The sequence below is a fragment of the Streptopelia decaocto genome, assembly GCF_964273445.1.
Source record: "Streptopelia decaocto genome assembly, chromosome: 4".
Lineage (NCBI taxonomy): Eukaryota > Metazoa > Chordata > Aves > Columbiformes > Columbidae > Streptopelia > Streptopelia decaocto.
The window spans coordinates 59,071,037-59,143,125 of NC_138658.1; the positions used below are offsets into that span (position 1 = coordinate 59,071,037).

The following is a 72,089-nucleotide window of genomic DNA, read 5'->3' on the forward strand; positions in this document are numbered from 1 at the left end:
TATCTGAATATTCCTGCAAAAAAATGCTGAATAAGTGTTTTGCTAAGAACAGCTAATATTATTCATGTAAATGTATCCAAATCAACCAGAATATCACTTTAATGTAGGATTAGTCACCTGGTATGGAAAAATGCTTATTAAAAAATGGCTTTTACAAGAAAATACACAATTATTTGGTCCTGATCCTCCAATCGTACATTCAAGTACTGAATTTTGTTCACTATGAGCAGTGTCAGGCTGTTATGTCATGGATTTTTACAGGCAATATGGCAGCTGACACAGTGTCCTGTCTCCGGTTGCTTGTCCATGTCTCCATGCTACTTGGTCTGTTGTCCTTGACAGGAAACCAAACAGGCTCAGAAACTGCTTTATGTTGTTGTTGCTAGGCTACTTTTTTAGCCGTATCAGTTTCACAGCCTGATGCAGTGCATGACTACCCAACCAACCATGCTATAGTGAGGGAGAGGTACTGCAGAAATGGGACTGACCAGGACTGGGAAGGTCAGGGACTGCTTAGGTAGTGCTGCAGCACAATCTTGAGAAACTTCATCTACTCCCATGGAACTATGTGCTGCATGTTAAATATAACATAAGACTGGACTGTGTGTTACGTATTTCATGTGTCACTGCGTAGACAGAAGGTACTTCAAAAAAAAGCTAAAACTGCGGAAGAAAGCACTTCTTTACCCGTGATAACCTTAACTCTGCCTCCCTTATTATTACAGTACTACTATGGTAATAGTACAATACCACTATAATAGCTGTATTACACATTCACATAGTACATGAAAATATTATACACAACGCTATACAGCACTATACACAATATAGTGGTATTACACATCCTTAGAAGACAAAAAGAAGTCTGAACCAGCACTGCTTTATTTGGTCCATGCAGGCTGCGTAACACCCAACAAGCATAGATGAGTCCCAGCCATTCTCTTTTCTGGAGGCGCCTCCCACAACAAGATGTTCATTGACATGATGCAAGATGGGGCCCAAGAGAATGAAACCTGAAAACAAGCTGCTGCCTTCAGAACAAGTTATCTGCTTTACAGTCCAGGTCCAAAGAGTCTGAGCAAGACTATGGCAATAGCATGCTCCTCGCCATCCTCTTTCCCAGCAGCATTTACACAATAAATCCAGCCTGCACATGTATAGCTCAACTGTCCTGTGTGCCCAGGGCAGGCGCACTTACAAGACAAGAATGAGGCCACGCACATGGCTCACCTTTGCAAAGGCAGAATTGTGTAGAAGACAAGGTCACCGCTACTCTAAATACAAAAATGAGTCTAAGGGCACATGAGACAGTTCTTTACATTAACCTAGATATGGCTATTATAATTTTTTAAAATGCTGTAACTGTAGTGTTCTCCTTTTTATCAGCTGAGAGACAAGTTGCTCTATCTCTGAAAGAAGGTCACTTACCAGCATATTGTATCAGTTCTTTTGTTTTTACAAGAAGGAGCAGCTCTAGCAGCACCCTCTCTTTTCCCTTTGGGAACAGTCTTGCTCGTTAGAGAGAAGGATATCGTTACAGGGTATGCAATGTAATACAATAGTGAATTAATCCCCACTAAAAAACCCCCAAAAAATCCTTTAGGAGTCTCATACTGTTTTTCAGATTGCATTAAGGTTGTTACTCCCAGCTGTGAGCTGGGAAGAGAAGGACACACACTAAAAAAAACCTCTCTTCTACAAGGCTGGTAAAAAGTTGTTAGGAGGCAGCTGCAGAAGTTTAAATCCACTTTCAGTGTTTTCATTGGCTGCTGAAGATTTTTCTGCAAGTGGTCTTTTAACACAGTTGGGAGAAAAAAGTTTTGATCATCTGGAGAAAGAATAATGAAGACCATTTGTCAAAAAATTGGGCCCAGATGGGCAGGGTACGAATGTTAATGTTTATGTTTTTTTACAAACTATTTCTACGATATGATGGATTTTTTGTCAGTATAATTTTCTACTGCTATTATTTTGTTAAGTAGTCTGGAACATATTATGAAGATAAGGATTAGTATTTGCCACTTTAGATGTTAGTAGCCCATGATGCAGAGATTTAGATCACCTATTCACTGCTTGCTAGTTTTTTTGTAATCTTAGCTTGTTGAAACTGTGCATGCTCTATATAGACAGCAGAAACTAAGCAAATAAATTTCCTAATACTTAAGCAGATACTCAGAGTAAAGATGTACCACTGGCAGATCCAGCACGCCTAATCTTAGGTATGAAGATGAATGGTTTACAGATTCTATTAAAGAGAGAACTAAAAAAAATCTTAAGGAGTTAATGCAATAGTGAATAAGAAGTGACTGTACTCAGTACAAAAAGAATGAAAAATATATATCAATGCAGTACATTTTTCCTCTTGCTTACGTGAAAAATTTGCAAAGAAAATGCAGGAAAGAATCAGACCTTTGCAAAAGAATCGCCAACTAAGAAACGTGTATTTCCTCCAATATTCTAGCACGAGATCAAACAATTAACTTGAAATTGTGTTTTTCTCTGACTTCAAACAGTTGCCCGTGAAATAGTTACTATTCCCTAAAACCACATTATATCTAGGGAGCTTCTCCCAAGATTTCAGACTTGGCCTAGAAAGCAGTCAGATTGGAAGGAGCTTAAAAGATAAACTGCCTTCACATACAACATGTTAGCTTGTAGTTTCAGACATTTCTGAACATGGAAGCTACTAAAACAATGTCACTTTAACCACAAAGATCTAGAAGTTACCAGAACAATGTGTAAATTCAGTGTATAATAACTGTAAACTAGATGTATAACCTAAATTACTCAGGGGTGACATTTTGTATTTACACTGCCTCTTCAACTTCTGTTCAAAGTACATAATGAATACTGGGTCTTGCAAGGTTTCTCAGAGTACTACAGGTGACCATAGGCCTCAGCAGGTGCCCAAGGGCCTTAGAACAGCAGCTGGGTGTCTACAACAATGTATTTCCTTCTGGACCTTGGAGTTTGGTTCAAAAAGTGATTTGTCACTCTGGTTAATGTTCTAGTAGATACAACTGCAATCACTCTCTTCTTCTCTTTCTTTCACTCTCTTTTTTTTTTTTTTCTTCTTTATGAAACTTTAGCAAGACTATTCAGATCTTTCTGACCGGCAGACTCAGTTCTGATGGTGCATTCTCTATGGGATAACATTTAGTAACCATTCACAAAATTCAGACAGTGCCTGTACAGCCGATCATGCTTGCTGTCCTGGCAAAAGCACTGTTGCCATGCTGGCTTCCTACAGTGTACTTCCCAGAGTAATTCTAAGCGTTGTCCTATATATATTTGAATTGTTGCAAAGTTTAGTGTCTGTAATTACAGAGAAGCTTCTTATTTTCTTCCCTGCAGAAACTGAGATCAGCTCATGTGTTCATCTTCATATCTTTAAATTTGAAAATGTAGAAGTCTGATATTTTTAAACACACTCTGATTGCGGGTTCTTGTCTCAAGTATTCTTTCCCTGATGATGTGACAGAACATGAGGATACGATCCACTTATTTATATGGACTTGGTGGGGGAGGACAGAGTGACAGCTTCTCTATGATGAGCATTTGTATTTAAGGCTCCTGCCTTCAATACACTTTGAAGGGTATTACCCATTGTGGCAGGAGCACCCACCCCAATAAAAACCAGGGCTTTCAACATGGCAGCCACTGGCTCTTTCGCGCCTTTCATCTTCTACCATGGCTATCATCACAGACACACATTGGGTGGGTGCTGACCATCATGTACCCACTGGGGTTCAGAGACTCCAGTCACACACACCCCTCAGATGGTGGTGCAGGAGAGGCGAGACCCTGGGGCAACAGACAGGGTCATCAGCCAACAGGGCACCTCAGCCCAGCCAACCATCCCCTTGGGGTGGAATGTTCCTAAGGGAACTTCCCAGGACTGAGAGCCCCACCTTCCCCTTGGTGAGTGACAGTTTCTCCTGGATACATCCCTGAGAGAGCCCTTGTACTGTGGGCGAGAGATCATGTCCTCTGGGTGCCCTGAAGAGCATTTTCCCCTTTTGTGTGTGTGCTTTGGATCATCATTCTGCTGTGTTAACGTGCAGTAATAATACACCAACTGGTACACTGAACCTGTAGTGTTAGGTGTTATTGAACTGCTGATTGTTTTGGATTACCCGTTTACTTATCGGTTTCTGTCACTTAGTTTTGGCTTCATCAGGAAATCAACTTTGTTTAAGCTTATCACTCATTTGGGTTAGTTTTGGTGCACCTCCATTGACACTCATTTATATATATTATTTTAAAACAGTGATTGCAATGATAATTATCAGAAATACTTCCAGTTTTGGTATTTTTTAAATTAGTTTGCACAAAAATGTTTAACATAATGTTTTGTAGATTTATAAAAAATAGGGACTGGACTTGTTTTTAAAAAGCAAACTGTTGAAAAGATATATCTTGGCAGCGTAAGTATGGCCATAGCCTTGGGAGCATATAGACTGTAGCTTCAGGTCTACTGCAAGCCAGCCAGCCATAAAAGAAATACATACTACAGAGGTTTTAGGGCTCTAACACACAAGCCTTTAGCAGATTTAACCTCGCCTACCTGTCTGTCTTACAGCTCTGCTCATTATTATGGCTTCCATTGCAGCAGTGGTTTGTGGTTGCACTTCACCATCCCCTGTTTTATCTTAAGCAGATGAAGGTGTGTTTCAACTAAGAAGTTAGACTGGATAGATCTCATTTTTCTGCCCTTTACAGACTGGGTAATCTCTAGCAAAAGGGTGAAGCAATTAGCTACAGGCAATAACATCCTAAACCGTGACACTAGACTTCTCTGTCAGAAACCTCACTTGAACAAGGGTAAGTCTTTGAATTATGGCTTGCCTCAGACCCATATTTATTCTTTTGGAGAGAAGGCCCTACACAATAAAAAAAAATTAAAAAATAATAAAAAAGGAGATGTTATTCCCCTAAGCCATTGTTTCAGTTCTAAAAGTTAATGCTCCTTTCAACCTGAATGGCACAGTATTATTCCCATACCAACAACAAAGAAATATTCACTGGAAATTGGCTAAGAGGACTTTGATACTAGTGACTATATTTTTTAAAATGAGGGTAAGAAATTGAGAGTAGAAGAGTAGATAGTCAAATGGAAACTCAGATAAGCGTCTCCTGTTTCAGTAATCTAGATTTTCAGTTTTATAGATGGATATAGAAGACTTGGGGGGCAGCATATAAAAATCTCTTATTTAAAAATGCCTTTTAAAAGGCAGAAAATATGCTTAAATATGCCCTATTTTACACTTTCCTTTCATCCTTTAGGCTTTTGACGCAATGCTTATCAGTTTGTCATTATGTCAATTTGTGCTTACCAATCTTTTTTTCTCTTGTCTCATGTTATATTTAGGCTGTGATCCTGTGAACACTTACCTAAATGCTTAGTTTTGCTACTCTTAGTAATCCCTTTGAAGTTAAAAGGATTATTTGCATTAGCAAAATAAGGCATGTGTATGCTTGCAGGATGAAGGCCTTACACTGTAAACTCCTTGGGATGGGACCAGATGGTTTATTATGCAGTTGTATGGTTCGAAGCATGGTGGGGTGGAGGATGAGTTCAGGAGTCTGCAAAGTGTTGTTACCAGAGTGAACTAGTATGTGGGACATCAGTCTGGCACACAGCACTCAAGTAGCTGCTCACCCCAATTGACACACAATCTTCTTCCCTTCTTTCTTGCATTTGCTGCAGAGGTATAGCCTAAGATTTCAGACATGCTGAGACACCTGCTGCTTTTTTCTTATTTCCTAAAGCAGAAACTTCCCTGGTGTTAGCCATGTGGTAACCTGGAGCAAATCCATAAATAGCTTTATGCTGTTGTGTGCAGGGAGAAGCAACCAAGATCTGTAATGTGTAGCTGCAGAGCTCTCCTGGCTCCCATTGTTGGACAGTTGCTGCCTTCTGAGAACTGCACAGCAGCAGTAATGCTTTTGTCTTCTTATTCTGTTTTCCCACTTTCCAGGGAGACCTGGCCACTATGATTTTTCCTCCCCTCTCTGAGAAGCTAAATGTGTGCTATTCAGTCTGTTTCAATGATCATTTACTTTTGTTTGATGGTCATAATTCATAATCCACTTGTGGAGATGTGTAGAAAGTCTTCCCTTAGCCATGTTCTGAGAAAGCAGCTCTGTGTACACTATCACAGCATCAGAAATAAATAAGCTTGGTATTTGAGAGAGAGAGACACCCTGTAACACTTACACTCTGGTAACATCTGACATAGACATTTGAGTGTTTTTTTGTAATATAACTTGAAAAATTACTTCCAGTTTCACATGGAAAGCTCAAAATCCAGTTTTCCAGAAATATTTATTTCAGTTGATAACTCTAAGCAGACAAATGTTATTTTCATTACACTAGTGTTTAGAACTCCACAGCAGAGCTATGGGTACCGTTTTGTTATCTAAAATTAGGGACAGGAATGCTCTTCTACTAAATAACATACTCTAAGGACTTGTCTATATTAAATATTTTAGTAGTTATACTGATGTAATCCCAGAAAATCTTTGAAACGTGAAGCTGTGGACAAACACCCACTTGCTGAGCTGGCTGTACTTGTGGAACAGGTCACTAGAGGATCTTTCCTGACCACTTTTGTGTTTGTTAGCTGAGCCATTTACGTGAATGTTCCCTTGCTCTCACAGTCAGATGGAGTTAACAGAAATGTATTATTTAGAACATCTGATCTAAACCAGTTCCTTTGACCAAAATGCTTAGGGAGTGAGTGCTCATGCAAGTAGCTGAGCAGGGTTGTGGTAATCTCGGGCAGAAGGGCTGTGAAGAGTGATGGGGAGCAAGCCTTGCAAACTCCATGTTTTGCAGCAAATGTACCTTGATGAAGAGAAATACTGATACGATGGTGGTTCTTTGAATTTCTGTCTTAAAACTACCTGTCTGTGGTATGAATTTAAACCACCACAGTGGTGCTGAATGAGCATGAAATAGACTGGGAACAGAGAAGGCAGGAATAGCAAACTGAGTCTCCAATGGTCGATGTTCTCCAAACAGCTGTCAGAAGTACCAAGAACAGTGTCTCTTGACTTTCCAGAAGCTTTTGGAGACCGGTTGTTATGAGCTGTGCTGAACCATCAAGTGACAGCGCTGGGAGGTGAGGCTGCTGCTGAGAGTTAGCGCTGGGAGGGAGCAGGAGAGGCTGAAGGAAGTTGTGTGAGAGCAGAGGCTGGTCACTCCAGCACTAATTGTATTTCTGACCTGAAGACATGGTCATTAGAGGCATCTCACTGCCCGACTTCATCTTCTCCTGCCCAGACTCATTGGTGTCTTCTATTAGAGGACACGTTCTGTTTGTGTTGATGGTTAGCCCAGTTCTTAAAAGCTGCTGGGGGAGGTAGGAGATGGGGAACACAGCTCAGGGACAAAAGAAACAGCTCCAAGGACCAACTCTTCTGGACCAGGCTCTAGCCTGCAGACTTCTGCTGCTAGTTTCGCTGGTTGGAAGTGCAGAAAGTAATCACAGCTGTGACTGTCCAAGCAAAACCCAACTGTAGTGAGGAAACAGGGCTTGACTGCATCTGGAATATTGTGTCCAGTTCTGGGCCCGTCAGTTCAAGAAAGACAGGGAACTGCTGGAGAGAGTCCAGCGCAGGGCAACAAAGATGATGGAGTGAAGCATTTCCCCTTATGATATGAGGAAAGGCTGAAGGAGCCGGGTGTAGAACTAAACTACTTCGAAGTAGTAGAACTAAACAGGTCTAGTGCAGTTTGTGTAACGAACAAGGGCTTCCTGTGAACTGGTGATTCTAGACTAGATGATCTTTTGAGGTCCCTTCCAATCCCTAACATTCTGTGATTCTGTAAGACAAACTACAAGTGGGAAAAACTGGTGTGTTTCTGGGTCTTCGAAAGACAGTTAAATTTTTTCTATGTGAAATATGCTGCCATGAACACTCACTGTTGACATCTGAGTAGTTAGAGTCTGTATGTGCTTTTACAGCGCACAGCTCGATGTCCCTGGTTTTCTAGTATTTCTGCTGCTACAGATGACCTGTGAGACTGCCCTTCCCTGCACGTAAGGCAAGCGTGCCCAAGCAGGTCTGTGCCGGCCCAAACCAGGGGTCTGCCAAGACAGTTATCCCGGTTCAAACTCCCCCGTGTAGCCTCCTGTTCCAGCGCACGCGTGCCCGGGGGAACAGGAAGGGCAGCAGGAAGGTGCTTTTGGTGTCGGGCACCACCGGTAGCGGCCAGGCCAGGCCAGAGCAGGTTCCAGCTCAGCTCAGCTCAGGTCTTAGCTCAGGTCTCAGCTCAGCTCGTCCCCGCCCCCACCATGGCGGGCGCCCCGCTGCCGTTGGAGCGCGCGGGGCTCTGCCGGCCGTTGGGCGCGCGCCGGCAGAGGCCTTTCCCAGGCGGGCTTGCCTGCGCGCGCGAGCGCGCTCCGCCCTCTTTCTGCCCTCTTTCTCCCCCCTCCCCGCAACCTCGCCGCGCGCGCGCCAGCGTCTCGCGCAGCCCCGGCGCTTCCTTCCGACCGCCATTTTAGTGTGTGTGCCTGGCCTCGCGGCGCCGCTGCCGCAGCTCGAGGAGCGCAGCGCGCGCCCCGCCGCACCCAGGCCCGGCCCGCAGACAGACAGACCGCCCGCCCGCCCGCATCGAGCGGCTGCTCGCCCCTCCGGCCGCCGCCATGTCCAAGCGCCACCGTCTAGATCTGGGGGATGATTACAGCTCCAGCAAGAAACGCAGCACCGACGGGTAAGGGGCGGCGCGGCCCGGCCCGGCCTGGCCCGGTCCAGCAGCGCTGCCTGCGGCGGGTGGGGGATCGCGGCGGCCCCCGCGCAATCCGCGCGCCATCCCGGCTCTGGCCGCTCCGCGAGGGCTGAGGCTCCGCGGGGCGGCCGCCGCGCGGGGGGAAGGAGAGGGTTGCAGCGGCGGGAGCCGCGCGGTGAAGCCCCAGCGGCGCCTCCGCGGCTGGGCAGGCCCGGCAGCCCCGCGCTCCTGCAGCGCTAGGCCTGGGCCTAGGACCGGCCCTGCGGGGGGGCCCGGGCCCGTCGGTGGGGACGAAGGCGGCGGATGGCGGGGAAAGCGGGAGGGGGGAGGGAGCCGCCGGCCTCGCCGCTTGGGCGGGCTGGGCTGGGCTGGGCTCCCGGCGCGGCGGAGCCGGGGGCGGCGCGCTGCTCGGCCCACTCCCCCCGCCTCGCTTTGTCTGCCATGCTTTTCGTTCTTTATCTCTCTCATTTTCTCCCTTCCCACCCCCCCCCCCGCCCTTTTTTTTTTTTCTTCTTTTTCTTCCCCTCTCTTGGCTTGAGAGGTCTGGCAATGTGATCCTAGAGGTCAGCATGGGGTTCGTTCCGCCTGTATAATTAGTGGCTAGCCTGATAGAAACGCTATTTCTCTGTTAATATCTTTCACTCGTTAGCTGGAAGCATATGCCTGACTTTAAGTAAGAATCGATGGTGGGGTGGGTTTTGGGGTAGGGGTCAGGGGAGGGATGGTATTTGTTCGTAGTGTTGCAAAGGTTAAAGTTTTAGGACTGTACTGCACAAGCTTTAGCAGATTGTTATCAAGGTTAATGAAATTGCAGGAGTATAGGCGATATAATGGTGCTGTCCTTTTATACACAGCTGTTTTGGAGCCTTCTCCACATAATCTTTTTACCTGCTAATTGGGGGGGGCCTTTTCCAAGGAAATTTCTGAAGTCTAAAGAGAACACAAATACCATGTTTATCTTAGTCTTTCCTTCTTGATGCAGCATGAAAGACTTCCGTGTATTAATCAATATTTAAAGTCCAACAGCATTGTTTTAGTCTAGAGTGTTTATCTAAGAAAAATGTTTAATCTTGGTCTGGAAGCTTGCAGTGACTGAGTTTGCTGTGGCAGTTGGTGTTCACTGATAAACAGTCTTTGCAAAACGTGTCTTTTTTTTTTTTTTTTTTAAAAGGTGGACTTATATAGTTCAGGTTTTAGCCCCTAGAGTTTGATGCATTTTTCTCTGCTAAAAACAAAAGTGAATTATTATTATTATTGAACATTTGTTTCCTGTATGTAGCATCACCATAATGCTATTTTTTTAAATCAATGTATTGAACTTTTTATCTCCTTTAACATGTTTTAGCATGGTTTGCTGGAAGTTAAAATAGCTCTTCTCTGTACACAGAAAAGTTGTACATATGCAGCTTTTTTGTATGTCGGTGTTTCTGTAAAGTTTTCAAATGGTTATGCCAAAACTGGGCATTATTTAAATGTGGTATAACCGTTATGGTTGGTTGCAAAGATAATCACAGGTCAGTATTTCCTTGTTTGTATGTTGGTGGGTTTTGTAGTTTTGGTATAATTTTATTATTTGGCATTGTTTTTACTGATAACCTACTGTCATCTTGAGCTCTTAACCTTACCACTTGGTATATACCGTTGTAAGTTCTCAGGTAGAACTTTTAACCAGAAGCCTTTGACCTTTATGGCACACAGGAACTATACAAGTGCTGGTCTTGTGCCCCTTTGTCTTGTCCTCTGCCAATAAAAACATTGAAAGGTATAGGCTGGAGAACAAGTCAATAGCACTCAATAATTATGCTTATAGTATTTCTACCATTACTTGAAATCTTAATTCATGTAGCACAAGCTGTGCTAATGTTATGTTGTCTTGATTTATTTTAGTTTGGTTTTACAGTTTATGGAAGGCTGTAAGGAAGATGCACAGAGAGATTCTTGTTAATCGCATGTATGTACATGTCTTTCCCTGTACCAAGAGTGGCTTTATGCAATTTAGTTGATTTGGGAGCTGGATTAAGCTGAATTAGCTCCATGAATGGTTGCTATTTCACATGCAGACTGGTAGTTTATCTTGCATTCAGATGGAACCACCTGATTAAGTATGGAAGTCTTATCAGGTTACCCTGTATTTTTTTTTTTAGTTCCTTTTGAATTGAGGCCTGTAATGGTTTGTGTTGCTCTACATGGCAATGATGCCAGGCCAACAGCCTTATAATTGTTGGTGTAACCTTAAGCATTGGCAAGGCATCTGTTTTCTTCCAGTCTTGAAGTATCATCTGTGAAGTAAAAAAACCTTTTTTTAAAAAAACGGGAGTTCTGTGGAAGGTTTTTGGTTGCAGTGTTTGTGTGAGTTGCATACACACTATTTAAATTTTTTTCCAAGCATACTTAAATTCCGTTGTTGCTGTATAACATCACAGTTAGTAGGATGTATCACTCAGACTAATTATGCTTTGGTTTTTTTTATGTATAGAACAGGAATACTCCGTTAGCTGCAATGGCTTTTTTGCATCAACTCTTGCCGTGTCTAGTAATAAGAGAAAACACTGATGTTCTGTTAGGTGTACTTAGACTTTCACTGCCATGGTCAGTGGTTTTACCTTGTGCCCTTTGTTTCTGTTTTCATTTCTATATGCTTTTCATCCTCTGATTTAATGACTGCTACAGCATTTCTTTTGTATCGATGTCTGTATGTGTTATGTATGTGTGGACATAAGGAAGTGAAGGCAGATAGCAGACCAGACTACTTCACTTGAAAAACAAAGCTAAAAAACCCAACCCCCTCTGATTATGGAGGCTGCTATGGAATTCAGATGTGATTAAATTAAAATTCTTTTATTGTTTATTTCTGGGTTTGAGATTGATCTCTGCAATAATGAAAAGTAACTTAAATGTGACAGTTCATAAATGAAGAACTGCCAAGTTGCATTTTTAGAAAGTTTAGTAAATTTATATGGCAGCATAATTGTTATTCCTCTTTTCTCTTGTTGACCAAAGGAGTCTGGATGTGTCTGCTAATGTTGAGTTATAATGGGAGAGTGGGAAACATTTTGGGGGGGAAGGTGCGTCTATAAAATGGTAAGTATTAAAGAGTGTGTTTGAGGGCATATGTTGGGTTTTTTTTGATGCTGAGAACTGGTTGCCCCACACTTCTTTCTGTTTTTAAAACAAGAGACATAACTGATTAACCTGTAAGTAGTTTTTTACTTCTGAAATGTAAATAGAGCTTGATAGGTTTGTTTTCTTATTTGTATGATTAAACAGCTGTAAGAGTTCAATGAAGAAACTGAGAAATGGGGGATTAACAAGACTTTCCATTCTGGATTGTATTTTTAGTCCATTTAATCCACTGTCTTGTTCTTGATGTGGTATTTTTATCTATGTTTTAAGCCCACACAAATTGCTACCAACATGGAAGAAGACAGTGCTGTCTTCTCCCTTGTGCTGCATTTGGCAGACTAGATGAGAGAACTGATCTGAGTTAGTTCTAACCTTCGTGAGGGGGTCTAGGGAGGGCTTGTGCCTCACGGGCTGTTGAAATGTTTATGCTAACACACAGGAAGGGTTGGCAGCAGTGTGATAGTGCTGGTTTGTGTGAGGCTGAAGCATGCCTAAAGATACCCTCCGTCTGCAATGTAGAACCTTAGAATCATAGAATGTCCTAAGTTGGAAGGGACCCACAAGGATCATCGAGTCCAAATCCTATCCCTGCATATGACAACCCCACAGTTCATACCATGTGTCTGAGGGTGTTGTCCAGTTGCTTCGTGAACACCGTCGGACTTGGGGCCATGACACCTCCCTGGGGAGCCTGTTCCAGTGCTCCACCACCCTCTGGGTGAAGAACCTTTTCCTAGTGTCCAAACTAAACCTCCACTGGCACATCTTCCTGCCATTCCCTTGGGTTCTGTCACTGGTCACTAAAGAGAAGTGTTTGGCGCCTGCCCCTCCTCCTTCCATTGTGAGGAAGCTGTAGACTGTGAAGAGGTCTCCTCTTAGTCTTCTCTTCTTCAGGCTGAACAAGCCAAGTGACTTTAGCTGGTCCTCCTACAGCTTCTTCTCCAAACCCTTCACCAACTTTGTGGCCCTCCTCTGGACACTCTCCAGTAGCTTTATATCCTTTTTATCCTGTGGCGCCCAGAACTGCACACAGTGCTCCAGGTGAGGCCACACCAGTGCAGAGCAGAGTGGGACAGTCGCCTCCCTCGCCCAGCTAGCAATGCTGTGCTTGATGCACCCAGGACACAGTTGGTCCTCTTGGCTGCCAGGACACACTGTTGGCTCATGTTCGACTTGCTGTCAACCAGAACCCTCAGATCCCTCTCTGCAGAGCTGTTTTCCAGCATCTCATCCCCCAGTCTGTATGTACAGCCAGGGTTGCTGCATCCCAGGTGCAAAATCTGGCATGTGCGGTTGGTGGTTGCTCAGTTCTCCAATTTGTCTAGATCCCTCTGCAGGGCCTCTTCTGACATAATACTGTTTAAGTAAATGGTTATGGAATAGTTTGCTTTATGGGTTTTTTTAATGCTTTGACTGGATACCAGTGAAGAATAAAAATCCTTCAGAAGCATGTGTACACAAAAAACCCCCCAAAACCAGACCAAAAAAACCTCATTAGTAGTGTGTCTTCACACTTCAGTTAAGTGTGTGCTGTTACCAGGTTGTTGCATTTTACCCTAGCTTTAACCATTCTTAAATTGTTTTTATACCTTTATTTCATTAACACTGTTACTGTCTGGCCATACATTTGTTTATACTCATACCTGCAGATACTTAATTTCATTGTGAATAGCACAATAAGTCCAAAGCTTCATTCCTGTCTGATACCTGCTATTAGACTCTTCCTCCATTAGGTGTTAGTTCCTTCAGTTTGTAACAGAGGTAATTTTTCCATAGCAGAGAATTTGAACGTATTGGGTTCCGCAATATTTTCTGCCATTTTACAGAAAGAAGAGACTGCTAGCTTGTACCGTATTTGACCATCTTAGAAGTAATGTTCAAGCTATGGTATCTCGGATTCAAACAAGTAATCTAAAATGGCCTTAATTTTTAAACAGTCCAAAGCTTTAGGAAAATCTACACAGAAGTGAGTTAGGTAGTGACAATAAACAGCATGCTTTGTAATCTTTATTTTCAGTGAATCTGTGTTAAAAGAAGTCTTACAGTATTGTGACAACCTCTGATGCCATGATATGTTGAAGTATTGAAGGGAAAAAAATACAGCCTGCATAGATTGCATTCATTTATACAAGAACAGGAGTGGTGGTTGTTTCTGATTTGCAGCACATTTTGAAGTAAAATTTGTAAAATCAGTACTAATGTGGTCTGGATTACTTCATCATCCCTGTAGGTAGGAATTTGTTTATTATTTCATCAGTTACATTTGAGTGCCAGTTTCATGTTTAAAAAAAAAAAAAAAAAGCTGTGTAGAAGAGTGTTGACCAACAGTTTTCTTTAGAAATGCTCTCTATTCTTCCTTTCAGGCATGTCTGAGTGCTGCAAGGGAAAAGGGGGAGGTTTTGTTTTTCATTAATGACTATTCCTAAATATTTTTATGTGTACACTTACTATAAAGCTGGTGTTAACTTAGCTTGTTTTGCCTTTTTTGATGGGATTCCACTTATAATGCACAAAAGAAACTGAAGCTGAGAATATCCTCAGTTCTGCAGTGTTTTGACTTACGCTAGTTTAAAATGTGATGGGGTATTTTTTGTAAAGCAAGGCTTATTTCAAAGTGCTGAATTAGGGTAAGTTTGGGATTTTTATTAAAAGCATGTAGCTGTAGTTCTTTGAGTCAAACTGAGGACTTTGCAAATGTTTGATTGATTGTAGGGAGAGTGAGATTATGTGCAAGAACAAGTAAATGGATTTTCAGAATAAAAAACTGATACTAAGATTGAGGCCAGAGACTGAAATTTGAGTGGATAACTGTGGTGACAATAATACTGTTTTTCTTTTGAAAGAGCAATTAACTTTTTTATTATTATTATTTAATATCTGGAACGAATGGGCATATGTGAATGCTGGCTGCTTTAAGTGTGTGGTAGGAGATGATACTGGAGAAGATGGTACAACTTGGTAGTGTTAAGTTAATGGTTGGACTTGATTATCTTAAGGGTATTTTCCAACCTAAATGATTCTATGGATTTACAAACTGTAGTGGCTAGTTTTAAGTCTAGGTTTCAGACTTAACCTGTATATCAAAGTTGATTAAGTCAGAATTGTATGGAAGACTTCGAACAAAAAAAGAAAAAGCCACAGAGTAATTGTGGATGTGAAAATCAAACTTTTCCAGGGCTCACTATCATCTTGAGTTAGCTTTTGTGGGTTACCATAATTCCCTTGCTAGATAGGCAAAAAAACTATTTAGTGTTATTTTTCTGCAGCAGCAGCAAGTAGAGATAGGAGGAATTGTGAGAGAAGTCTGGGATGTACTGTCAATTCTTGATTATAAAGTGAAGAAGGTTAAGACAATGGTCTCTTCATGTGATGGTTTTCTTCAGTCTTGTCTGTAGTGAGAGGAACTGTGGCAGTGCTTATGTATGAGTGTGACTATGTTATGTTTAATGTTCAGTATCAATCGTATACTGTTAATTTTTGCTTACCCTTCCAGGTAGCTGTTTGCAAGGCTTTTTAAAAGATTGGGTTCATAGCCACTTTGTACTAGATATCTTTAAGGTTGCTTTGTATTTAATTTCCTACTCTGCATTTAAGTATTCAAGTATCTAATTTTCTGCTGTCTCTTAACTCATTTTAGGAAAGATCGTGACCGGGACAGGGACCGTGATGACCGTTCTAAAGATCGCGACAGGGATCGTGACAGAGATAGAGATCGTGACAGAGAAAGGGACAAGGAAAAAGATATGCGATCTACATCTAACTCTACATATTATGCAGCTGCTGGGTTACCAACTATAAAACAAGCAATGATTCCACACAGTATTAACCCTTTCACAAATCTACCGCATACACCACGATATTATGACATCCTGAAAAAAAGGCTACAGCTTCCTGTCTGGGAATATAAAGAAAGATTTACAGATATTTTGATCAGGCATCAGTCATTTGTGCTGGTTGGAGAGACTGGGTCTGGTAAAACAACACAGGTGAGTTCTTACCTATATGATACTGTAGTTTTTTTGAAGGTTGAAAGTTTTGCTAGGTGTGTGTGGGGTTGAAACTTCCTTTGGTTTCTTGTAATTCATTGTGTAAGAACACCTCTCAAATTGTGATCAAAACTAATTTGGATGTTTTATTTGCTTAATGAATATGAAAGCTAGAAGAATCTTTCAGCATCTTTCACAATGCAGTCCTGTTCTCTGGCCCCTACTTCTGTTGTATTTTATGTCTGGTAGTTGTCCTTTTGGTAAAGGAATGTAAGGTATTTTAATGGTTAGACAGAAATGTACTGATATGCAAGCTGAGGAGATGGTTCTGAATTTATTACTGTAGTTTATTTAGCTGTTTCTCTAGGTAGCAGCTGGAGAGTAGGCAAAAATTACAGAAATAGGGACTTGTTAGTGTTCTATGAAACTTACTGCTAGAAATATGAATTTAAAGGGGATTGAAATGTCAGATACAATTCTGACTTTATGTGATTGGATTATGTATTTTGGTGATAGTCGAGAGAAGTGACCTGTGTTTCCTTGTGTTGTGGTTTAACCAGGCAGGCATCTAAGCACCACACACAGCCACTTGCTCACTCTGCTCCCACCCTGTGGGATGGGGGAGAGAATGAGAAATGTGAGAGCTCAAGGGTTGAGATAAAGGCAGTTTAAGTAAAGCAAAAGCTGCTCATAGAAGCAAAGCAAAGAATATATTCACTGTTTACTGTTGGCAGGCAGGTGTTCAGCCGTCTCCAGGAAAGGGCTCCATTGCGCGCAACAGTTAACTTGGGAAGACAAACACTGTCACTGTGAATGTCTTCCCCCTTCCTCCTTCTACAAACTTATTGCTGAGCAGGACATCATATGGTGTCAAACATGCCTGTGGGCTGCTGGGGTCAGCTGTCCCAGCTGTGTCCCTTCTGAACTCCTTGTGCACCCCCAGCCTACTTGCTGGTGGGGTGGTGTGAGAAGCGGAAAAGGCCTTAACTCTGTGTAAGCCCTGCTCAGCAATAACCAAAACATCCCTGTATTATCAACACTTTTCAGCACAAATCCAAAACATAGCCCCATACTGGCTACTGTGAAGAAAATTAACTCTATCTCAGCCAAAACGAGGACATGTTGGTACTGAAACTTCTCAGAGTTCATGTAGCTTTCCATGCTGCAGTTAGAATCACATTATTTTGTGGGTTCATGGCTTTAAAAATCTTCTTCAGAGGTAAAAATAGTGGTAACAGATCTGTAGAGGCTCTTTAACCCTTAAAAAGAATTTTGGGGACCAGTAAACAGGGAAGATCTAAGGAACACCACTGTGTATTTATAGCAGGACAGACTTGTTGAAAACTTGAACATATTCTTTGTTTTGCTCTTTAAAAATCTGTGCAGAAAAGTCATGTAAAAAAGTTCTTTGTTCTGTAACCTGATAAATTCCTTTTGTTGAGTCAGAAAATAAAAACTGAAGGATATTTTGTTCTTTATAAATGGGTTGTAGCTAACTTAGAGTAAGTCTTACAGAAATAATTTTTTGGCCATAAAATAAAATTTGGATGTTGATAAAATGTGAAGGACATAGTAGTACATTATATATTTTTTATAGCTGTACCTGAAATATTTGAAGTTATATGCCCTTGCTGCATGTTTTAGGATCCAGTGTCTTGTGTGGAAGCTACCTTGTTGCATTATTTATATTGATTTTTTTTACCATGTATGAGACCAGGATTTTATAGAATTCTTCAGAAAGTTTGATTATATAGTTACTTAGAAGATGCAGTATTCTGAACGTTCATGTAAAAAACATTTGGTACTTATTTATATGAAAACAAGATTTCTTGCTGCATGATCTGAGAATCTGAGGACCTAAAGGCTGTGTATTCTTAGTATCTGTGGCTTAAACTTCAAATACATCTTACTGTCATGTCATTCCCCAGGCATAAAGCTTTTCTTGCACTGTATTACTACTTTACTCCTTATTGGCTAGAAGGACTTAAGAAACCTAAGGCATCTTTCCTAAAAATGGGGTTTTAAGCTATCAAAAGCACATAAGCTGACTTGGAAGCTTCACTGCTTCCTCTGAATTCTCCTACTTTATGAGAGTGTAGGTATGTTTTGAAACAATTAAGAGTGTCTCTGTAGGAACATATCACTGAAAATGATCCTGCTGGCACTTAATGTAAACCTTGTTTTACATGCGCTAGTGTCACATCCTTTTTGTGATCAAATGCTGTCTTAGAATCAGCTGAGGAGTGGTTGTTTTTCTTCTCCTTACGTTCATTGATCAGAGCAACATAATTATTTATCTGTAGTTAATAAACCCTATAATGCTCAAACTGAAGATGTACATGAGTTATGTATTCTTGCTTTTATTGGTATAAAGTTGGCATTATTTGAAATCTATAATGAATTGTTCTTCTAAAATTTTTATCTTCCCTTTCTTGGCGATAGTAGAAAGATACATAGTAGTAAATCTTTTTGAGAGTGAGCTGCTGCCTCTCAAGTTCCTTCTCTACTTATTATGTGCATGTTTTCCCTTTAGTCTTGTAGAGCACCCAGGTTTGGGAATGCTTGGCTGTGATGATGGAAACAACAGGACATAAAACTTTTCTGAAAGTTGTGTTCCACATACACTTTTAAAAGACCCAGAGCACTGAAGAAGTATTGTTGGAAGCCAAGACAATACGTTTTCAAGTCTTCAGTATTTGCAATGGCTTGATTTGTAATTTAAACTTAACCTTCTAAGTTAACTGTTTTCTTTAAATGCTCTCAGAATGTGCTCAGTGCTGGAATGGATATACTGAATTTCTTTTAGAAAGAGGTTAAGTACTTGCTATAATTGCAACGTGTACTCCCTTTAAAATATGGTATCATATATTGTGCTAGTATGATGATTTAAATTTCTTCTGTAGATGGAATATTAGAGTAGCATCTGCATTTGCATGAGAGCCTTAACTATAAAGGGTTGGATGTTTGTTGACATAACATAAAGAATGGCACTTTGTCAGCAAGTTTTCTTGGCAGATGAAGTTAGAAGCAAGGTGATTCTGAGTATAGCTTGATCTCCTGCTGTCCTTGCAGTCCAGAAGAGAATTGATGTTGGTAAAAGTCTGACACCTTTTCAACTAATGAAAATTCTGAGAATTCTACTGTATAACTTTTAATGGAGAAAGTTTTCAATAAATTAAAGCAGGTCAGAGAAGCCAGGATAGCACTCTTCCATCTCATACTCTGCATCCCTTTAAAAATATGACTTTCCTTTGACTTTGAAATAGGTTTTAACAGCCCTTAGTGCATTTAAAGGCCACTCTGTGTGTAGTCCCTACCTCCTCCTGTTTATAGGGGTTATATTTGAAAGTCTCTCTTCATTGAGGAAGTACTTGTGGTTAAGGGGGTGCTAACTTAAGCTTTTTTTCATGCTTTGATATTGATAAAATGTCTTTTTTTTTTAAAGGAAACTCAAGGTTTTTTGTGATTTGTAGGTTTTGTGTGTCATTGGAGTTAACCTTGTTAGGTTATACACCAACCAAATAAGTTTTCAGTGTATTCCCAGTCATGACTGAAGTAGAAAATGTAGCATGGTGGAGTCCTTTTTCCTAGTGTGTTTGTATTTCTTTTAAAGCTCGGCATGAAAAGTATTCAGCTGGTCATTTAAATCAGCTTAATACATTGAAGTCTGTGTAGCCCTTTTCTTTCATTTGATGCCAATGCTGTTGGTTTTGCTATTTACTGGAAAACCACTTCTAAATTATTTTTACTTCATGCCGCTGTGGCCTAACAGACCTGTTGTTTTGAAGTTTATTTCAGGACTTCCTCTGTTTAAAGTCCAGAAGTTTTGCCTAGTATGCTTATAGGTTTTATTAGTGACCTGGGAAGCAAATTCCTCTTTACATTGCACTTTAGGGGAACGTGTATGTGCTACAGCCTAAGGTTTCAGGTTCAGGCTGTCATAGTTCAAGAACTATTGCCTTTAGTATTGCATAGGGTTTCCAGAAGTTTGAGTTCTGTTCTTCTCAGCAATCTTTTAGTCTCCTGTCATATTTTGAGTCTTTGCGCTTTTTTTTTCTTCTTAAATTTATAATGGAAGTATGTTCTCCATTAAAAAAAAAAAATAAAAATCATTACAGTCTACACTATTCTGTCTGTAGATGTGTTTTAGCGTGCAGTTGTGTCCATTTGTTTTCCCTCTGTTTTCCTTCTCACTCTGCAAACGTGATCTTTTAAGAATACTTTGAAAACCAATTACCAAGGAGGAGTGGATTTTATTTGATCTGCAGTCTTGGAGCTAGTTGTGTCTGGAAACGTCTTCTCATAAAATGTCACACTGAGAACGTGTTGAGAATATTCTATTTTCATCAGATTGTTAATGACCTTAGAAGTTCTTCTGAATAAAGCTGCTTATTTTGGGTGATTCTCACTGTTTCCAGATTCCAAACAGGAGCAGAAAACTGCTGACTGACAAAATAAGTGCTAACATAGGAAGGAAAACATAGGGGTTTCATGTCTTTTTGACATTTCAAAAGAGCAATAATCAACAAAATGAACATAGCCAATTATTCATTTTATTTGTTGTGATTCCTAGCCACGATTTTATTTTATCACTAAAATGCTTCTTTTTTGCTTAATGTATTAATAATATATTAACTAGTCTACAGTCATGCTTTGGATATTTTTGTGTATGCAGTTGGCATCTCAGTGGAATTATAACTAACTTTATTTTATACAATACAAAGGTTACAGGTTACATCTGGCCATTTGAAGTGTATTTAAAACTGAATTTTATTCTTGACAGATCCCTCAATGGTGTGTTGATTACATGCGCTCGTTACCTGGACCAAAGAGGGGAGTAGCATGTACCCAGCCTAGGAGAGTAGCTGCAATGAGTGTGGCACAGAGGGTTGCTGATGAGATGGATGTCATGCTGGGCCAGGAGGTTGGTTACTCTATTCGATTTGAAGACTGCAGTAGCGCAAAAACAATTTTGAAGTAAGTATGGTAATTGTCAGGTAAAGGTATAACAGCCTGCTTGGAGGTGGGAAGAATCACAGAGTAGTAAAGGCTATGAGCAAAGTTACAAAAGGAGTAGTATGGAAAGGAATGACTCTATGGATAGGCCCTTTCTGTGTCTGAGTGGAGAAGAGAGGTGGGAGCCATAGCACGAGCTGGGGTGTGGGGCTTGAGTAGAATTGAAAATGTCTCATTCCTCCTAAAGAAATCACTACGCAGTAAGGAAACTAATTTTAGGTGATCCATAAGAGGCTGATCTGAGGAAGTATTTTTATTAAGGTGCTATTAAGAATAAAGCCCTTCAGCATTCAGTTTTTCATGTTATGTGTTCAGCTGACCTTTGTGCTATCTTCTTACTCGTATTGAAGTCTGGTAGCTTACTTCAGTAAGGAGAACTAACACAAAGTTTTAAAACTGTCTTATACCTGACTCTGGGACACATAATCCATAGTGTTGTAGTTGTCAGCTCTTCTAGATTCCTGTGCTGCGACACTTGCAGATGACTTTCAGATTGCTCAGTTAAAAAGGATTCCACGTAGTGTGGTTCAAGGAATAGTGCTTTATGATGTCTTTGCTTGTGCTCATACAAGAAGACTGGGAATAAAGTTAATATGTAAAAATTAATTTAACTAAGATGGCAAAGCAAAAAGTGAACAGATGATCTGGAAGCAGAAAAGGGGAGAAACAACTGCAGAAATAAGATTTGTAGGATTTCAGAGGGGTTTTGTGTCTTTCTTCTTGTTTCCTTTTTTTTTTTTTAAGCTTCCTCCCCTACTCCCAGACTTCACTTATACTCTGCAGTAATTTCTATTTGAAAATACAAAATGAGCTTGTTACCTTGTTGGAAATAGTTTAGTGATGTTTCTAATAAAAAATGTTGATAAAAAGTTTCATTCAAGCAACCTAGTGAATGATACAGAAGAGGATTCTTTATCAGGCTTACTAAATAAAATTTGTGTTTAAATTGGTTTTGTTTGTATTCAGGTATATGACTGATGGTATGTTACTTCGTGAAGCAATGAATGATCCTTTGCTGGAGCGCTATGGTGTTATAATTCTTGATGAGGCCCATGAGAGAACACTGGCTACTGATATTTTGATGGGAGTTCTGAAGGAGGTTGTAAGACAAAGATCTGATTTGAAGGTCAGTAATGATGAAGCCCAACAGCATCTCCTTTCTAGTTGCAGGCATACCAAATAAGATATGTGTGCTTACCATTAGCTGATTTTTATAATAAACTAAAGCAGATCAACTGTTTTTAGATCTGATGATAATCTGCATTGGAAAGATAACCATAGTAAATTCTTAATGCAGTTTGTATTGAGGAAAATACTAGAAACAACATAATTGTAGCCTAACCTTTCTGTGTTTGACGAGGAGTATTTTTGGACCTTCATAACAAAGGTGCTGTATTGAGGTGGTAAAAGCTGCTTAAATCACAGTCAACTGTTGAGTTTACATATTGTGTGCATGTTATTTCACAAATTCTTGTTAACCTTAGGATTAACATCTTTTTTTGTGTCCTTCAAATCTACAGGTTATAGTAATGAGTGCTACTTTAGATGCTGGCAAGTTTCAGATCTATTTTGATAACTGTCCTCTTCTAACTATCCCGGGTCGCACCCATCCTGTGGAGATATTCTATACACCAGAACCAGAAAGGGACTACCTTGAGGCTGCCATTCGAACAGTGATCCAAATTCACATGTGTGAAGAGGAGGAAGGAGATCTCCTACTCTTTCTTACTGGACAAGAGGTACTACATACTTTTTTTTTTTTTAAATCCATTGTTCCATATGGAACATATGTTCCAAGTGGCTGATGTAAACTAGAAAATTAAATAAAACATTTCAGTTTATCATTTGAGTGACCTTGGGTTCTCTACCTGCCATACACTTTAGGTCCTTAATCATTGTATGTGTAATATGCATATGCTATGCAAACCTTTTCTAAAATGAAAATTCTCATGTTACTCGTATACTTCTAAAATAGAAATCTAGAGGATGAACCCTAGGTTTGTACTGATGTGAACTGAAAAGTTCTGGGTACCTGGTAGCATCCATGATTTGACTGAAAATGTAGTTCTGTGCACTTCTGGATGTGCGTTGTACAACTTACCTGAAGAATAACACTTCGGTTCTGCTACTTAGCTATCAGTAGTAATTTGAATAAAATGTTTGGGTTTTGTTTTTATGAATAGGTTTGAGTCTTTCTGTACCACAATACTGGGAGTTACATCTCTGAGATGGGCTCAGTGCCTTGCAAAAGAGGATTGTACAAAGATACTTAAGCTAAACTACATCAGGAAACAAGAATTTTCTGGAAACCTTAAATCCTTTGCTTGGAATAAACTGGGACGTTGGTTTCTTTAGTCCTAATCTGTTGCTTTGAAGCTCTTTTGAGTGTTGCTATTAGTAGACTGAGATGGAGAAGAGGTAAAAACACCCATAAGCATTGTGAAGGTTTACTTGACTGGATCAACCTAAAATAGTATTTTTAGTAGGAGGAGAAACGCAGCTAGCAAAAAATGTTTTTCTGACTCATTCTTCTTGTAGTCACTCCTCTTGAAGAAATATCCTTCAAAGGATGTGGAACAATTCAGTGTCTTTAATCTAAGCATACACGGTCTTAACTATGAAAAGCGGGGTGTGGGGGAATGGTACAAATAATTTGTGATGCTAAAGGTACATGGGCTCTTAGATGAGTTTTAAAAGGCATTTGATTAAAGTATCTTCTGGCAGGTTGTCTGTTCCCTTAGGAAACCAAAACAATGACTGCCCCTGTAAAAGCAGATACTCTGGCCTTTGCATTTGTCCTTCTTTGTTTGGAGTATTGCTGCAGAGTTTAAGCACAGGTAGGGAAAAATGGTTTAACAATTGTGGCTTTGAAACCAGTTTGTTTGGTTTTAGTTAGAAGTTCTATTTCAGAGTAGTCTGGCAGGTAAATGTGGGTAAATGAGCCATTAGCAACAGAAAGGAATACTGCTGTCCCCAGCCATTTGAGCAGACTTTGTTTTCTCACCAGTATGCATAAGAACAAATACTTGCTCTTCTAATTACCAATTGTAGATGATGTCCTTGCTACATCAGTTGCCATGTATTGCTCTAAATGGTTTGTTACAAGAACTGGGCTGGAGCCAGACAGGAATTGGGCTGGAGGCAGACAGGCAGACAACTGCCTTCAGATGTTACCAACTCTGAACACCACTCATGTTTGGTGAATGGCTGTAGGCCCAACTGGTCTACTGTCAGCCAGCACTATGGAGGTACTCCATTCTGTTGCATGTTCTGTTTTTTTTATTTCCACTGGGTTAATTTTCAGGACATATAATGTATTATAAACATTTTTAATAAAACCATGCACGTAACACATGTTCATGTGTACAAATATTATGTATAAATGTATCTAACAGTATCCCTGTATTGTCTTGCTGAATCACTGAAAACTTGCATTGGTAAGTCACCATCCTCTCTTTGTTGTCTAAAGTTCTCCAGTCCACATATCCACGAATGGCACTGTTCAGGGACACTGGAGTGGCTCTGCCTGGAGCTAGTCGAGTTTTAGCTGTATTGTTAGTGTGAAGTTGAAATCTGGTTTAGCTTCTGTAGAGAAGCTTTGTAGTGTTTTATCCATTTTGATTTGTAATGCTTTGAGGCTTCTGTTTAGGCAAATCTTTGAGCCTCATGGTACAATCTATGTGTGTCCTACTGTTAAATGTAAAATGATAGGACCTACTGTAATCTCAGGAACTGGAAAGTGTAGTCTAGGTACCACTGTGTGGTTTGGGTTCAGTACACTTAGTAGCTCAAGTCTTACTTTTGCTTTTTGCTGGGCAGAAATGCTTTTGCAGTTCTTTTGGATTCTGGAAAACAATATAAACAGGGTGCAGGGTAGTTTGATTTTTCATGTCAGAAATACGCATTTACAAAGCCAAATGAAGTTACATAGAAGGAGGATGTTTTAAATGAAACCATGCAAGTGTGAACTGTATTGAGTGTAAGAGGCTTCAGCTGAGGAGTGGTCTAAGCACTGACCTCATGAGGGTCTGCCCTCTGCTACTGCCTTTGCTTCCCTCTGAATTTGAAGTAATTTTATATGGGCAATAAGATAAATAGCAATTAATTAGTACAGAATAGTTAAGACATAAAGTTGATTATGGACCCTAGAGATACTAGGGAAGATTCTTCGTTGTTAGGCCCAAAACTAAAAAATTAAATACAGTTGGAAACCAAAGGAATCTTAATTGTATAAGCCTGTTACTGGATGAAGATAAAATTATTGTTAATGGTGCAGAAATAAATGTTCAATAAAAACTTCCTTCTGAAAGGAGCAAAAGTGTATGATTATGTTGCATGAACTGCTTTTTAGTCCATTAGTAATGAAAGAGGGTTTTTAAATTCAAAATTTATTAGGAATAAACATTTTGAAACAGGACTTACATCTCACGGTCTCTGTAAGGAGGAGAGCCAATCTGTTGATTTTAAGAACAAACAAAACTACCTTAGTATTTTAGGGAGATTCCAGAAGATTGAAATAATGTTCGTGTTTCACGCCAATGTTAAAAAAAGTGTAACCTGAGATAACCTGGATGACTTTGCGCAAGGTTGCCTGTTGTCAGTCACAGGCAACATTGGAAACTGACAAGGAATTCTGTTCACAAAGTAAAAGTATGATCAAATTTCAGTCAACATGTATTTCTTACACAGTAGCTTTTGTCTAAACTTGTTCTCAATCATTGAGATTGCAAATTTGGTAGTCTAGTTGTGTAGATACATGTTTGTTAAACTTCAAATGTCTTGAGACTGTCTCACCTGCAGATCTTAAAGGTAAGCTGGTTTATTGTCTACTGGAGTTCTGCTAAAACAGTATTAGATTTTGCACTCCATTAAGATCGGTAATCTGAGAGTAGGTGTAAAATCCGTAGAGATTAAACTTGTGGTGGTGGGGAGGCAGAAATAATGCCACAGAAACTGTGTAGATCTGTCTATGTATGTTAGCAACCTAGGCATTTAAGAATGCAAAGTATGTTTTCTGGCACCACAGTAGCCTTTTCTTCATAAAGCCAAATGCATAGTTACATATTTAGGAGGAATAGTGTAGGCTGCATCTGGAGATTTGAAGTACAGATCGGCACTGTTTTTCTTGATTAAATACACTGAAAAATACTGCTGTGAAGTTCTGGTGTCATTGTTCCAGAAAGGTTTAGAATGTGATGTTTGATGTAGAAGAGTTGTAAAATATTTTTGAGGTTTTGGTAGAATGTTTTGTAAATGAGGATTTATTTTAAAGGTACACTTTTTTGCATCACAGTGAGGCTGGTTAGGCAGTGGAACTGTGAAAGAAAGTAGCAGAAACTTTCTTATGAGAAAATGGAAGTCAAAATTGACTACTATTTCAGTCTCAGTGGGAGTGATTGGGTGAGTAAGTGTGTGTACTGTGCTGCAACGAACATGGGTGTGTCTTTAGGCTCATGTAGAAACTATTGAGGAGTTGGGGAGCATAAACTGAAAGAAGAGCGATAATTTGTGTTCAGGTGCTAAAGGGAGGAAGGTTTTTTTTGCTGTTCATTCGTTTGAGAGGATGTCAATGTTGATTATTTCAAGCTGACCGGGTCAAAAAGATCCTGAATATAGTGCTGAGGCAAGTTCAGTTTTGACTTGTTGACAGAGCAGTTCTCTGTTATGGTCAAGTTCTGACTTCTTCCATGGATGACTTTTTGGTTTAAGTACATCATTTTACAAAGTTTTGTCTCTGAATTTTTTTTTCAGAGCATTTATTGAAATGGTGCAGCTTTTAAGGCTAGTTGTTAATACTGTTATTTCCTCACTTTTAGCCTACAGCAGCTTGACTTCCCTTTCTTCCCCCAGGAATGAAAGCAATGAAGTTCTATGCAGCTTTAAGAGCAAATACAAAATTTCTAGGAGATTCACACTACGAAAGCCAGATGTGGCTGGCGGTGCCCATCTGTGATAGTAACTTGAAAGTGAAGGGGAAAGGTAAAGGTGTCTGCCAGATACTTCTGGTTTGGGAAGTCCTTTTCATTTATGTATTTACTTCTTTTCCCCCATGTGCTGCTCATTCTATACAATGTAAAATTGCCTTATACTTTTTTCTTTTTTTTTGCATTAATTTTGTTCAGGGTTTAACAGTTACGTCTACTTGACTGATTTGTCTGAGGTGGAGCTCAATCTAACTGTGTATATATTGTGGCAGCTATCTGCTGTAGATAAGACTGTCATCCCCTATTTGAAAGACTTTGTTTGGACTGGAGCAGTCTTGAAGTTTTGCTCACCTCATGAAATTCTTTGTAAGTGCTGTAAAGTCATCTGAAAAGTGCTCTGAAGTCAGCTGAAGAAAGGGTTTCTGAAATAATGTTCCCAAAGACCATGTTTACAAATTCACCAATATATGTGAAGTGCTCAAATTGTTTCATTAAATGTACTTAAAATGACATCACTAGTCATCATCTTTTTGTAGAAACAGTTTTTCTAAAGATAATGGGATACAGCTTAGCTCTTCAGATTGAGTGGAGCCTGACCAGCAAGTTGTATGGATGTTTAAATGTACCTGTTTAGCCTGTGAGCCACAGTGAATCTGAGCACTTGCTGTACTTCGGTGACTCAGGATAACTTGCAGTCATTTATTTGATCGCTGCTGTTTGAGTATCTATGTAATTCCAAGCCTCATCTGTGGCAGTACGGATGGGTCCTTCACACAGCAAAAGGGGAAGGGAATTCAGGTTATTCAATAGCCAGAGCAGTTTAACTTAGTAACTTCATTGGTGCTAGTCTTCCTGGATTCTTTTATGTTTGGGATTTTTGACTACCATTCAGTGGAACTTCTTTATGTAAGAATCTTGACAGTATTTGTTCAGCACAAACTTGCTGCTTAAAGATGTGCGCTAACTCCATATGTGTAATTGCTTCTATAATTCTTTTCTATTCTTGCTAATAGTATCCTTTCAGTAGGAGCATCTCGCTTTTTGCTGCAGAAATACCATCAGGGAAAGAAATGAAAGTGAATTTCTACTGAGTATTCAGTTTGGATAGGGTAATAAAGACTTTATTTTCAATGACAAATTTAAAAAAAAAGTGCTGTGCATGATAAGCAAAATTGGTCTCTTCTGTGCTGAATTTTATAAAGCTCCTTTTAGATGAAATCCTTAGTTTTTGATGCAGAGCTAGGGAGTATTAAGTATTGGAGTAGTGAGATGATAAACTTAAGCAGTGGAGGTATAGTGTTGGAGACAGCTGGGGAAGTATTGGTTTGTGGTTCATTTATTTCTAAGGCTCTCTTAGCTGTGTGCTCTGACATGGAGCCCAAGGAACCAACATGTTTCTAAATTAAACTGGCACAGGCCATCTTTAGAAGTAATACCTAGAAGATTTTCTGTGATAAGGCTTGCAAACATGAGAGACTTTTAGAAAAAAAAAAAAGAGCATTGCTAAATACTACTTAGTAGTACCAAGTCCTGTTTGCATTTACAGTCTTGTTAGTATATACTACTGCAAATCAAAGACGATGATGGGGCTAGGTGGGATTTAAGCACTTGAAGATAAGCTAAAGGAAAAGTATCAGTTCTGTCCCTCTTAGTTTCAAATATTGATAGCTTTTCATCATGTTTTCTCAGATTGTTTGTCATGTTAAAGAAATTGTCTTCTTCAGGAGACCTTAGTTTTGCCCCCTCCCCATTCTGTCCTTTGAGCAATATGGAAGGCTTTATATTCCCTTTCTGCAATGAGGGATAAAAAGGAAACTTTACTACTGTTACGGTGATAGAAGACAAAAGGATTTAGTTTTATGAATAAGAGGGGGTGTAGGAATTCAACTCTACCCTCTGTGTCTTGTACTAACTGAAGCAGTTTCTCCACACGTTCTTGGATGAGTGATGCTGACAGTACTGGGCAATATGAGAGACAGCAAAGGGGCAGACTGAAAAATACAATTGAGCATTAAAGATACCAACCTGCAGCTAGTGCCTTCTGTAGGTAGTTTTGTCTATTGCAAAGGAGTAAGATGCTGTTGACTAGAGACCAGCATTCAGTACTTGTCATACAAAGAGTAAATGCAGCCAGGTCTGTTACCACAGTTACAGTCCAGCAGTTTTAGCTGTGAAATATCTCCAGGTGATATTCAGTATGTTTGTCTCACTGAAGGGTTAAAAATTCTTTGGAGTACTTAATTTTGACCACAACCTGAAGCATTAAATAGATTTATTTTATGCCTGAAAAGCACCTATAGCTCTTTAGTTTTCTTTGAAACTGTAAGATGTGTAACTTGTTTCAAAGTGTGTGTATATTTTGTGTACTGTTACTACAGTATTTAACACTGTTCATGGGTGAGCGTGTGTGACTCAGGACTGCTGTTTTGGCTTTTGAGTACTTGTATATGTAGTTACACATGCTTAGATGAAGTTTTCTTACTCTTTCCCTGGAGCTGAAGCAGAAGTTCTGCTCTGTGTCTATCTTGAATTGTTTAATATAACCAGTTATTTCACTTGTAGTTGTATTGGTCTGCCATGAGAAGTGAAAATTAAAAAAGCAATGTACTTTTAATTTCTTGAGAGTTTGACATGGCTACTAGGCACTGCTGTCCGCATCCAGAAGACACTAAATGAAATAGAAGCAGCAATCCCAGCATTCCGAGAATTCAGGACCCCTGTTGTCAACAGGCCTCAAATTCAGTTTCCCTTTGTTCTGGTGGGTCTTTTCATTTCTAGCTGCACAGAAACACAGCTTCAGTGAGAGGAATAAAAATTACTGCATCCAAGGGGGTTTTTTTAGACACTAGTCAGCAGCCTGACTTTTCTTTGGAAAAGTGGGTTAAGATGGAGTAAAAATTCTGTCAGATTTAGGAGGCATAAGTATCCTACTTACTGTTATGTGAAAATACAGATGGTTGCACTACAATTTCTAATAAATTGGAGGGGAATTGTGCACCCTGTTCTTGCTTTGTTTTCTAAGACACTGCTAAGCATTGGTTCCCATACAGACTTGGGTCTTGCTGAAATTTGTGTTTCAGTGGCAGTTTCTGTTGAGTGTCTCAGAATTTTGCTCTGATACTTAAGTATCTGAAAGCCACCTAATTTGTGTTCTAAATATTCCCTGTTGTCTACTAGTTGTTTAAAAAAACAAGCAGTCTGATCAGGATTGTGCTTCTTGGAAGGAATACCATTTAAATTAGACTAGTTTTGTTATGATAATATTATTTAAGTTATTTTCCTGGTTAGTGCATTCCTTTCCTTTTGTAAACTATCTTTTTTGAGGTGTAGGTACAAAATACAAATTGTTGACTCTCACACTTGGATGTTTATGTGACTTTATTTTCCTTGTTGAAAAATAATCACCACCTTATTGCTGACTTGATCACTAGTATATCCATTAAAAGAAATATTTTTCTCTTTGCTGATTTTTTTCTGTCTTTGGAGATTTTCTAAGGAGAATTTCTTTTGATGTTGAGGGTGTAGAAGAATGTTGGGGACTCCATATTAGTATTAAAAGTGCACTGCTATGGAGCGCTTAACTGCTACCTGATTCTAGCTTCCATAGTGTTGCAGCTGACCTATAGGTATTGTACATTTATTGTGAATTAATTTTTATGGGATCAAGCAAGTAGTTTTTTTAAAGTGCATAGTAGACCGTCAATTACTAGATGTTGTGAAATATAGATGTGTTGAGTGTATGTGGCACTTGCAGCTCCAGATAGATGAGCATTTCAGCTAGCATGTAACCTTTCCTCTTTTTGTGGTCTGTTTGCTATTTCCTTTTTGGTAGTCAGCAGGCTTTTTTTTAGGAGGAGTATACCAAAGGACAATTTCATTGAATATAATTTTACTGAGAACTGTTTCTCAGATAGTACCCCATAGAAGTCTTCATTTTTGTGAGGATCTAGGATCTAGTTCAAGCCGGTATCTTCAGCATTGCCTAAGCCTCACACTTTTTGCAAGTTAGGCCTTTCTTCCGTGGTTAATTCTGAAGGAGGTCTGAGTGCGGCTGCAGTGGGCAGTCATGAGTCTTAGTTGTGGCTCCTGATCCTGTGTCTGTTCCTGATTCCAGTAGCCTGGTATCACCTATCTTAGGTGGTCAGTGTGACAGTCAGGGCTTTGAGGAGTTTTTTGGGAATAATTTAAATGCAAGGCAAATTCATTCTACCTTTCCTTTTTTCCCCTCCCAGAAGAAAAACCTCCTTTTATGTGTGGGTTGATGGAATAATCCTTCTGCAAGGGGTTTTGTAATAGATTTGGAGTAAACGGTGTGCAAATGTGGTGGTGGTTGTTGTTGTTGTTAGTGGTTTTTTTCCAAATAAGCCTTTCATATTTGAGTAAGTCCGGACTATTGAATTAGACTTGCTGAAACATTGGAGGATTAAAGTTAGGGTTGTATCTTCGACTGTATCTCTCCTATCTCCATACTTACTAAAACTTGGTTGTAGCATTTGACTTGTGTTTGTGGTGGTTGGTTGGTTTGGTTTGTGTGTTGTTGGTTTTTTAAGGCCCATGTATAAGCTTGTCAAAAATTGGAATGGGTGCAAGCTTTAAAAGGGACCGTCACTGCCTAGTTAGTCAACGAACATATTAATTTACTGAGCTCCTGTGTATGATCTGTCAATTAAACTAGGCTTTTCCTTTTCACTGAGAGGCTATTACTGAACTTTAAAAAAGGTTTTATCAGGAGAATACCAGGTATTGCCATCTGTGTAAGGAAATTCATTCTGTCTTAATGCACCAGGAGGGGGCATTCCAGCTCAGTTTCTTGTATGCCCCTTTTATGAAGGGTGCATTGGATTTGTTGGCAAAATGCATAGCTGTTTAGAAGGATTTTTTGTAAATATCTGCAGCTCATTGAAATTGGCAAGATAATACCAGAAACCATTTGTGTTTACAATTAAAGGACTCTGATATCAAAGAGGAAGAGCCTTCATTTCTCCATGCTTACGTTATCTATGCTGATCAATGCGGTATGAGGTATTGTCTGTGCTTCTTTAAAACATACTCAATACAGTTGTGCTGAAAACCTACAAGTCTCTTTAAGAATAAATGAAAAGGACCCAGATTTGTTCCAGGATTTGTCTGAATTCATGGTTTTTAAAAAAGAGACCGCTTTTGCTTTTTCTAATTACAGTTTAAAGCAGTAACTTCACAGAGCCTTTAGATTAACTTGTTCTGTGTATTTGCTTGAGGGTCTTAAGCACCACTTGAGCGTCAAGCTGGTGAATTATTTGTGATAAGGGAGGTCTGGCCTCTTTTTCTCAGAGTGTGTTGCAGCCATTTTTTTGGTTTTGCCTACTGTTGCTACTTGTCATGACGACTTCGTTTTCCCATCAGTGGTTCAATTCGAATATCAGTTTGGGAGCATGCATCTTAGTTGTACCAGTGGAGGCTCTGTTGTACTTTTAAAGTTGAGGTTAATGAATTGTGTTACTTGTTGACCTACATTTCTGTGCACTTTTATTTTCATTAAATCCTGTCATAACTACAGGTCACCTCACTGGCTTAAATGGTTGTTTTAAAATGAAATGGTATTATAAAAGATTGGTCTGCGATTAACTCTTTCATGTGGTAAGCTAGTATGAAAACAGAATAGCAAATACTGTAGAAAATCCTAAGGTAAAAAAAAGCATCAGAAGTCTTCAGAGTATGTAACTGACTTTTCTTAAGCTTAAATGGGTTTTCAGTTAATCGTGAAGTAAAATCCAAAACACTGGATTGAGAGGTTTGGATTTGAGCATCCATGTTTATACTGTAAAGGTGTTTGTTCTCATTAGGTACAATGAAGCAAATCTTCCATATAATTGCATTAGTGATACGTGACATTGAAGCTTAATTGGCTTATTTTAAATATCTTGCACATCAATTTCTTTTAGATTCTGAAAATTGAAAAGGTCATGAGTGCAGTTTAATATTCCAGGGTGAGAGATTTCAATTTTAGTACAATTTGTAGAGAATTAATTAGGAAACGTGACTAAAAGAAAAAGGATGTTGAATGCAAATTAGGCTGTTCATTAGAGTATAGAAGCTGAAGCATCTTGAAGTGTTGTGGAAATTCAGTTGCAAACTTAGCAAGCACCTTGACTTTATTATTATTGCTTCTATTTTTTTAAAGTAGAAGTTATTGTAATTGGTCTTCAGGGTGTAAACTTAATATAATTGTCATAAGGCACTCTATGTATTGCCTTTTTCATGGGGTTCTTTTAACCAATATTTTTGTTTTGCAGGAGATTGATGAAGCCTGCAAGAGAATAAAACGTGAAATTGATGATTTAGGCCCTGAAGTTGGTGACATCAAAATCATTCCATTGTATTCCACCCTTCCTCCACAGCAACAGCAAAGGATTTTTGAACCTCCCCCACCAAAAAAACAGAATGGAGCAATAGGAAGAAAGGTAAATAGTATGCTGTTCAGTAACTAGCTACTCACAGTTGTGTGGGCAATTAAATATGAGCTTCAACTGTTTTAAGTGTATTTGGACAGCAGCAAGTAGTTGATTTTTTTTTTAATGTATCCCTAATAATCCAATGTTGTAGCACATTAAAATTTTTAGATAACTCACTTTGTTTCTCGGTACAATCAAAAATTGTGGCTTCCATCTATAAGACCATAATGTTCTAGTAATGATTTGTCTGAATCGGAGTGCCTTTTGTATACCTTTTTTTATGAGAAATACACTAAGTCAGATTAAATACTGAATTTGACAACCACATGATTTACGTGGGTGGGATTGTTTTCCCTAAGTAACTACTCTGAGACATGCTCTTTTTGGAAACAAAATGGACAATCACAGTATCACAGTATGTTTGGGATTGGAAGGGACCTCAAAAGATCATCTAGTCCAATCCCCCTGCTGGAGCAGGAACACCTAGGTGAGGTCGCACAGGAACATGTCCAGGCGGGTTTTGAATGTCTCCAGAGAAGGAGACTCCACAACTTCCCTGGGCAGCCTGTTCCAGTGCTCTGTCACCCTTACTGAGAAGAAGTTTCTTCTAAATTTAAGTGGAACCTTTTGTGTTCCAGTTTGTACCCATTACCCCTTGTCCTATCATTGTTTGCCACCGAGAAGAGCCTTGCTCCATCCTCATGGCACTCACCCTTTATATATTTATAAACATTAATAAGGTCCCCCCTTAGTCTCCTCTCTCCAAACTAAAGAGACCCAGCTCCCTCAGCCTTTCTTCATAAGGGAGGTGCTCCACTCCCTTAATCATCTTGGTTGCCCTATGCTGGACCCTCTCCAGCAGTTCCCTGTCCTTCTTGAACTGAGGGGCCCAGAACTGGACACAATATTCCAGATGTGGTCTCACCAGGGTGGAGTAGAGGGGAAGGAGGACCTCTCTCGATCTACTAACCACCCTCCTTCTAATACACCCCAGGATGCCATTGGCCTTCCTGGCCACAAGGGCCCAGTGCTGGCTCATGGTCATCCTGTTGTCCACCAGGACCTCCAGGTCCCTTTCCCCTACACTGCTCTCTAATATGTAATCTCCCAACCTATACTGGAACCTGGGGTTGTTCCTGCCCAGATGCAGGACTCTACACTTGCCCTTGTTAAATTTCATTAGGTTATTCCCCGCCCAACTCTCCAGCCTGTCCAGGTCTCGCTGGATGGCAGCACAGCCTTCTGGCGTGTCAGCCACTCCTCCCAGCTTAGTGCCATCAGCAAACTTGCTGATAGTACACTCAATTCCCTCGTCCAAATCGTTAATGAATATATTGAATAATATTGGCCCCAGCACTGACCCCTGACGCACTCCACTAGATACTGGCCTCCAACTAGACTCCGCACCATTGACTACCACTCTCTGGCTTTTCTCCCTAAGCCAGTTTGCAACCCACCTCACTACTCTATTGTCTAGACCACACCTCCTCAACTTAGCTATGAGGATGCTGTGGGAGACTGTGTCAAAGGCTTTACTGAAGTCAAGGTAGACCACTTCCACTGCTCTGCCATCATCCATCCACCTTGTTACATTCTCATAAAAGGCTATGAGGTTGGTCAAGCATGACCTACCCTTGGTAAAGCCATGCTGACTGCCCCTAATAACCCTCTTATCCTTGATATGCCTTGAGATGGCACCAAGGACAAGCTGTTCCATTACTTTCCCAGGGACAGAGGTGAGGCTGACCGGTCTGTAATTACCCGGGTCCTCCTTCTTGCCCTTTTTGAAGACTGGAGTGACATTTGCTTTCCTCCAATCCTCGGGCACCTCTCCCGTTTCCCAAGACTTGGCAAAGATGATGGAGAGCGGTCCAGCAATGACTTCAGCCAGCTCCCTCAGCACCCGCGGATGCATCCCATCTGGACCCATGGATTTATGGATGTCTAGGCTATTTAATTGCTCCCTAACCCAGTCCTCATCGACTAAAGCAAACTCCTCCATTGACCTGGCTTCATTCAGGGTCTCAGGGGTACAGGGCTCCCCAGGACAGCCTCCGGCAGAGTAGACAGAGACAAAGAAGGCATTCAGTAATTCTGCCCTCTCTGTATCTTCTGCCACCAGGGCACCCACCCCATTCATCAGTGGGCCTACATTTCCTCTGGTATTAGTTTTATCTGCTATGTATTTGAAAAAGTTCTTTTTGCTGTCCTTGACCCCTCTCGCCAGCTGTAATTCTAAGGAGGCCTTGGCTATCCTAGCTGCCTTCCTACATCCTCTAACAGCAGCCTTATATTCCTCCCAAGTGGCCAGCCCCTGCTTCCATGACCTGTAAACTCTCCTCTTCTGCTTGAGCATGCCCAACAGACCCCTATTCAACCACGCAGGCCTCCTGGCTCCCTTCCTTGACTTCCTACGTGTGGGGATGCTCTGATCCTGAGCGTGGAAGGAGCAATCTGAATGCCACCCAGCTATCTTGGGCCCCTTTTCCTTCAAGCAGTCTTGCCCATGGGATTTCCCCCAGCAATTGCTTGAAAAGGCCAAAGTTAGCCCTGCTAAAGTCCAGGGTTGCAATTCTACTTGCTATTCTGTTCCTGCCACACGAGATGCTGAACTCCACCATCTCGTGGTCACCGCAACCCAGGCAGCCCTCAACCTTTACTGCTTCGACCAGACCCTCCTTGTTAGTGAGGATGAGATCCAGCAGTGCACCTCTCCTAGTCGGCTCCTCCACCATCTGCATGAGGAAGTTATCATCAATGCACTGGAGGAACCTCCTGGCCTGTGGCTGGCTGGCTGAATGGTCCTTCCAGCAAACATCAGGGAAGTTAAAATCACCCACAACAACCAGGGCCTGTGACTGTGAGGCCGCTCTCAGCTGCCCATAGAAGGCCTCATCAACTTCCTCAGCCTGATCTGGTGGCCTGTAACAGATGCCCACAACAGTGTCAGCCCTGCCAGCCTGCCCCTTGATCCTGACCCATACACTCTCAACTCGCTCGTCATCCGCTCCTGGGCAGAATTTAGTACATTGTAGTTGCTCTCTCACATAGAGAGCAACTCCACCACCATGCCTGGCTGGCCTGTCTTTTCTGAAAAGGGCATAGCCATCCATGACCACATTCCAGTCATGTGAACTGTCCCACCATGTTTCTGTAATTGCCACCAGATCATAATCTCTGACCGAACATAGGATTCTAGCTCCTCCTGCTTATTCCCCATGCTGTGCACATTGGTGTACAGGCATTTCAGGGAGCGAGCAGAGCACACCAGTTTCTCCCTAGGGGCATAAGAGGCCACCCGGTCCTCATCAGTTTTAGAATGCAGCCCCACTGGGACAAGGCCAGCTACAACCCCATCCCCCTTCGAGCCTATTTAAGAGATGTTGTCAAGCAGGTTTTGTCTGTTTCTCAAGGTTTCAGAGAAGGTGCAAGTTGAAACAAGTACTATGTTCATGTTTTCTATAGTAATAAGCAAGGAATTGAGGTTCTTTCCTTGGGCAAAATGGGTTGTGAAACAGAAAAATGTGAAATGACACTAGCGACTGTTCTTCATGAAATTAATAGTTCAATTCCTAAATGCTAACATAAACCACGTTAGAAACTATGTGGTTATTCCTCTAAAACTGAGCATTTGGAAGGAGCTTCCTCAAGTTAAACTAATGCTATATGAAACTGTTGCAATCACAAAGTTAAGATTTTGAAGGTCAAAGCTGAATCATACTATCTGCTCTAGGCAGGGTTTGTTCCTTGATTATTTGCTTTTCTGTGCGCTGCAATGCATGTAGAATACTAGTGACAACTTTCTAGTGTTCTGGAAGAATAAATCGCTTAATAAATTTAGTGAAATGATAGTCTTTTTCCTATTGAAGTTGATTGCAGAATGCAGTCAATGTAAAAATCATGAAACTAATGCTGCAACAAGATTGTATTAGCAAATGGCTTGAATGAAATTGCTTTTCAGTGATGAACAAGTGATAGTTGTATATTTCATTAGATTTTCATTCATGTTTAAAACTATGCACTTCAAAATAGGCAGTTTCTGGTTTTCTTGATAAGAGGATAACAGATGCAGTGTGTAGCTTTTGTTATGTTGAACTGACAAAGCCAATACCTGTGTCTAAGAGGAAGATACTCTCAGTGTAGCAACTACTTTACTACAAGAAAAATTGACAGCCTGGAACAATATCAGTTGTAGGCAAAAGCAGGCACAAAATATGTAAGCAGGGGATTATGTTTTTATTATGTTTTAAAAAGAACCACACCGCTTTTCCTCTTTACCTGCTTTGCCTGAAATGTTCTGGTGTCTGTGTGTGGTTTTTTTTTTTTTTTTATTTCCATAGCAAAACTAGCAATAAGTGAAAGAGTGTCTCTGTGTGTTGTAAATTTGCTTACAAGTTGTTTTAGTTTTAGTTAGTCTTAGTGATCAAGATGTGTAAAGTAGAACCATGGGTTGCTCTGCCTCCCCTATCTTACAAAGTGTCTGTTTTCTCACGATGTCCTGTGGGAGTTGAGCCTAGTTTTTAGAACTGCTGAGGAGGGCGAGTTAGCGGGAGATCTGAATCATTTCAAAGTCTCTAATGGTCATAAAAACTAAGTGAAGTGCTGGCAGTATCTGAATAAGTATCTCCTGAGCTTTAACTTGATGAAAGAAAAGTAGGATACTGGAAGTTGTGTGGAATGTTACAGTAGTAGTGATGGTAACAGCTAGTACTTATACAGCTTGATAACACTTTTTTGTTCTTTTAGATGTGCTAGCCAAGATCACCTATTGCTGCAAGAAATCTAAGGATTAAAGATAAAATGCTTTTAGTGGTTACAGTTAATCAGAGTATTTCATTTATAATCGGGGGGGAAGATGACTTTAAAAGGAGCCTTTCTACTCCCTTTTCTTTCCTACCTTATCCTTTCTTTCCAGACTGCATTCTGTTATTTGTTTCAGGAGTCTTAAGCATTGCTAGTTAATACATACGCAGCATAGAGATAAGTAGATTTTTTTTTTTTTTTTTTAATTCGAAGTAACTTGTTTAAATTAATCTTTAAAACCCTTTGGTGTATCAGACTGTTAATCTGATATTTTAAAACATTTTATATGTAACTATTTCAGTAAAACTGTAGTTAAAGGTCATTAAGTACAATTTATTGTTTTATATAGTTGAGTGCTAATTTCATTTGTCTGATTTCCTGCGAACTCTATATTAATACTTTGATTTGGGCTTCAAAGAGATGGGGTAAATTAATCAAGTTTTTTTCCTTAAATTTATTGCAGTTTTACATTAATTGTATTTTTTTTTTTAAGCACTGTGACATTAACAAATGAGATCTGAACATAAAACAGAATCTGCCATGTAAATAACTGTGGTTTTAGTCTACCTGTAGAAACTTCTGTGTGGTTCAAGTACAAGTTCAGGAAATTCAAGTACAAGTTAAATTGCTGGACCTTTGTGGACTAAGCATCTAACAGCATTGAGTTATTGGCATTGAAGTGTCCTAACAGAAACTGGTGATTAAAAGGAGGACCAAAACTTGTTGACAGTGCATTGTAGTTGATGAAGGTTCTGGGTATGGATGCTTCATACTTTAATAGATCCCAAAAAAACCTGAAACTTTTTAGATAAAGTATTCTGTGTAAGCTGAAAATTGATTGACTGGCCTTTTATTGTGGGAGTGCTAGTTCAATTTGCATATTTAATGGCTTGCATATTTATTTATGAAAATATTGTGCTTTCGTGTCAGCACTTAATTATATTGATATTTGTTGCTTTTGTTTCTGACTAATCTCTGCAAGTTAGCCATGAATGAAAGGTGTACAGGATTTTTTTTTTTTTTTGAGTTCTAAGTAATGCGTTGTTTCGGTGGAATGCTGTAATGCCAAATTAATATCAGCTTTTTTTCCACTTAAGTATTGCTTTCAGTATATAGTAGTATTTGGGCAAACTTGGACCTTAAGTCTACTAAGACAAGCTGAGCATAATAAGTAGCTGACTGGCCAAGTGGTCAGCCAGGAGGAAAAGAAAGCAGCAGGATTATCACTGTAGTCCAGCTGCTGGCTTCATTGTAATCGGAGCAAATTGCTAAGGGTCTCTTAAATTCTCATTGCTAAACCAAAACAATGATGACAGAATGCTCTGAAATTAAGAAGTGAAACGTAAGTAGTTTTAATGAAGTGTTGAACGGTCTTTTCTGAGGTACCTGATAAAATTTGCTAACAACACGTGATTTAATGTGGTTACTTAGGATAAGAGCTAATGATACCTATAGACTGGTACACCGCATACCTGAACATAAAATTAAAAAGATGGCAGATCAAGCCTCAGAACTTGGACATTACCTTTGCTTTAATTTTTCTGAGAGACTGAACCTTCAGAAAGTTTCTAGAAACTTAAGAATGCAACTTCAGAATAAGTAAAGGTATTTGAATATCTGGTAATTTTAGAAGGCAAAGTTGAAATTAAATATATATTGTGGAGGATTTTAGTTGTAATGTTTGGTAACTGCTTTATTCCAAACAAAAGTGAAAGAACATACTATGCTGGTACAGTTGTATAAGCTTTGATTTAATGTTATTTAACCAGTTTGCCCTGTTTAGGCTTTAAAAAAAAAAAAAAACAAAACAACCTGGGATTAACAGATGATGTTAAAGGCATCCAGTGTAACTTGTCGTTTTGTATCAGAGATGTCAGTAAAATTTTGAATAGCAGTTTTATAAGTAAAATGTTTGCCCTTCTGTTTCTTTTTTCTCATGACTGACACTTGTTGTATTGTTAATACAGACATAGGGAAGCAGAAACCAGTGAACAAAATTTTAATAGTAGTTCATCTGGTTGATTTCAGAAAGATTCCCCTGTAAAGTGTAGGAGCTCTGGTAATTATTCATGAAGTGAAGGAAAGTTTGTGAAAATTTTTGGTGTGGAGGCAGAATCAGAGCTCTTCTTCAGGACAAAGCAGTTACATTTACTGTTTTATTTTTCAACAGGTTGTTGTGTCCACTAATATTGCTGAAACATCTTTAACAATAGATGGTGTTGTGTTTGTGATTGATCCTGGCTTTGCAAAGCAGAAGGTAAGTACTATATAATTTTCTCTTTATAGTAGGAAAGATACTGGAATTTGGTTTACTCAGGTAACTTCTCCCTTTGTAAACACTGAGAGCGCTTTTCCCAGTTGAAAACTTGACCTTGGTTGTTTTGGTTTTAACTTATAGTATGTTTGCACTGAGTCTGCACACTTTAGATATATAGAGCCGTCCAAAACAGTGCGGCGCAGAATAATTTTATTTTTTAAAAATTGAAATATGAGGAGTTTGAGAGTTAGACCTGGAATATGGATTTTTCCTAGGTATTGTACTCTAGAAAGGGTGAGTTTGTACTGTGTCTGTGCTTGAGAATGCTCAAGTAAAACCAAGAAATCATATGAAAATAAATAAAAATGGTGCTAGGAGCCACCTCTTCTTTTAAGGTCATGTTAGTGTGGAAAGCTCCAGCACTAAAATGAGAAGAGAGAAATAATACCTAGGGTAGTACTGTTTCTTGTCAGTATTTATCATGTTGCAGCCCTGAAGATTGTGACTGGGCTTGTATTGTGCTGCTTGGAAGAACATTGTGGGATGTTCAGAGGAAGTGAAGTAGTTTGCCCGAAGTCAACCCAATAATTAAAGACAGAATAAAATTCAAGACTCTTAATCTTCATGTAGTTTTTTCACTAACTGTAACTGATTTTATAACTTGGTTTCTTAGACTTTTCTTTTAATACTCATTTACATTATCAGCCTTTTAAACTTTTGCGAAATGAGAGATACAACAGAATGTGAGTACAGTCAATGCATCTTCATATACAAGTTTCAGTCACCATTTAGGCTGAGGTTTTTTCACAAGTAGTTCTTATAATGGAATAATACCTTTTGCAATAACAAAGGTTTTGTATATGTTGTCTATATGTTCACACCAGGAGGCTGTTAAAACATGAACCAAACAACATCTGAAACTGACTACTTTTTTTTTCTCAGTATGTTCTTTTCCATGAGCCATAATGAGTGGGAAGGGCTGCTGTTCATGACTTCAGTGGAAATTTTACAGTAAATTCCAGCTTATATTTTGTACTGTGAAAGCCTTCATATACTCTTGGAATACAGTCTTGCTTTGTCATCAGTCTGATTTTTACAGTTGTGTTCAACCTTAATGTTAGATTTTTCTGACCTCTAGCACATGATCGTTCAACCTTACAATTGTATCAAGACAGTTTTTTTCCATGGAATTATTTGAGCATCAAGAGTTTGTTTAGCACTCTTGAGAACAAATTGGACACATTATTTCTGCCATGAAAATCTTATCTAAATATACACCCATTTAAAGAGGATGGGGAGCCTGGCAGGAATTGTTGTTAACAAATAAAAAGTAAATGCCGTTATCTAGGCAGTTGTATTTGAAGCTTTCTATCACAGATCCAAAGGCTTTTGTAACCAATTTTTTTTTCTCCTTTCAGATATATCCAACTTACTATTTTATAGGCATTTCAAAATAAGTTTAAAGCAGTCTTTATTTTTTTTAGATAGTTGTCTTATCCATGAGCAGTGTTAATTCTTTTCCTTATTTCCTGTTCTCGTTCCACGTTAAAATAGGTATACAATCCTCGTATCAGAGTGGAGTCTCTCTTGGTGACCGCGATTAGTAAAGCTTCTGCTCAGCAGCGAGCTGGCCGTGCTGGTCGTACTAGACCAGGCAAGTGCTTCAGGCTTTACACAGAGAAGGCTTACAAAACTGAAATGCAGGTAAGATTGCTGTTTTTTAGGTTGTGTGAGTAAGAACATCATATCAGTACAGATAGTCAAGTGCCATCCTACCAAACAAAATCAGAATTTGAATGCTTGTGTAGTTTACAGTGTTTGGAAAAACAAGTATTCTGAGCTTTCTTGTTTTCCTCCCCCCACAGGACAACACATACCCTGAAATTTTGAGGTCTAACTTAGGATCTGTAGTATTGCAGCTCAAGAAGCTTGGTATAGATGATTTGGTACACTTTGATTTTATGGATCCTCCAGGTATCTCTATTCTGTCTTGTCTACTGTGATATGATTTGACTTTGAAATCTTGTATTTTGGTGACTATTTTATAGAACAACATGGGATGAATTCCTTTATGGTTTTTATTGGTTTTATTGTAATCCATAAGGAATGTCTTTTGTTTATCCTGAAATTTAGTGCTCTGTGTCTTAAAGCAAGCTTTTTATGTTTCTGTCTGCATAACAGCTTTTAATGGAACCAAGGAATCCACTGAATACCCCTTACCTGTGGAGGATAAGACAAAATTATGGGCATTAGAGAATCTGTTACTTGATGAGGGTTTTTTTTTTTTAACTTATCACCTTGATTACACATTCTAATAGTGCAACAGTTAACAATTGGATGGAAGTAAAATTGGCTAGTGTTCTTAAAGCTGTATACGTGTTTTTGGCTCAAACTATAAAGTTTTCTCCCTTCTGACAATGTTCATACATGCTTTAAACTATAACTGGGCTTTATTATAGCTGGGTTATATTGCTAATTAAAGATGTAGATCAACCATATATAAATACATTGAAGTTGGCTGTATTTTTCCCCCTAAAATAAAAATAATTTATCATCTCTAAGTTTTTAAATAGCTCCACAGAACAGTTGCATTCTTTGTACCATGCAACATGTATGATAGTTTAGCAGGAAGGCTTTTGGATTTCCTTCTGTTTTAATTTGTGGGTGCAATAAATACTCCCTATGAGGGATGCAGGATTAAGAGAACATTCTTACAGGCTCCGATTTATGAAAGACTAAAGATATCTGAAGTTGACACGGCTGAGATTTTAGCACTGTATCACTCTATTTTGTATGGAACAAGGGAAAATGCATCAGTGCATTGGTGGAGAAGTGATACTACTATGATACTGAATATTTCACAATGCCACTGCTGTCTGCATTTTGAAAAGCAGTCATCTTCATATATATATATATATAAATTTTTGATCCAGTTAAGAGTTCTTCTTAAATAAGTGAGGTTGTTTTTTCCCCAGTTCATCCATGTCTGGATGTATATTACCTGAATTTAGTAACAATTTTGTGTTTGGAAGTCAGTTGAAAGGAGAGCAAAATAATAAGATGTCTTGGAACAGTCTGTGCCTCCTCATTTTTTGCTTATTCAGAGCAGTTTGATTAATGTGCTTACCTAAATATTTTTTTCTTTCAGCTCCTGAAACTCTGATGAGAGCCTTAGAGCTTTTGAATTATCTGGCTGCTTTAAATGATGATGGAGACTTGACTGAGTTGGGATCCATGATGGCTGAATTTCCATTGGACCCACAACTGGCTAAAATGGTTATTGCAAGTTGTGACTACAACTGTTCTAATGAGGTCCTATCTATCACTGCCATGTTGTCAGGTAATAGCAGGGAAAGAAATACTAAACAAAATGCATATCTTCAGTGTGGGGAAGATTTGAGTTTTCCACTTCAAAAACATAAACAATACGAATATGTTGTAAAATTAGAGTTGTTTTTTAAAACTTCACATAGGGGCTTATTCAATCGTGGTTTTACATGGAGACCTTGAAACTAAGAAATAGTAACGTTTAAAAATTAGTATACGTAAGGTGGCCGGTTTGCTCCTAACTTTATCTAAAGGTGTATATATTTGGATTTATGGGGGGGTGGAAATCAGGCTAGTGGAACCTAAATTTCTTTCTAGGCTCATGGTTGGGACCAGAAATGTCAACTCAACCACTCTGTTTTTAAGGCAGTGAAATCTGTTTTGTATTGTGCATTCTTTTGCACTTCGATAAATCCCAGTATTTCCAAAAGGATTACAGTGTAATTTATATTAAACCGTAAGCTTGTACATGAAAGGATGATACATTTTTCAGTCATTAAGTGAAGAACAGTCATTACTTTTGAACAGAAGAAAGAAACTTTAGGAGAGGATGTATATTTGTAAGAACTCATTTGTGCGCACAGTTGTACTTTGCTGTGTTATGTGAATAGCAGCGCGTCAGAGCGGAGCTGCTTGTCGAGAGAGCTTGAGGAGAGAAAAATGTTATGAAGCAAGGCTTGTACTTCATTTCCCACTTACGTGGAACTGACTTTATTTTATAGCTAATAGTCATGGGACAAGCAGCAAGATTTAGTGTATTACAAAAATTGGGATGTTCTTACTCATAACAATTCTTGTCTTACCAGTCTCTTCACAATGCAGGTGTACTGCTTACATGGTTAACTTGGTTGAATAGAGGAAAAAAATGTTTTGGTTAAGTGTAAAATCTGTTGCTTCAGTTTAGTCTTACAGTATATTTATATGAAAGTTTTAAAGAACAAGCTAAAATGTTTGTTGCAGAGTTATGATTGTTCAGACTCAGAGCAGATGGGCAGGGCAGAATTGTAATAATTTTTGTTTAATTAAATAGTAGGCTTAATTGCGGAGGTGGTGGTAGGTTGGTGCCTGTCTTTCTCTTCTCCCCTCTGCCCCCAATCTCTACTACAGAACAGTAAGTCTAGTATTTTTGTCTGAGGTCTTCAACTGATTTGTCTTAGTCCTCTTTCTATTTACCTTTTCCCAGGCCATGGTAGTTTCTTTTGTTTTTAAGACGCAATGTCATAAGTTTTTCTAAAAAAATTGATTGAAGCTGGTTAGTGTATGGATTGTGAGTAAAATTCTGCTATTTAAAAAACCTTAGCCCTAGTATTTATGAGGACTATTTCTCAAAGTAAATGCTTTTTTAAACCAGTAGCATGACTGTGTGTCATGATGCCTTAAGTCCACATAAAGATTGTCAAGCTCAGAATAGCAATCCGTGTATTAATAGTTGGGACTGAATGGAAAACTAGAAACCAGAAAAGAGCAGTGAATAGCATTGAACAAATGAGCAGATTAAAAGATTGTACTTCATTTTATAAGAGCAGTGGTGTCTTATTTGGGGGTAGAAAGTGCTGATACTTATTCAAGACAGTAAGTTAAGCCAGTGATAGAGTAATTTGGAGTTTACTTTTATTAGTCCGAGTTTGAAATCAATATACACTTTGCTGTGTGTTTTCAAGTGCAGGACCCAAAACACAGGGTGTTTTGTACCTGCATTTCCGTTTTATTTAATGCATTAGTATTTCTGATTTGTTACCATGTGAATTCACAGTTGCAATGTGTATTTTTTTTTTCTCAAATTCCATCCATTATTCAATTCAACGTATTTTTGAAATGTAATGTTTTGGAGCTTTTATGGGAATTTAATAATAAAATAAAACAACATAACGTACCATGAAAAGACCCTTATCTGTTAGGGACAGATGAGATGGAAAGAGTTGTTCTCATGAGATTGGTGGGCTTCAGTTGTGAGAAGGCTAATGTAATCCCAAGCAGCTGGAAAAAGATAAAGGATTTGTAGTATCTTGCTTAGCATTAGTTTTATTTAAATTTAACCTCTTAAAAATTACAGCTACTTAAAACTGAATTATTTTTTTTTATTCCTATAGATTTCTCTAAAGTCAAGATCTCTTATAACTACTTTGAACATGTTGTGAATTAGTATTGACATTACAAATCTATAACAGTGTTCATAGACCATGAGTTGAGTTGGCTGCGATACCATTTGTGGCCTTTGGTAGTCTGTATTTGGAAAGACAATGTTAAAATACAATTTTTGGATTCAAGTCAGACTTACATAAGAGAATATAATGGTAGAAAAAGCTCATCACATTGCAATTTTTATTGTTTGGGATTTATTAATTTCAAGTAGTGCCAAAGGACGGTTTAACCTCCCACCACTACCGCTACCATCACAACCTTAGACTTATTAATACTTTCATTCACATATTTCTGTATACCAGTGCTGATAACAATACCATCTGGGGAAGAGGACTTAACTTTACCAGTGTGTTCTATCTAGTAGCAGACTTGTGATAAAACATGTGCTTGTTTAGGCTGTGCTAGTGCAGTACAGTTGCAGAACTGTCTTCTTCACGCTGTCCACAAAGGCTTTCTCAGAAAGTAAATCTGCAATTGAAGTGTTTTGTTACATAGGGTACAATCCCCTGGTAGAGCTATCAGCACTGGGACTTGAACTAAGATCTGTTTAGCCTTCCAGTATACATATATATATGATGGCCTTCAGACTAGAGATTTTGATGCCTACATATAGTTCTATTAAAATAATCAGGTACTCTGTAGCTTTGAAACCCTCTTGTCTTACAGATGTGGTTAGGTGTTGATGTACCAAATCAAGGTAGTAAACAGTCCAAGATGCAGTCGGAGGCCATCCTGCCCTGCCCTATGCTCTGTGAACTGACCTAGCTAGGCCTTGTTCCTCTGTCTGTGAATGCGTGACTCATCGATATGGGCGTTTGTGTTGGGCCCATACCAACCTTGTTTAGTCCCACAGTGTTTTGTTCGCCCCACGGAAGCAAAGAAAGCAGCAGATGAAGCCAAGATGAGGTTTGCCCACATAGATGGAGATCATTTGACGTTGCTGAATGTCTACCATGCTTTCAAACAAAGTAAGTGTGCAACTGTTTTAGCAAAACTGTTTGTAATACCTTGTGCTGCCAGTTTTTGTTCCTAGGTTCCAAGGACAATTAGGGCTTGGTTTTTTGAGCCCTTTTTTAGCCTATTGTAAACTCTTTTTAAGTAGGTAAAAAGCTTTTTAAGTGCAGCTTTCCTTTGGAGGAACCAAACAAAAAAAAAAAACCTAGCCAAGAGATCATGTAATTAACTGAGTATGGAGACAAGTCAGGCTTTTAAATCTATGCTGAATACCTTTGAACAGAAGGAAGTGCTTCTATAATTAAGAAATATTGAAAGCTTGTTATCTGGCATTAGTTATAGAAAAATCTACATAATTGCTTAGTAATTTTTCAGGGAGGGGAGTGCAGAAGATACTCTGAATTTGGAGGATACATTCTAGAACCAAACCTTTTTAATATAGTCAGGAATTCTGTAATAAGCTTCGGGGATGGATTGAGAGGCAAAGGGGTGTTGCATCAACAAGAAGTAACTTAGAGCCATATGATAAGTTCATTTCATTTACCTCATTTCTGTGTATGGATTTTAGGGAAAAATGTATGGTCCTCCTCAGCATAGCTGAAGTGTATTTTAGCAGATTGAAAAAGATGGGAATTAACAGGTGAAGCTAGGAGTTCTCTTGAAAAATGACTGTGTAAGTGGCAGACTTTTTAAACAGTAACTTACCTTGGTGGTAAGTAAAATGATTGCTCTCAACTGCCAACCAGGTTAAATTAGGTGCTCCAGTTGCATTTTTCTGTAAGCAAACAAAGAAAAAGCAGCAGTATTTTACCTTGAGAGAGGGGGGGAAAAAAGGATTAAAGGGGGGGGGGGAGACAAAAAAAACACAAACAAAATCCCCCAACCAAAACCAAATTTAAAAACCCCCAAAAAACCACAAACCACACAACTGGGTGCCCCTTTCTGTTGCAGCTTTGATTTAGGCAGTTTGCATTTAAACATTCTAACAGTGTATCATTATGTGGCAACCTGAAGCAAGGATATCTTCAGAGTTAAAATCCAGACAGAGTACTCAAAACTGTTTAAAAAAAAAAAAAAAGTAGCTGAGAAACTTCTACTGAATACCTATGAATTGGAGACACCTGTTGCTTGTTTTTTCTGTTAACTTTTTAGTTAGCAGGACCCAATATGTCTTGCAGACAACTTGTGTGTGGTTTTGGAAGCCACTGCTTTCATACTCAGGTTACTGAGGGGTGGAATTCTTGGTCGATAATTGTTTGTTCAGTTTCACTGTGAAATTGAGCAGGATTTCTGGGTTTCAGGATCAGAAGACAAAATGCTGCTGCTGTTTGTATCTAGAACAATATAAAACAGTTCTAGGTAATCTAAAATGCACAGTTCAAATGACACAAAGTAACATGCTGTGATACTAGAATTATGACTCTGCTCTACAGTGTACAAGAGCTTCAGCATTCATGCTTTATTTTAAATACTTACTGTAAGATGAAGTGCAGAAACAACTTTGCTCAAGTTATGCGATGTTCCTTCTTTTCAATGCAAATTAAGAGTGGTCTCTCTCTGCACAAGATATAACTTAAGTTTTGTTAGGGCTGGTTTTGTTGGATTCAACTGACAGAGATTAGAAGAGAGTAACTTAAAGTAACAGATCGATAGGGAGAACTGGGTTTCTTGATGTTAAACATGCAGATTTTATCCTGACAGGATGGCTTAGGCTTGATGTCTTAACAGATTTCATGTTGGCTATCATCAGTAGAAACAGTAACTTAAGTTGCCTGCATTCATTTAAACTGCTGTGAAGTACATCATACTTAGTATTAGATTAGTCTGTATAGCTTGTAACTGTTACTTCAGCGCTTAATTTAAGGAGGTTTTGCTTTCTCAAATACATCATAATTATGTACAATCTTCCTGTGTGTTTGCTTCATGCTACTGTTAAAAATGGTGCAGTGTTCCTTATATTCATTTAAGTTTTGCACCGCATGTTTTGAAGATGATTTTTCTAGTTGCAGAGTGTGTTTGAAATGTGTGAAATTTATTGGTTTGGTATTTCAGCAAAATGTTAGTGATTGTGTGTATATTAAGTTGGGGGGGGGGGGAAATCTAGTTTTCTTTTGTCCTGACCACGTGTTTCCTGAATAGAAAACAATTTGGGCAAGTTATCTAATGCAAGAAATTAACTGAATAAACTAAGAGCTGTTGTAATTTATGAAAGTTTATGGATATTTTTTTTCTGGTTCATCTGACTGATCAATGGGTTAGTTGCTGTTTTATTTACTTGTTCTAATTGGATGAAATGCTTATTTTTGATTCATGTTTTTTAATGTTGCAGATCATGAGTCGGTTCAGTGGTGTTATGACAACTTCATTAACTACAGGTCCCTGATGTCTGCAGACAATGTACGCCAACAGCTGTCACGAATCATGGATAGATTTAATTTGCCTCGTAGAAGCACTGACTTTACCAGCCGAGACTATTACATAAACATAAGAAAGGCATTAGTTACCGGGTATTTCATGCAGGTATGTGTGCATTCTTGTAGGGATCGTAGTTCAGAGTTTGTGGCTTTTAATGGTAATGCTATAATGTTACTGTTAATATTATAATTTATCAAAACTTCATGCATGTTACTTAAATACTGTGTGGCTAACTGTATTACCAGGTAGTCTTTATCAGGTTGCTTGGTTGTTACTCAAGTAGTACATTCTTTAGCCATATCTTAGGTGGAAGAGAAGTTGTAGGGAATCATACTAGTATCGAAATAACTGTTTCTGGCATGACAGTCAAGAACTGACCGCTAACTTCTGAATAACTGAGGAAGTAACTTCATAAAACATTGCAAAGTAACTGCGGAATATGTAGTTTTAAAATTATTTTAATTTGATACAAACAGGGGAAGTATAGTTGTATATAAACATTAATTACATGTAATCCTCATAGAAGGAGAGTGGGTTTTTTTGCATACTTTTCCATATTTATATTTCACTTTTAAATTACACGAGTCACAAGTACCAGAGTACTGGAACAGGTCTGTAATTGCAAGATGTATGCTGTTTGCAACCCATTTGCCTCTTGAACCAGGATGGTACAGAAGCTGGTCACCACTGCTGCCTCCTGGATGCTTTGCATTTCATGTTAAGCATGCCTCCAAGCTAGAATGCAGGCTGAGATTTGATTTTCCCTACCCCCCACCCCCTTCCCCTCCAGCATAGTCCATTCCTGCTGTGTGTTTGCTGTGTGTGGTGTTTGTTTTTTTTTTTTTTTTGTCTTCAGCATTCATCCATGGGGCTAGAAACACCCCTTTGCTGGCTCTTACAGACCTGGGAGTGCAGAACCTTTAATGGGAGCAACTCTGACTCTGGACTGTTGTGATAATGTTTTTGCTAGCAAACGTGCATTCTGATGCATCTTAGCAATGTCTCTCCTAAAGCCTGACTTCTAGAGAACACAGCCTTGTTATCTTTGAGGCTGACCAGTGCCCATGGTATTTCCTAATTTTTCACATGAGCTGTGCTCTGATGGTATTTGCACACAACAGCTGAAAAGGGAACCACTGGTCAACACTCTGCAGCTTAGAATAGCGAGCAGCTTGCCAGGCATGCACTTACCACGTCCCAACTAGGGTGCAGGCTGGGGTGCCATCTATGAGTAGACCCTGCTCCAAGGAAACAGTCCCTTCCCCGGGGCTAAGCCAGCCAGTCTGTAGCAGAAACATATTTCTGGGTTTTCAGAATACAGGAATATCAGTGTCAGCAACTGCATTTCACTGTAATGCAATGGGAGATGAAAGGTGCTGGCTGCTTCTAAATATTTAAATGGTCCTAAAGACTGACTTGCTGTAACCCTTCAGACAAGCGGTTAGTCACGGTGTTCAGTCCTGGCTTTTAGGATGCATCATCTTCATTGTTCTTGGGGGACGCTTTAACACACATTTCTACCTACACCTTTAATTCTGCAGATGTTTTGCAAAAGGAAGAACAGCTCTGCCCAATGGTCCTTGTTGGGCTCCAGCTGGTTGAGGCAGGTCAGATTGCCATAGTTGCGTGTTTGCTTGGCAGGATACCCTATGGCTTCCTTCATTTGCTTGGGACCTGTAGGAGGCCATGTCCTTGGAAGCTGGTGCACTGTTAGTTTGTTACTTAGAGTGGAATTCTTCCTCCAGTAGATGTATTCCTGACATGGATATGGAACTGCTGTGTTGGTGTAGGTAGCTTTCTGGTCTCTGCTGCTCAGGAGTTAAAGATCTGACTTTATATTTTTGGTGTGAATAGAGCAGTAGGCTGCATTGGTAAAAACAAAAGCCTTTCCAGAAGTCTCCTCAGGCTTCTGTGGTCAACAGGTTACATAGCACCCTCCTCACCCAAAATGCCCAATTGAGTTTTTGGGCTGAATCAAGAGATAGCTATGGCAGGCCTTTTGAAGGCATTTGGAGTAGAAGCCATTTCAAGAGTTTCTCTTCTCCTTTACTGTGTTGGAGTCCATTTTATTTGGAGTTTCTTTTGACTCTTTAGCCTCCATGATAGTGTGCTACCTGTTTAGTGTTGACTCTGAACTTTCTCTCATTAATTCCGTGTTGCTTTGAGTAACCTTCAATAGGAAACTTAAAAATTTAAATACACAAAAGAGATATTTATTTACCAGCAGCTGAAGTAAGTAGTTTGTATGCACATTGTACCCTCTCTAAGTGGATATTCAGGCTCTGGCATTTGGGGGCTCTTGTTCAGAAAACCCGAGTAATGAAATGCATATCATCATTCTTTGTCCTCTTAGTACAGAACTTGTGTGGAATTCCACGTTACAGAGGGTGTGCACATACAATAGGTAGTCTGTGTGTGTAAAGTACTAAGGTCTATGGGCAACACATGGCAGAAGTTGATTCTTCGAAAGTTTAAAAATGCTGTGTGAAGTAGCACAAAAAAGTAGCAGCCATTGTTCTGAAATAGTTCTTACTGACTGCATTGTTCTGTACTTTGTTTTTAGGACACTGGACAATCACCGATCATAAAATTTTACTGTAGAAATTCCTGTACTAATCAAGACCTGTGATTGATATCAGACAGTGTGGGCCTGTATTAACTATTGAAATAGTACTAATGATATAATTAGTACTAAGTCCTGTAAATTTGCCTGATTTCAGTTGTGTGTCAGTGACTGGTAAATGTGGAATTTTTGCTGGTGACAAATCATCTCTTTACTCTTCATATATAAATTCAAACTTGAATTCCAGTAAATCTGCCATAGGCAAGCAAAGGGAATAGTAAAATAGTTTAAAACTGTCAGCAATTTTCTGTGTAGAAAAACTGGCGGGTAGATACTGACAAGAAGTTAAGTCTCAAATTTTTGTGCTATGTCCTTGGTTTCTTTTAGTGTTTATAATGGAAAACTTAACTGGCTTTTTTTCAGCAACCATTTCTATATCACACATGAGAATATGTGAAGTATATTTAAATACAGCAAGAGTGGTGTATCATTAAGAAACTGCTTGTTGAAAACAAAATTCATCAGAGCAATGCTGCTTTCTCAATACTTCAACACTTGACATATCCTGTTTTAAGAAGGGAGAGGGATTGGAAGATTGTACAACTTTAACACAGTCATAATTTAAGAAAACTCGTGAACTAGGTATAGATGGTTACTTAAAAGTAGTAGGAAAAACTAACCTAATAGTTTAAAAAGTGTTAATACACATATAGCTGAAATAACTGTATGGTAAATACTAAGTAAAAAACAATTACACTACAGGAAGTAAACTAAGGAAACAGTTGAATTGGAGGAGGCAAGCAAGTGCTGAATTATCTTAAAGATGGATCATCTTCCTCATTAAGATTTTTTTTTTTGAGACTGATACTACAAGTTGTCTAAAAGAAGTTACGTTTTTATCATTGTATTTCCAATCTAGTAGTGAGGGCCTTCAAGTAAAAATTTAGGTAATAATTTAAAGGTGGAACAAAGTCCTGTGGTGTCTTCAAATCAAGCTTTATCAGGGTCACTGCAGAGGATGACGTTAAATGACCTGTGCTGCATGAGAAGTCAGATGTCAGATGATTGGACTACTAATTAAAAACTCATTCTTTCTGCTGCTCAGTCTTTGCTGTTTCATATATAGAGTGGTATATATTTTGAAGTATTTACAACCTGTTGCAGTGATGCATGGGCTGGCTTGGCTCTTGATGATCCTTTTAGTCATGTTTGTGTAGCTCTGTATGTTGTGCGGTCGAGTAGTGTTGGTAGCTTTCCCTCCATTTTACAGCCTTGTTCTTTGTTCAGATAGCCTAATGCACAAATGTTCTGTATTGATACATGACATTCCTTGATGATCTCAGTGTTTGTGTTCCCTGGTATCTTGTTTGCTACCACTACTCACTGGAAAGCGAACCCATTTCATAGACATGCTTTGTACAATTCTGTGGTTTCTCTGGAAGCTCATGGTTTTCATATTCTGAAAAACAACAGAATTGCAGAAATTTTGAGGTTGGAAGTGACCTCCAGAGGACATCTGGCCCTACCACCACTGCATTGTGTTTTACAGGCACTAGAAGTAGTTGCATGCCAGGGTCTCAAAGCAGCGTAAGTTTATGTGCTGCCTCCTGTGTGTCTTCATTCACTCCCTTATGTCAGCCTTGGGGCTGGCCTGAGCCCGTTCTAAATTAGTGACTTGTTCTGTCCTTTTATAGGAAGAACAGAAACAGGTAAATCACCAAAATATTTTTGTAAATGTGCTTTACTCGTGTCCTGAAAAATGAAATTGATTTAAAAAAACAAAACAAAACCAAACACACACACACACACAAAACACAAAAAAAAAAAACCCAAACCAACAACTTGGTTTAAAAAAAAAAAAGGCATAATCCCACAGGAACATAAGTGCCATGATTGTGCTGGGTCTGTGACAGATGAGCTTCTAGTCTGGTTTGCAGCTATACTGCAATTCAATTTTGCAAACGCTGGATTGAGTTGAATGAAATTAAGCTTAAATGGTTACAGACAGTGCACTGTTAATCTCCATTTAAAAAAGCCTCTGTTCGCTCCCCAGACTTGAAATAAAATAGCAGTATAATCTCTTAAAATCTGAGGTGAAAATATTTGCGGAGTATTGAAATACTTTGTTCTACTCCTAAAACATGTTCTGGATATTGGTGTCATAAAATATAAGAGAAGCACACTCAATAAGTAATTTGTTACTAAGGAGATACTGAGTTAAAACTGGAGGTAGCTATTGCTTTAGAAATCTGGGGTTTTAGTCTAACAGATGGAATTTGTTTCACTAGGCAAAAAAAAAAAAAAAAAAAAAGAGATACACCTACGAATTAAGAAAACAAGGAATTATACAGACTGCATTAAAGGAAATCAGCTAATGGTGATCTGATTAAAAATGTCTTTTCAGCCATTGTCTGCCCTGCTTAATCCTTTTACAGCATTTCTGTGTGTATATATATGTAATGAAAAAAGTACTGAGGTCATCTTGAGTTACAAGTATCAAAAGGTTAATTTTAGTTACCTGTTCTGTTAGATTAACTGTTCTTACAGGGGATATCCTTCTAGGGATAACTGTCTGCTTTACAGATCTTAATGAGCTCGGTATCAGAGCATCTTGGCAAGGTAGGCATTATTCCCTTTCATAGAGCGAGAAGCTTGGCCAGAGAGAGGTTAATTGATTTTCACCAAGGTCACAGCAGAAGTGTGGTGCTGAGCCGACATTTTCCAGCTCTGAAGTCACACTGTAACAAGACTCTTCTTATTTCTGACATACTAAACTTCCCGTTTTATTGAACTGACATGTTTTTTTCAGGCTTACTGTGTGAGAGGATTTGCAGAATAATATGTGCATGAGTAAAATTACTACTGAAACACTGCACTAATAAAAACTTGAAGGAATAATGTAGCTTATTGGTCCCACAGTAACTACTGCTGCAGTGAGGTACTTGAAGCAGGTGTCTGTAGACCACAGTTGACTTCGATGTTAAAACCTGTCCAGCAGATATTCCCTTCCTGTACTTCGGTTTGCATTGCTGCTGTTCTAGTAATGCTGCTTCTCCTTGGGTGAGAACTATGTTTGTATGTTGCCTGAATTTTATGTTAGAATATACACTTCCCATAGCAGTCAGCAAAAACATGTGGCATCTTGATTGTGTCTGTTAAACAACAACAAACAAACACACAAAAAAACCCCACAACCATGAATAGTTGAAATGGTCAAGTAATGTGCCATATTTAGATGAGGTTTGAAAGTTGGGATGGTCTGTTTTGTAGAGAACACGTAAGAGCTCAAAATCACTTAATTCAAAAATGACCTGTGGTAATTAAAAAATGTCTTTTTACTTAGGTGGCACATTTGGAACGAACAGGGCATTACTTAACAGTAAAAGATAACCAGGTCGTGCAGTTGCATCCCTCCACTGTTCTCGATCATAAACCAGAGTGGGTGCTCTATAATGAGTTTGTCCTTACAACAAAGAATTACATCCGGACATGTACAGACATCAAGCCAGAATGGTAAGTCACAAGTCATGACCTACTGTAAAGCTCCTGTTTTTCTTTTTCCTTTTCTAAATTGAGGTAATTCCTTTCACTTCTCCTGAAGCTAATGTTATTAAAATGGTTTGGGGAATGACAATAGCATGGACTTGAGATCTTGTAGATGACTAAAGGTTTTCTTTGGGGATACTTGTTCCTGTTTGAGGGAGTTGTGTTAAAAACTTGGGTGCCCAGGCTCTATATACAGTGCACAGAGGTGCTTGACTTGGAGCCAGTTACTTCAGTCAGCCTGTTGGAAAGGAACTGCTGGAAGATGGTAGGTTTGGGGATGTGTCCGAGCACCCACTTGTGTACCTAAGCGAAGAGATACTGGTAGGTGCCTCTGTTGTCAAGATTGAGGACATCTCTTCTCTATATGTATCTGTAATTTTTCCACAAGGATCTGAACCGGATTTGGTGCCATTTTAAAATACAAAGGAAAGAGGTGGTAATACTGGTACAGCCTATTTTGTTCTAATACTTATTAGTCAACAGTCTGCATATCAAGGATATGGAGACCTGATCCTCTGCAGACAAGCGGAGGTCTTGCCCATATTTAAGGTTGTACTTAAACTGCCAAGCTATAAGCTTTGAGGACATGGCAGAGTTCTTAAACTGTTGTTAGTATTGTGCTGTTGTGCAAAAAGAGTTTAAAGATTTGTAAGACATAAAGCATAGCACATATATATGTATATATATGGTATTGTCCATAGTATTTTAATGGAAAATATATGTTTGAACACTTCCTTAGAAGTATTTTTCTGAACGAGCGCTGTATTTTTAAGCTTAAAACAGCCACGGCTCAGCTGTACTCCTACACAAACTGATGTTTGGGTGGACTCCTGTGGACTTTGACATGAAGCTCCTGGGGCATGTGTGGAAGAAGCAGTGTGGGTCTGTCAGGGACACCAAGCTGAGCAGGAGCTCCTGGCTAATGCTCAGGTGCATGTGGTTTTGCTTTGGATTTGGGCACTTGTGCAGGAGGGGACTGAAATGTAAATGTGTGTGCATGTCTGTAAACTTCCAGTAATCTTAGAACAGCAAAATGACTTGAAAAAATAATGGATAATCTTTGTTTCCCTCAGCTGTAGAATTTCTGTAGGATGCATCTGCAAGTTTGAGTACTAGTAACAAACTTTTCCTTTTTCGACAGGCTGGTGAAAATTGCCCCTCAATATTATGACATGAGCAATTTTCCACAGTGTGAAGCGAAGAGGCAGTTGGATCGCATCATTGCCAAACTTCAGTCCAAGGAATACTCGCAGTACTGAATTGATGGCTTTGAACTGAAGTTATTCAGAGGACAGCTTTAAGAGATGAAAGGATTCGAAGTTCAAGTTGTGCTCTTCACTTTGGTTCAATAATGGCCTTTATTTGAAAGCTTTTTAATTTTTCTTTACAGTAAATATTCCATTCTGATTTCATAAATTAAACATTTATGCCTCCCTTTTGTGTTGACACTGTAGCTCATACTGGAAAAGCTGATCAATGTTTTGCAGTTTATTGAAAGTAGTTCTATATATAACAATGTTATAAGCATTTCTTTAGAAATGGTTGAAAATGCTTCTAAAAATGTGATTATCGACCATGGTATGCATGATCGTTGTAATTGTTGACATTCCCTTTAGAAGTTGTGAAATGTTACAACTTGTGCTTATGTAGACACAATCTTCAGCTTCAGTACAAAGGTACTGACTTCAATAAAGTCTATTTATACTATTTTTTTTGCCACAGTATGTCAGTATTTCTATTGTTTTGATCAAAACATGAGACGCCCCTTAGTCTCCCATTAAACTACTGTTTTATTGACATGGCAGTAGTTTAATATTTTAATATTAAGTGTAGATGCTTAAGCAGCACAATTATGGTAACATCAATATCATACATACAGTGTAGATCTGTTGCAAATTTGTTTAAGTTATGTAGGAAATTGTTTTAGAAGTGAAATGCATGCAGAATTTCTGGGAGAGTGGTTTTTTTTCAAACAGAACTGTAGTAACATGTCCTGTAAAGTGAAGTGTCTGTGGCCAGTTAGAAATCACCCTGCTGGGCAATGTTCAGATACAGTTTAAGATCAACACAAATAATTCTTAAGTGACACTGTAGGTCAAATTACATTGCACTGTTGTAATTTTGTAGTGATTTTTAGTGAAATACGACTCGACAGCATTTTTAATTTGGGAAGCTAATCCCATGTGGAATTTTTAGTAAGATTTGATCAGAGGGGTGGAGCACCCCTCCTGTGATGACAGGCTGAGAGGGTTGGAGTTGTTCAGCCTGAAGAAGGCTTTGGGGAGACCTTCTAGCAGCCTGCTGGTACCCGAAGAGGCCTCTAAGAAAGCTGTAGAGGGGCTTGTTGCAAGGGCATGTACTGATAGGACAAGGGGTAATGGCTTCGAACGGAGAGTAGATTTAGATGAGGTATAAGGAAAAAATTCTTCACCATGTGAGTGGTGAGGCCCTGGAACAGGCTGCCTGGAGAAGCTGTGGATGCCCCATCCCTGGAAGTGTTCAAGGCCAGGCTGGATGTAGCAACCTGGTGTAGGAGAAGGTGTCCCTGCCCATGGCTGGGGGGTTGGAACTAGATGATCTTTAAAGGTCCCTTCCAACCTGACCCATAGTGTCATTCTATGATTTAACACTCTTGGTCAGATTTCAGTTTTTCCTTTCCCTGGAGTACACTGAGATTTGGTTCTTCTGGCCAAGAGAAGCTGGAGCAGCCCTTGCTGAAACAGGTTCTGCCTGGAGTGGGAGCTGTGTGCTGTCGTGCTGAACTGAAAATAGGTTATGTTTGGAGAGCTGGCAGCTAACCTCAGTTATAAGACTAACCTTAAACACTGATGTTTCGGGTTTCCTCTTTAAATCACAGCAGTTGGCTACAAAATTAGTTGGAATCAAGTAACCTGAGGATTCTTTTTTAATTCCAACTTTTTTTTCTAAAATGCTATTTATGCGAGGCGGACTGGAGAATATCTAAAATCTTTGTTAGTAATGAAAACAGTATTGTGAAAGCAAATATGTCTGAAGCAAAAAAAATTGATTGAATTTAGAAAACAGCATGGGACCTGTGAGTCTGCCTCATTTGCAAGTAAGGGCGTGGGGATCTCCCTGTCTGCAGGCACTGGGGGGTGGGTCTGGCCCTTCCTGCCCTGTGCAGCTTGCACTAGGAAGGAGGGAGGTTGACTTCATAAAATATTAAGTTTTCTGACTGCAGTTACAGGTGTTTTTATTTAAAACATGGGGGGGCCAGAATTTAAACAGTTTGATTTCAAACTAGTATTCCTAAACAGACAACTGTTTTATTACAAGTTTCCTGCTCTAGGGTGACTCCAGTTCATGTGTGGGGTTTTGTGATCGTTTGCTTATCGCCCTTCGGGGGGGTGGTGGAGCTGCGTTGAGTAATGCTGAAAACTGCCTGCTCCCCAGGTAAGAATTTCTCTAGTATTTGTGTGCAGCCTCCAGCTGAACAGTGTAGAACCACCTTCTGTGCGACTTTCCATAGGTACGGCAAGGTCCGCGCACACAGCCAGTTCTCAGCGTGAAATCCCTTGAGGACCCAGCACCAGCTGGCGCGGGCTGCAGTAGCGGTGGCTCTTGCGGATGGGGGAGCAGATGGCTGTGGCACTGAGTGGGACTTGATGCAGGAGGGACTTTGGCCTGGTTTTCTTTTTTTTTCTTGTTTTAATTGTCATACCCTCAATCTCTGCTCTGGCTGTGACAGCCAACCTGGGATCTTTCACTCTATCTTAGCTACCAGGAACACAAATCCTACAGGTCAAATTAATGTCCTGTGACAGCTGTGCAACCCAATTAAGTCTGTGACACCTGTGCAGTCCACCTGAAGACACTGAGGTGCAGTGGTGTCACTGGCTTAATTGGAAGGTTGTGGGGTGTCCCAGCTGCCCCCGAGGACAGAGCAGGCCCCGTGCCCTCTGCTGGCAGCAGGAGCAGAGCTGTGGGAAGCAGATTGGCTCTTGGGACACCCCAGAGATCTGGGAGCTGGTACTGAAGCACCTTGGGAACCTGATGGATGTGATACTTCCGTGACGTTTGCATGTCATCCTGATCCCCTGGAAAACACTTAACCAACTGAAGAACTGACAGGCAAAGCACTTGCAATACTGCAGTTTAGGACTAACGCATTTTTTCCCACCAGACTGGACGTGCTTCACTAAGGGTTGTGTAGTGGAGGATGCTCCCAGGGCTGGGGTGGGAAGCCCCCCGTCCTGTGCAGGCATCATGCACTGGCTGTTCTACTGCACAGTGCTGATTCCGGACAACTGGCAGTATTCAAAGGTTTGGGGCAGTGACACACAGATTCACTTAAATCACTGTGATCACCTTAGAGTTACTGCAAATTTTGCCTTTGTTTTGTTTTGTTTTAAAGATGTGATTTTAGAGCCATATAGCAGTGGGAAGAGAGCAAGTTACCTAAGAAGTAACTGACCCCTCCTGAAGGAGTAATGGAGGGGATGCCAGGGCTGCTTGGAGAAACAGGTTTTCTGGGTCCTGAAGGGAAACTGTGTCAGAAACCCTCTTCTTAGCTCGAGTTTTCTCAGGGATACAACAGATGCATGCAGGATGACTTGGTTTTGACAATAGTGCTGTTTTTTCATAAATGTTGGAAGGTGAAAAACCTCTTTCCAATTTTTCTGGTGGAAAAACTGTCAAAAAAGGTTGCCCAGAGAAACAAAAGTAGATGAAGAATGTGGTGTAGGAATGAGGCCACCTTTTCTGCGAGTGTGTGGAGGTCACTGTCTGCCTCCTGCAACAATTAAAACCACCCACAGTCCTGCTCATCATCAGAGCTTTGGTTTTGGCTGCTTATACTGTAGACTGCAGTAAATGGGGAAAAACATTGCAAACCACAAAATATACAGGAGTTTGCTAATGTCAAACAGAACTTGGGCTTCCCATACATTTTGTGCTGTGAAATGCCACAGCTGCCTAAAAGCCCCTGTGGCCCCTGCTGGGCTGTGGAGTGAGGGGTCCTGGCAAAGGGCATCGGGTGCCCCCACCAGCGTCAGCAGTTTGCTCCCCACTGGTGCCGCTCCGAGCGGGCAGGCTGCTCCTCGCCGTGCCGGGAGCCTCTTTGCTTTGGAGCGCTTGCTTGAGGAATTGCTCCCGTAGGATTAGTTGGTTATCTGCTTTGGAACAATGTAAAAGGAAAAGCAATGCTTTGTGTACTTACTGTGATTTTTTATTTTTTTTTTTACCCATGGAACTCTGGTGGTTTTTGGAAGTACGTGGTTTGTATAAAATAAACTTTGTAGTGTGGGACTTTTGAAAATATAGAATGGATTGACTAGACGATAGGAAAATAGTACTAAGTGAAAGGAGTATATTTTTTTGAAGAGAGTCTTCCATCTTAACTGTGATTCTGTGTAATACCTCAAAGCAGTAAAGGGCTAATATTGATGTGAGGCCATAACGGTGTTTAGATATAGAGGTAGTTCTTGATGAGCAGGTACATAAAGCTGTGGTTAGGTACGTAGGTATTAACATTGTGAAGACACAAAGAAGCAACACTTTGTATTGTGTTTAGATTTGTAGGGATTTTCTAGTGTTTAAAATTTTTGTCAGAGGAAAGAATAAATGACGACTTCATGCTTTGCTATGTCGTGATGTCATGAAAGCCCCTAAAGTCTCACCTTTGGGAGATGTGTACACAGAGCAGTGCACAAGGCGGGCGCTGCAGCTGTGTTTGTGCTCCCGGGAGGGTGTTTTTGTGCGGGCGGGTGTGTGCTGAGACGGTAGCCGTTCGCTCGGCTTTGCCTGGCAGAGCAACACCCCGGGGCTGGGCCCCTTCTCCCTTGGATCGGGGCTCGTGAAACACCATCGGTCCGTGCTGTGTCATTTTCAGCCTGCACCTCTGCGCCATGCGTATTGGAAACTGCTCATTACTTGCCATAAGAAATGTAGCTTAAAGAAAAAATGCTGGAGTTAGTTGGCTTTCAGTATGTCATTTAAATTGATACCTTAACTAAAGTCCAAGGGCAAATAGTTTTCCTTCCATCCAGTCAAGCTACAATTATTAATTTGTAATCAGATTCCTATGGTTTTCTTCATTTTCTGATAATTTAGCAAGGAAAAGCTGTACCACGCCATGATATTAGGAAGCAGAGAGTTGTATTCTAAAGTACATGAATTTATTCACTTACTGTAATCTGTGAGGAATAGCCATTTGTCTTGCTTTTAGAACAGGTTTTAATAATAAACGTCTTTTACCATTAGAAGTATAATCTCGTATCGATACTCTGACCTTTTAAAATTATTTAAGACTCTATGTGACAAAAGATTTATGCAATGCAGAGAGGGAAAATGATCTACTTGGTCAACCTAGTTGATTTTTCTACTAATACGTTTCAGTGGTGGCTTTCTTTTGTGATATGTTTCCTAGAACCATTCTGGTATGGAACCAGGCGTTGGTCCCCAGTAATACAAACGCTGGATATTTTTGAGATATTTAAAACCAGGATGAAACCATTCTATGAGCATGTTTGCCCTTCTTCTCACTTTTTACAAATGACAAGCTTGGGCTGCCTCTAATTTGTGCCGATGCGATTGAGATAAGTGGTTGGCATCGAGATCCCAGCTTCCAGTATCAAGGGATTAAACTAAATATGGTAACAGCAGTAAAATAACATTCCTGTAGCAGCGGTAACAGACTAGTTCTGCTGATTGGAGGTGTTTTAATTTTGCAGTTTCAACTCAGACATGGTAATTTCTCAGGAACACTGAATGTATGTCGGACAGATGATAAAATAATTTGTGTACATCTTGGCTCTGAGTGATTCTTGAAGCTTTTTCCCCAGCTATGAAAGCTATGCAGTAGTTATGTTGTACAGAAAAATAAAACATAGTGCAAATTAGTGTTGATAATAAATATTTCCTGTGGCTCTAAACATTTGTTATTTTGGGTCGGTCTTATTTTTTTAGCTAAAGCAGCCTCTTGCCTTGCATTTGCATTCAGTGTGTGTTTTGTCAGCACATCACGTTAATGTTCCCGGCCTCATTGCTCCCAGCAGCATCAACAACAAGCACTTAAAGCACTGAGCGCTTACCGGGCTCCGTGGAGTGGAGGGTCCTGGTGGACCCATGTCCTGACCGCTTTGTCTATTTAAATATTCATCCGTGTAGTGAAACCGTTCCTGCTTACATTAATAACCAGTGTTATCCTCAAAGACAGCAACCGCTTCAGCTTGATGGAGATGCCAATGTTTGCTATCAAAATTAATGAGTGATTTTAAAGAGATAAAAACTAAGCTTGACCTTCCAAACCTTAGAATGGTGCTGCTGAGGTTGTTTCATTTTGCGTGTTGAGTAAGTAACTGATAAGCCTTTTACTGTGACAGGGATAGTATTGTTCTTTTAAAAAATGGGGTGCGCTGTGAACTTTTCCTGAAAGGCCGGCAATTAGTACGGTGGCGGAAGGTTGGAAGCAGCGCGAGTCACAGGATGGTGCCATGGGTGCCACCTGCCCAAGAGGCTGTTCACAGCTCTGCCCAGTGAGTTATTTGGTCATGCAATGTAATGGACGTTAACTCAAATTACTGCTGCTTTTACATAATTTAATATATGTATATATTAAGAGCAGAAATCGGATACAAGAATTGGCAAGAATTTAAAATTCCAGTCTTGATGTTCAAAGTAATATCTGCCCTGTTTGTTGAAAACATGATTTCATTTTCAGTAAATTTATGGACAGTGAATGGCTTCTCCCTGTTAAAAGAAAAATCCGCACAGGAGTGGAAACAAGAACATCGGCGTATTTAGTTCATTTGGATGTTAGATCAGGGCTGTGCCTTCCGCGTGTTTGCTCTGAAGCTCCTTGCCGGGCTCACTGCTGTGTAAATCCAAAACGCTCCATTCAAATGTCTGTTCTCTGCATTCTCCAGCGTTGTCATATACGAGGTTAAATGGTAATGTGGTGCTGCAGTTGTGATTTTTTTGCAGCTAGGAGAAAATTCCTGTTTGGTTCTGGAGGAGAATTATGGAAGGAAAAGTGAACAGGAAGATATTCAATTGTATGAAATGGTAATGGCTTACTTCATGATCTTCTTCATAATCGTATTTGTTCTTCAGAGAGTAATTGCCTGTAATGAATATATTATTTTTGCAAGTAAAGCTTAAGAATCCAACCGTTTGTAGCCTACTGGCTTGATATGGCACTAATGTTTAGATCTCTCATTAGGTACAGCGAGGTTTCAGAAATTAATTTGCTTTTTTTAGCAGTCTCTTGATCAAACTAATCTGATTATAAAAACAACTTTATCAACGCTGGGCTGTCTAGACTGAGAACAGAACTTCCTAAATTAGCAACAAAGTCAGCAGCAAATATTTGTTCTTACTACTTCCAAAACTTTGACTTTTGTAAAGTAAAAATTCGCAGAGACATTCTAGTTGCCTTTCATTGCATTCACTTCAACCTGCTTTAAGAAAAGCCATTGTTCTTTCCCTTGACTTTGGGGATTTGTAACAGAGGGGCAGGTGCTGAGGAGCTGCAGCACCATGTCTGGTACGAACGCTGCCCGGGTTGTCTCCTAGTGAGGTTTGGTTTTATTAATTGGATCAAATGGGATGATGAAATCCAAAGTTAATGATCTGTCAAACCCCTTTGAAAGATCTATCAATTATTTCTGAGGATTTGCTGCCTCTTTGTGGTATTTCTTGTGTAAAAATGGAATTCTGTATCGATCACAGCTTTTCTTGGGATTATGCAAAAGACATAAAGTGCAGTTTCGCCGAGTTCTACAGCGTGTGACTGGGAGCCTTTTTTCTGCCTCCTCCACGTTCCTGCCCCCAGGACAGAGCCCCTAGTGCCAAAGGAGTAGCCACATTTTTCTCTATGTCTGTAATATACTTTGTAATTAGGGTGTTGCCACTGCTTTATCAATAAGCTTTGAATAATGTGCTGAACAGCAAAGCCTGTTTTTCATTATCTGAGTGATGACAACAGATCTCGTCGTGCCTTTCAGTACATTAATTTTTAGATGACATCTTTACCGTGATTGATAAAACAGCGGTGAGTCTACTCCATGTATATAACTCAGTGTTTTGCTAATGATCTGAGTGTACCCAGGAGCCGGCAGAATAGCTGTGAGGTTTTTTCCTGCTGTAAAGACGCTTACACTAGAGACAGAGACTCGGGACAGTCCAACCATCTTGATTCCTGCTAATTCGGGTTATTCTAGGATTTTTTCTCACCCTTTGATTAGTTACTTCATATAGTTACTTCATAACTATCATCACAGAAATCACAGAAACATAATCACAGAAATGTTATTTTTGGGAAATGATAATCTGATAGGGCTTTAGTAATTTATTTACATTGTTAATTGGCGGTGAGAGTGTAAAAGTTATGAACTACCTCATAAGCTTATGCCTGCCTACAGTTGAATGCCACGTATTCACTGGTTATTTATAATTGGGGGGTATTGAACTGATGGAGGATTACTCATGTTGAAAAGCTGCTGGAAGGCCTGAACTGGGAATTAAATTATCATAGTGGCTTCATTTTGTTAACAGTCTCATTGAAAATATCTTGCTTGCAGGACAATCAAACTCATCAGTGTTCTGCTCTTCCACTTCAGTAGACAAAGTTTTAATCAGTGGCACAGTTGATCTTGCAGAATTCAAGGAAAATAATTTCCTGCATTTTTGAGATGAGCAAAAATTCATGTAATCCAGCTTTTTAACTCCTGGCACTTTTTTGTTTCCCTTTCTTTCTTTTTGAATAATCAGCTTTACTTCACTCAGTTGCCTATTTCACATAAGTTCAATTATCAAGATGACCCAATGCTTAGATGGGATTAGCTCATGGATGAAGAGCAAGCAACTGAACCTGAACTCGGACAAGGCAAATAATAGACTGATGGTGAGAAAACATTTTGAAAAATGTACAGTTTTCTCTGAAGTTGTATATTTGCAATAGGTCTTTGCATTTAGAAGGCTTTAGACAGCCTTGTTATCCATTTCTGGTGGACTCACATAGCAGCATTTACAAAAAAAATACTGCTCTGTCCTCTTTTTCTTGGAGCTGCCATCCTATCTTAGTGGTCTGTTACCTAGCTTCAGTTATCTCTTTATCTTTGGATGAAGCACAACAGTACAATGTTCACCATCTAGCAAACTTAGAAAAATGAGTTATATTTCAGGTCTTTGGGGTTTTTTTTCCTGTTGTTTCTTTTTTTTTTCTTCAAGACTCCTAGCAGCCTGGACTCGGCTCTGGGATGAGGACTGTGAGTATTAAAGCCGGTGCCAGTTACATCTTTGGTGTAGCTGAGCTTTCTGAAACATGGGTAAAACGTGCCTGTGCAGTAACCGTAAGTACAAGATGGTGTAACAAATCTCAACAGTAACTACTGGTCATCTAGAATCTCACTACCTCCTGCTTTAATTGCAAGGACCATTTATTCTGTCACCATATACAGCAAAGACTCCAGTGCAGCACTGCTGCATTTTGACCAGAGGAAGAACAAGCAGATGTCAGTCACCCAGCGTAGTGCGCGGTTTGAGAGTATTCACATGTTACAGTAACATGTAGTCATAAGTATGGTGGACATAACGTAACAGAACTTAGAAAAGCTGGCTCTGATAAATTCCTGTACCACCACCGTTCAGTGGATGGAAAGTATCTGTTTTCTGTATTTTGATCAATGATCCTCAGTTTTCTGAATGCAATTTTCGTTCAGCGGAACCTTGCATTTTTTGAACGGTGGCACGTAATTGAAGCTCGGGAGTGTTATGTCACGATACTTGACAAAAGCTGTATTTTGACCAATCTTGATCTGTTTTGCTGGTATTGGCAAATCTGCACATGTAGCTCTTGTGGTTGAAGCTGATGAGAATCCCGCGTGTGAAGCTGTTCTGGGAACTCTGGGTCTCTTGGGTACTGGGAGCTGAACTAACCCATCTGGATTCTGGAATGCAGTGAGGAGCCGATGGGAAAGAACCTGAACACTGAAATGATGTTTTAAAGATGACCGTGGTTGCTGCGTTCTCACCCACTGCTGGTTTCATTCTCAGTTATGCCTAGTCTTACATTTTTGTATTATAGACATGAATTATCTTAAAAGTTAAATGGAAACCCAAACACTCTCAAATTTCCACTATTTTTTGCGGTAAGTAAGTTTTTGCTCCTCTGGGGCTAATTGCTTTTATAAACATTGGCTAGCGACGTTGCTTGACTTTTCCAAGGGTCTGGTATTTAGGCTGTTGATCTCCTCAAATATTACAAGGATGTAATACCTCGCTCCAGAGGTGTTCATAAAGCTAAATGAAATCATTTGATGGAAGGTGCTAAGGAAGCTTTAAAGCATTAGCCTAATAGAAAACCTATCAGTGGACTTTTAAAGCCTTTCTTCTTCAATTTTTATGGACTGTCTTAATTGACTTTAAAAGGCTTTTATGCACTTATGAATAGGCTTAGTAGAAATAGTCTTTTTTTTTTTTTTTCACCTGCAAATAAGTTAGAGGGACTGCTTCTAACTTTATTTTAGAATATCTGATATTATAGGCTTTTGTCCTGTAAGACAGGATTTTCAACTAACAAAGTTTAGTAAAGTCAAGAATAAAAAAGTTACATGTGTCTGGTAATGCTGCGAACTTGAAAAAAAAAGTGACAGTGGTGAATAAAAGTGCTCATAAAACTTTTTTGAGGTATTTATGATCACAACCTTTAAAAATAGTGGGGACCACAGCAGTCAGTGTAAACGCTATACTGATCATTGGAGGGACACTAAACTGCCTAAACAAAAACCAGCCATGGAGTATCGCTTTGTGTTGTAGAATCTTAATTTAGAGGCTACAGCTGAGTTGAATCCTGATCCTCTTGGGCTGTTCTGGTACAAATCTGTCTGCTTGCATGGAACATATAGGTTGAAGAATAATGTCTTTTCTGTCTCAAACCAAAGACTTCCAGAAGCCTTGCTTTTTCAGGGAATTTCTGAAGAGATCACTCTCTGTAAAGAAAATAAACCAAAGATGTGTTCATGATGCTCTGGCTGTTGCCGGCAGCCATAGGGGTATGTTTACTCTTTGAGACATCTCTCCCAGAACCTGCTACTTGGTGATACCAGATCTGTTATTTGCTGCAGTCTCGTCTCTGTGCACCAGGCTCAGACAAACGAGGATGTGCTGTCTCTGAGAAGACAGGACCAGCCCCAATTTGAAAGCTTCACCTTGATTCACCTTGCTCCCATACCAGACAGGCTGTGCAGGTAAAAAAACCTCCCTCTGCCTCAAAAACAAAACAACACAAAAAAAGCCCCCACAAACCACCAAAACAAACAAAACACATAAAAAAAAAACTCAAACAAAAAAAACCCACAACCAACACAAACCCCTGGTTTCTAGTCTATTTAATAGACTTTGAAAGCCTTTAAGCTGAAAACATGGAACCAAAAGCAAACCAAATTAAATTCTAGACTGTATTTAACATTATGCCTTTCTGCCTGCTTTGCTATCCTTGTTGTGGTGCTCTGGCGCACCTGAGCTGCACAGCATTGTGCTGTGTGTGTCTCTGAAGAGACCCGGGTCATCTTCACTGTTCTACCTGCACCAGGCCACTTGCTTTCAGCACAGATGGAGTATTAATGGTTATCCTGAGGTTACTTTTGTTATTCAAACATTTCCAGGATTTTGCTGTTTCCTCCACCCCTCATCAATCCATGTGCTCCAAGTTCCTTACAACAGTTTATTTTGTTTTATCTACAGTTTATTCCTTCCTGCCTATGGGACCGAATACACCTTAGCATCTATTATTTGAAGCTGTTAGTGCACTGAGATATTAGGCAATGGTTATTTGTGGATTTTACTGTTTGGTTACACACTTCTAGCGATAGAAGTAACATACGAAGGTTTTTGCTTCATCATGAACATCACAGTAACAATGATGTTAGTGTGCTAAATCATGTGATAGAGAAATAGATAATTAGCCATTTCAATAACTGGTTGACTGAAAACGTCTGCAAATGGTCTGGAGGAGCAATACATACTGCTATCAATAAGTTTTCAGACTGTTTTTGCTGGCAGCAGCAGTGTGTGTGCTCTGCAGAGGCCTTGAGCAGGTTCCGAGCAGTTCACAGCTACAAGAAAAGGCTGCAGCTGGATCTCCATTAGTAACTGATCACTGCGCAATTAAGCTTAACCTCCTACCAGTGATGGTCCCCCAGGGGCAACTCTCTGAACTTCAAACGAGGAGATTTGGAGCTAGAGCAAATGGTTAACAGCAGGGTGAGGAACAATGTTTGAAGGAAAAAGATAAGGAAAAAACCCAAACATTTAAGAACCCATAATCTGTTCTGAGACTTTTAAAGAACATTGCATGGGGGGGGGCAGATAGTATGTCTGTCACTAGAGGAAGTAGGGCAAATGCCACCTACTGAAGTGTATAAATACATCAGGTATTGGGGTGGGGGGGAAAGTACAAACTGTAGGATTTTCAGTTCAAAAGGCAAGAACTTTGGTTCAAACCATAGAATTTTCCAGTGCTAACTTTGCCTGAACAGCATAAATAGCTCAAAGGTCAGGCTACGCTGGAGTACGGATTCAGGATGGAATGCTCTAAGACTTCATATGAAGATGAAACATGTAATGCCAAATTGCTCGAAGTTTCGAAGTGAGATGCTTTGAACCCTCTGAAAGAAGGGAAGAAAACAATTCAAGAAGGAGGATGAAGTGGAAAGGAATTTTATGCCTTAACTGCTGCTGTCTGAAAAGTGCAAATAAATTCTTAAACCACATGATTTTTTGTGGGCCACTGATGAGCAGCTGTGACAGGCTCAAGTCTTGGAAGGAAAATACTGAAGCCATTTGAGAAACAAATCACCGTGGAACTGGTGAACACCTTGTTTCTGTTGTAGTTTCCTTATTCTGTTGCTGGGAACCTTCCTGCTGTATTTTACCTGGTTTAGGGCAGGATGAAAGGTTCTTTCACCTCAAATGGAACAGAGCTGCCTGTCATAAAGGTTCCTCTGGATGATCAATTCGGGTATTCTTGGTTAGGCTTCATTCACACAAAGTCAATTCATGAAAGAGCTGAGTTTTGACTACTCTCATGTGTGTTTCATGGTATTCCATGCTCATGACACATTTGGAGTCTGAAGACTTCCTCAACAAATAGAATGGTCAAAGGCTTCCATGGTTATTACTGAATGGTGGTTTCTTCCTTAAAATATCATGTGAGATGGAGTGCGGAGCCTTCAATGGGCCTTTGATCAGGTGTGGCAGAAAACTGTCTCTAGTTTTTTCCACTGATGGCTGTGGGTGGTTGTGGCTGTGCTGGGTGCTGCTCCACAAACTACTGGCCCTCCTGGCTATGATTTGGAAGCAAAAATAATACTTTTAAAAAATGAAAAATATATATTATTATATAAAATAGATCAATTATTCTGAGGAAAAAAAACCCAAACAAGCCACCTACATTATTTGTTTTCCATTTGTAATGATCTGAGTTTTGTGATATCAATGTTACCTGATGAGGAGAATGTTCCCTGTGGCAGGAGACTGGGTGTGAGGTGCTGGGTGTGCAGCCAGGACAAGAAATACTCAAGAAACACGGTCAACGTAATCCAGTCTATTTCTGCCAATTGTTTGGTAACCCCTTTGAAATCCCTTTATTCCGTGTGACTTCACTGTGTGTGACGGACTACGTGGTGACGGCTCTCAGGCCCCGAGTTTTACTTTTCCTTGCGACCCTGTGGGATCCCAGCAGGTCTGTGCTGCCGTGGTGGGGCGGCCTTGTCCCCTCGGCTGCGACAGGAGCCGGCGGCACCGGCACGGGCTGGGGGTCACGCTGCTGTTGCCACTTCTGTGATCGCTGATATGCTTAAAAAAATATATATATATATATATAATATATAAAAAATACATATGTTTATATATTTATTCCGCTTTGCTCCTGCTCCTTGAAAACAGGCTGCTGAGGAAAATGCCCCCAAGAAAGACAAGAGCGGGGGAAACTGTACTGACAGCCGGGGACCCGCTGCCGCCTCTGTGGAGAAGTTTCCCGCGGGGGCGGCGGGGCCGGGGGCGCGGCTGGAGGCGGCGCCCGCCGCGGGGCGCCAGGGCCGGGCTGCAGCGCCGGGTCCCGCCGGTGCCCGCGCACCCGTCTCCGGACGCGGGTCGCACGGCGGAGAGCGGGCTGCAACTTTCCCGGCGCGGCGCGGCGGGGCTCGGCGCGGGGCGGGGCGGGGGAGGCCGGGAGGGCGGGCCCGCCCGCGGCGGCGCTGCCCCAGCGCGGCGGGGGAGGACGCGCGTCGCCACTTTGCCCGCTCCCTTCCCCGCCGCGGTGCAGTCGCAGGTCCTGCAAGCGCCCCCTTGTTTCCTTGCGCAGGCTGCGCTGCCGAGCGCGGCCGGGGGTGGGTGGGGATGGCGAGGTCGCCTGGCGCCGGCGATTCGGAGCCGGGGTCTGTAGCGCAGCCCGTCCCCGGCGGCGGCAGCGGGGTGAGCGCGCGCACGTGACGCCGGCTCGGGCTCCGGCTCCGCGGTGCCGCCACAAACAGCCGCGCACACACACACGGACACGCCGCTGCCCGCGCTCCTCCCGCCGCCGCGCTCCCTCCCTCCCGCCCGCGCCGCGCAAGCCGCCGCCGGGGCGAAGCTGTCGGCGCACTCCGCGGTGGCTGCACCAGCAGCGGCAGCAGCGACTCCGCGAGAGGCAAGAGTTTGCGAAGGCTGCTGCGTGCCTTCCCGAAGAGGTTTTGCGCCCGGAGGATGGCTGGCTGCGGGCTGTCAGAAGACGCTTGCTTCTCCTCCTTCTTTTACAACTACACCTCCTCCTGGGAGACCTCCTACAACCAGGTAAGAGGTGGCCGGTGCTGCCGGGCGCGCTCGCCGCCGCTGCGCCCGCCGGGCTGCTCGGAGGAGGCGAAGGTGATGCCTGTGCGTGCAGGAAGGAGCTCGAAGTGTTTCTGCTCAGCATGCGTGGGGAATCAGCCGGGGCAAGAAATAGGAAGAGAGCCTTTTTCCCGTGTGCCTTTCCGCCCCCTTCCCTCCGCCCCTCCCGTGAGGAAGAGGAGCGGGAGGAGGGCTGAGGAGCGGCAGCTGTAGCGTTACCCGGGAGCAACTCGGGGCACAACAAGGCAACTCGAGCGAAGCCTCCCCGAGCCTCCCGCTCGGCTGCGCTGGGCGCCGCGCTCCGCGCATGGCGGGCCCGCCGGGGGCAGCCAGACGAGTTTGCCGGGGCGGGGGGAGCGGGCGTGCTAGAGGGACTCCCCTCTCCTTCAGACATGGCTGCGTGTGCCTTCAGCTTCGTAATTTCGAATCCTGCCTAGGTGGAAATAGTTCGGCTCACCCATCTCTTCTGATTCAGCCCCCCCGGCCCCCCAGCACTTAACTTTGATGACTGTGCAGTGCGGGGCGCAGCCGGGTAACGCGGGCTCCTCCGGCTGGGCCGGGGTCTCCCGCCCGACCCGTGGCTGGAGGGGTGGGGAGGGAGCGCGGAGAGAAGCCAGACATCGCGCCTCGGAGGTAGAAGAGCTATTCTGGGAGCCTCCAAAACGTCTTTAATTAAATAACTGTTGTAGTCTGCTGCCCCCGCTGCTTGTTTGGTGAAAGTCTACAGGCAACTGTCATTTATAAACTACATCGGGGTGTGTGAGTGCGTGCGTATGGAAGGGGGTTTCTGGTGCTGGAAAAGTTGGGCAGCGGGTGGGAGCGGGTTGGGGAGCAGGAGGAAGGCACTCCCGGGCTGTGGGGGCAGGAGAGCCGCCGGCGGCCCCCGTGGCGGCCGGGGCTCCGGGCTGGGGGGGTCGCCTCCCCGCTCCCTCCCTGCGGGGGGGCAGAGCCGGCTGAGCTCATGGAAAAACGCGCAGCCCACAGCCCCGGTTTCCAGGAAACTGGAAGCCCCAAACTAGCGGTTGCCAGTTTAGGGT

At 40.5% G+C, this 72,089-nt stretch overlaps 1 protein-coding gene across 1 annotated transcript; it reads left to right on the plus strand.

Moving 5' to 3' along the window:
* Positions 1–8,499: 8,499 nt before the first annotated feature.
* Positions 8,500–56,931, plus strand: DHX15 (DEAH-box helicase 15). The gene is made up of 14 exons (XM_082051954.1): positions 8,500–8,722; positions 15,498–15,846; positions 20,630–20,823; positions 21,829–21,988; positions 22,383–22,601; positions 33,059–33,226; positions 40,191–40,277; positions 41,832–41,981; positions 42,143–42,251; positions 43,426–43,617; positions 46,592–46,714; positions 49,030–49,220; positions 55,022–55,191; positions 56,366–56,931. The coding sequence occupies exons 1-14, from the start codon at positions 8,655–8,657 to the stop codon at positions 56,481–56,483; spliced, it is 2,298 nt and encodes a 765-aa protein (XP_081908080.1). The 5' UTR covers positions 8,500–8,654; the 3' UTR covers positions 56,484–56,931.
* The last annotated feature ends 15,158 nt before the right edge of the window (positions 56,932–72,089 follow it).

Excerpts from the sequence above, each read along its gene's own strand:
- DHX15 (XM_082051954.1), top strand. The coding sequence starts at position 8,655 with ATGTCCAAGCGCCACCGTCTAGATCTGGGGGATGATTACAGCTCCAGC. Across the intron at positions 8,723-15,497 it reads AAGAAACGCAGCACCGACGG|GAAAGATCGTGACCGGGACA; the intron begins GTAAGGGGCGGC and ends AACTCATTTTAG. Across the intron at positions 46,715-49,029 it reads CTACCATGCTTTCAAACAAA|ATCATGAGTCGGTTCAGTGG; the intron begins GTAAGTGTGCAA and ends TTAATGTTGCAG.